General features: G+C 54.2%; 1 protein-coding gene and 1 pseudogene across 9 annotated transcripts; both read left to right on the forward strand.

Moving 5' to 3' along the window:
- The first annotated feature begins 12230 nt into the window (after positions 1-12230).
- On the forward strand, positions 12231-12313 carry LOC112206828 (small nucleolar RNA U13; annotated as a pseudogene).
- Positions 12314-18644: 6331 nt separating this feature from the next.
- On the forward strand, positions 18645-52636 carry HIC2 (HIC ZBTB transcriptional repressor 2). Of its 9 annotated transcripts, none has more exons than XM_063808023.1 (4): positions 28575-39496; positions 39568-40365; positions 43926-44023; positions 46097-52636. In XM_063808023.1, exons 3-4 carry the CDS (start codon positions 43998-44000, stop codon positions 47916-47918), a joined length of 1848 nt encoding a protein of 615 aa, XP_063664093.1. In that variant the 5' UTR covers positions 28575-39496; positions 39568-40365; positions 43926-43997; the 3' UTR covers positions 47919-52636. The 9 variants fall into 9 exon arrangements, with proteins under 9 accessions (XP_024209328.1, XP_063664093.1, XP_054532017.1 ...); XM_054676042.2 differs by having other exon boundaries at positions 39568-39674; XM_063808022.1 differs by having other exon boundaries at positions 39571-40365.
- The last annotated feature ends 8312 nt before the right edge of the window (positions 52637-60948 follow it).

Raw genomic sequence — 60948 nt, forward strand, 5'->3', positions numbered from 1 at the left:
TAATCTACCCACCTTGGCCTCCCTAAGTGTTAGGATTACAGGCGTGAGCCACCATGCCTGGCAATTTTTTTGTAGAGATGGAATTTTGCCATGTTGCCCAAGCTGGTCTCAAATTCCTGGGCTCAAGCAATTCACCTACCTTGGCCTCCCTACAGGCATGAGCCACTGAGCCTAGCCTCCAGCTAATTTTTACATTTTTTGTAAAGACAGGGTCTTGCTATGTTGTCCAGGCTGATCTCAAACACCTGATCTCAAGAGATCCTCCTGCTTGGCCTTTCAAAGCACTTGGATTATTGGTGTGAGCCACCACTTCCCACCTAGCCTGTTCCATCACTTTTTACTTAATTTCACAACTTTCCCTGACCATTGCCTCAAATCAGCTTTTTTTCTGACAGCTGCATTGTAGTCTTTGTCAGAGTTATGAAGGGGCACCCCCACTCTTCACTCCAGCCGCCACCTGTTTTATTTTCCTCCATAACCCTCATCACCCCCCAGCATGTTACCTAGGTTTTTATCTTTTTTTTTTTTTTTTTTTTTTTTTTAGTTAAGACAAGGTCTCGGCCAGGCTCAGTGGCTCACGCCTGTAATCCTAGCACTTTGGGAGGCCGAGGCGGGTGGATCACGTGGTCAGCAGATCGAGACTATCCTGGCTAACACAGTGAAACCCCGTCTCTACTAAAAATACAAAAAAATTAGCCAGGCGTGGTAGCAGGCGCCTGTAGTCCCAGCTACTCAGGAGGCTGAGGGGCGCGTGTAGTCCCAGCTACTCGGGAGGCTGAGGCAGGAGAATAGCATGAACCCGGGAGGCGGAGCTTGCAGTGAGCCGATCACGCCACTGCACTACAGCCTGGATGACACAGTGAGACTCCGTCTCAAAAAAAAAAAAAAAAAAAGACAAGGTCTCACTCTGTCACCCAGGCTACAGTGTGGAGTACAGTGGCGCAACCACAGCTCACTGCTCACTGCGGCCTTGACTTCCTGGGCTGTTGATCCTCCCACCTAAACCTCCCAAGTAGCTGGGACTGTAGGCATGAGCCAACATGCCTGGCTAATTTTTGTATTTTCCGTAGAGACAGGGTTTCGTTCAAGCCGCTGCACCTGATCGTGTGTTTTGGGCAACTCTGGGAGCAGTGGCACAGGAAAGAAGAAAGGGACTGGGGACAGGTGCCAACCCATCAGCTGGTGTGGACCTCCTCCCCCTGGGACGGTTACAAGTCCTGGGAGGAGGACCTCATGCTGCCGCCAGGGGGCAGCCTAGGTGCACTTAAGGGTCATTCTCCAGGGACTGCACACCTGGCAGAGCTGCCTGGGCCACACCTGCCTGCCCAGTGTAAGGGGGAATAGGAAATACTGTATCTTTTTGACCAAGCAGGCCTGGAATCCACACCCCACCCGACCAGCCCCATTCTCTCCCTCCCTTCTCCCCAGAGCACCCTAGGCAGCCCACCCCCCACATAACCGAGAGGGGCTGTCCTTCCAGGGGAGCAGGGACCAGTGTCAGGCCCGGTCATTCTGACACCCACCCACAGAAAGATCTCCTTCTTCACCCCTCTGGCAGCCCTGCTCCCCTAAATCCTCAACTTCAGAGGCCATGGGCAGTTTTAAAGAAGCATAAGGCTGGAGAGGCAGGGCCACAGAGCCACTGGGCTCCAGAACCCAGTCACTGGATCCAAATGCCAGCCTGCTCACAGACAGCTGCAAGGCCTCTCTGAGCCTCATTTTCCCAGACTGTGGCAGAACTGGTTTTGTTTTGAGCAGCTCAGGTGTGCAGAACACTTGGCCTGGTGTCAGGACCCCGAGAAAGACCCAGACAGCTGATGAGAAGGGGGGCGTCATGGCTTGTGCCTGCAATCCCACCTACGGCGGAGGCAGAGGGGGCAGGATCACTTGAGACCAGGAGTTCGAGACAAGCCTAGGCAACATGGTGAGACTCTGTCTCTACAAAAAAAATTTAAAATAGGCCGGGCACGGTGGCTCACGCCTGTAATCCCGGCACTTTGGGAGGCCGAGGCGGGTGGATCACAAAGTCAGGAGATGGAGACCATCCTGGTCAACATGGTGAAACCCCGTCTCTACTAAAAATACAAAAAATTAGCGGGGTGTGGTGGCACGCACCTATACTCCCAGTTACTCAGGAGGCTGAGGCAGGAGAATTGCTTGAACCCGGGAAGCAGAGGTTGCAGTGAGCTGAGATCGCACCACTGCACTCCAGCCTGGGCGACAGAGCGAGACTGTGTCTCAAAAAAAAAAAGAAAAAAGAAAAAAAAAGAAAGCTGATGAGGGCACAGGTCGGGGGTGGGGGCAAGGGAGCACAGTTCTAAGCCCCAGCTTGGCTCCCCGTGCAGAGCCCTGAGAATCTGGAGACTTTCAGCAGAAGGGAAGGCCGCACAGGTCTAGCAAGTTGGCAGGCTGCTGGGGGGTAGGGGTGGGCTGGGAAGGAGGTGGATGCCTGGCTGTGGCCTGCACCAGGCCCCTTCCCTGGCTGACTGCACGACCTGGAGGCCCAAAACCTGTCCAGTCCAGACCTGCCCAGGAGGGGAACGAGGGGGGATGGGCAGCCCAGCCGGCCCGAAGGCAGAGGAGCCTAACGAGTGGGCGAAGGGGCGGTGTCCGGAGAGTTCTGGTGCAAGGGTCACTAAGCCTGTCCAGGCCCCATCCACCCCTGCCCAGGCGCCTCTGGCCCATCTGCCCCCTCCACCTCTAGCTGACCTGCCCCCTCTCCCTCACTGCGGCTATGGATTTTGAAAGGATGAGGCTAACTGATCAATTTCAGAGTCATTGTAAAAAATCTGGAGAAGATTTCACAAGAACACGATATGAAAGAAATGACTTTTTAAAAGCTCGGAGATATCTCTGCAGCCTATTTTAAGCTCATTCCACCTTCTGGTCACACCCTACTCTCCCTGTCTCACTACTGGGGTAGTTGAATTTGGAGGCTGGGTGGGGTGTGCAGGAGGTCAGGTGTTCCACAGAGGCGGAACAAGATGGGCCAACTCTAGTCTTGTGAAACAAAGCACATTGCCAGGTGGAGCTGGCTCCAGGAACCTAGGCACAGAGGGTTCCACACATGGTGGCATTGCTGACACCGCAGCCGGCCGCACAGGTCCTGCCAGCCTCCAGGCTCAGCCCCACCTGTCCCTGTCTTCGGTGCTGGGTGGGGTCTATAATGGGTTGTTCCCCCAGGCTGGAATGCTCTGTTTGGAAGATCTCCTAAACATCCCCCGCCCACAGGGCCCATCCACCCTCCCCATAAAGCCCTAGCCCTCACTATCTATATCTGATATCCACAGGCTTCTGTGCCGTCTTTTTGCCCTTTCACGGGGTCCCTAGAAGCCCCAGTAAATCCTCCTGTCACTGACGGCCTGGCTGGTTGTACCTACCTTGGTGGAACTCCAGGACCTGGGCCTCAGTCTTAGGGTTGCCACGGTGCACAGCCTCTTGGTCAGGGTGCTTTGGGTCGAAGGTGCCCTCCTGAGGGCAAAGTACCTTCCTGCCCAGCCTGAGAATGGAGTGGGGGCTGAATGTGAACCCTGGCCCACTCACTTCTCCGTTGAGAGACCTCAGGCCGTTCCTTTGTTTTTTGACTTTCAGCCTCAATTTCCTCTTCCCTAAAACTGGCCTTCCAGCTGCCCTGTGCCTACAGCCAGCTCACTCCCAGGTATCCTTTGAAAGCACCCTCCACCACCTCCTGCAGGCAGCCTTCCCCATTCTCCCCTCCCTTACAGGATTTAGCTACCCCTCCCAAGTGCTCGGACAGCCCTTAGGCATAATCCCAAAACGCACCCAGGAATTACTCATTCATCCTGCTACCTCTCCCTTCAGACTGTCTTACTCCACCCTGCACCCTGAATGCAGGTACCTGGACCTGGCATGGACCAGGCAACAGGATTTGTGGATTAACCCATTTCCAACTTAGGAAAGGCACCAACCAGCTAGTGAATGAGAAGCACTAGACTGAGGCTCTCAGCGGCCATAGTTCCCCTGGAAAACTGACCTTTCCTGAGCTCACATATTGCTCAGCACAGCATACCCAGCTAGTTTAATTATTTCCCCCTTTTACATAGGGAATAACTCAGATTTGGAGAGGGGTGTGGTCATTTAGCAGGTTGGGGGCAGAGCTGGGGGCCTGAACCCAGGTGTGTCCCTTTGACCAATGCCCTTATCTATAGGATTCCTTCCCCCACCCTGGGGCAGGGCCTGGGTCTAGGGAGGAGGCCAGAGGGAGAGATAGGAATTCAAATTGGTGGTGCTGGTGGTGGGGGAAGGCGAGGCCCTGGGAGTGGCCAGCACTCAGGGCTTGGGCAACAGGGTGCTCTGCAGAGCCACTGGGTGGGGGGAACAGCAGGGGCAGGCACAGACCTGCTGAGTCAGAGACGCCGCAGGGACTCCAGGGGGAGGTGTTTGGCAGATGGCTGTGGGCTGGGGCCTGGCAAAAGCACCACAGGGTGATGGGTCACGGAGTAGAACTGGGTGCTGAGGCCCTAGCCAGGACCAGGGGATGTAAGAAGGAGGAGGCCTTGGAGAGGGCAGGGGGCAACGTTTTCCAGAAGGAGGGAGTGGTCAGTCTCCACAAGGTCAGGCGAGATAAGCGCTACTGCACCCAGCCTCCCTCATGACTGTGACCAGAGGCTGTTGCCCCAGCTCAGGGGCTTCCTAGCATCTTGGCCATGAGGGATATGGGTAGCCCCCCCCACCCCCTGCCATCTGAGGCCCTGCTGGGCCCTGGTGATGGAGGAAGGCTCCCCAAAGAAAACTAGGGAGAGAAGAGTTTGCAAATTCCATGCCATTAGGCCTTGGTCCACTCCCATCCTCTTTTTATTATTATTATTATTATTTTATTATTATTATTATTTTTTGAGACGGAGTTTCGCTCTTGTTGCCCAGGGTGCAGTGCAATGGTGTGATCTCAGCTCACTGCAACCTCTGCCTCCCAGGTTTGAGAGATTCTCCCAGGTCAGCCTCCCAAGCAGCTGGGATTACAGGCGCCTGCCACCACGCCCAAATAATTTTTGTACTTCTGTAGAGACAGAGTTTCACCATGTTGGCCAGGCTGGTCTCGAACTCCTGACCTCGAGTGATCTGCCTGCCTCGGCCTCCTAAAGTGCTGGGATTACAGGCGTGAGCCACCACGCCAGGCCCTCTTTTTATTTTAGACACAGGGTTTCACTCTGTTGCCCAGGTTGGAGTACAGTGGTGCTATCATAGCTCACTTCAGCCTCAACCTCTCCAGGCTCAAGCAATCCTCCCACCTCAGCCTCCCAAGTAGCTGGGACTACAGGTGCCACCACCACGCCTGGCTAATTTTTTTAAAAGTTTTTTGTAGAAACAGGGTCTTGCTATGTTGCCTAGGCTGTTCTGGACCTCCTGACTCTGTCTCCCAAAGTGTTGGGATTACAGGTGTGAGTTCATTGCACACAGCCCATCCCTTTCACTACAGGAGGCAAGCCAGAGCCCCAAAGAGGTTCTTGGTGCCTCAAGAACCCTGTTCCTCAGCCCAGATTGAGGAGGGGATGTGTTTTCTCCACTCCTGCCCCACCTCCAAACTGCTAGAGAGGAACCTCAGCAGGGAAATGAAGCATTGCTTCACCTTGCCTCTACCTCTGGCCCTGGGGTACCCTCTCTGTCCACTTGACCCCCACTCCTCCAACCACTGAGGCTGTGCTGACCTTCTGCCTGCTCCATCCTGTAACTACCTCACATTCACACAACCCAATGAAGCAGATATGGCTCTGAGTTCCATTTCACAGGTATGAAAACTGAGGTCCATAGAAGTCAGTTCTAGGGCATCTGGCCTAGTGGCACAGCCAGGACTTTTTTTTTTTTTTTGAGACCAAGTCTCGCTTTGTCACCACACTGGAGTGTAGTGGCACGATCTCAGCACACTGCAACCTCTGCCTCCCGGGTTCAAGTGATTCTTCTGCCTCAGCCTCCCGAGTAGCTGGGATTACAGGTACGCGCCACCGTGCCCGCCTCGGCCTCTGAAAGTGGTAGGATCATAGGCGTGAGCCACTGAGCTCGGCATTTTTTTTTTTATTTAATTTTTGGACTTTTTTTTTGGAGACTGAGTCTCTGTCACCCAGGCTGGAGTGCAATGGTGCGATCTTGGCTCACCGCAACCTCTGCCTCCCAGTTTCAAGTGATTCTCTTGCCTCAGCCTCCCGAGTAGCTGGGATTACAGGCATGTGCCACCACGCCAGGCTAATTTTGTATATATATGTATATTTTTTTTTTAGTAGAGATGGGGTTTCACCATATTGGTCAGGCTGGTCTCCAACTCCCGAACTCAGGTGACCCACCCACCTCGGCCTCCTAAAGTGCTGGGATTACAGGCGTGAGCCACCGCGCCCAGCCGGATTTGGTTCCTGGTTCGACTATCTCCCCATGGGTTTCACCGAGAAACAGCCCTGCTGGCCCTTGTCTCCACCTATCACAGAAGAACAACTGGGTCCCCTCCTTTACCCATCCTGGGGCCACTGTATCCTACACACAGACCCCAGAAAACAGACCCTGCCAGTCTAATGGTGGAGACAACTCTGAGATCAAATGGCACGTGGCAGATTGATCAGGAGCAGGAGACCCAGGACCTGGGAGAGACAGAGCACTGAATTCACAAACTACCCCAAGCAGAGGGCAAGCAAAGCTCCCTAAGAAAGTGGAGCCAGGCCAGACACGGTGGCTCACGTCTATAACCCCAACACTTTGGGAAGCCGAGGCCGGTGGATCATGAGGTCAAGAGTTCAGGACCAGCCTGGCCAAGATGGTGAAACCGTGTCTCTACTGAAAATACAAAAATTAGGCCGAGCACAGTGGCTCACGCCTGTAATCTCAGCACTTTGGGAGGCCAAGGCACGCGGATCACGAGGTCAGGAGATTGAGACCATCCTGGCTAACACGGTGAAACCCCGTCTCTACTAAAAATACAAAAAAATTAGCCGGGCATGGTGGCGGACACCTGTAGTCCCAGCTACTCGGGAGGCTGAGGCAGGAGAATGGCGTGAACCTGAGAGGTGGAGCTTGCAGTGAGCCGAGATTGCGCCACTGCACTCCAGCCTGGGTGACAGAGCAAGACTCCATCTCAAAAAAAAAAAAAAAAAAAAAAAACCAAAAATTAGCTTCGCATGGTGGTAGGTACCTGTAATCCAGCTACTGAGGAGGTTGAGGCAGAGAATCACTTGAACCCCGGAGGCAGAGGTTGCAGTGAGCCGAGATGGCACCACTGCACTCCAGCCTGGGCGACAGAGCGAGACTCTGTCTCAAAAAAAAAAAAAAATAGCTGGGCATAGTGGTGCACACCTGTAGTCCCAGCTGCTTGGGAGACTGAGGCAGGAGGATCCCTTGAGCCCGTGAGTTTGAGGCTGCAGTGAGTTATGATTGCACCACTGCACTCCAGCCTGGATGACAGAGTGAGACCCTGTCTCTAAAAAACAGATAAAAATACAAATAAAAAAGAAAGAGCATGGCCAGGTGTGGTGGCTCAAGCCTGTAATCCCAGCGCTTTGGGAGGCCGAGGCTGGTGGATCATGAAGTCAGGAGTTTAGGACCAGTCTGGCCAAGATGGTGAAACCCTGTCTCTACTAAAAACACAAAAATGAGCCGGGTGTGGTGGTGGGCGCCTGTAATCTCAGCTACTCGGGAGGCTGAGGCAGAGAATTGCTTGAACCCAGGAGGCAGAGGTTGCAATGAGCCAAGATTGCGCCATTGCACTCCAGCCTGGGGGCGACAGAGTGAGAATCTGTCTCGAAAAAAAAGAAAAAGAGGCCAGGCGTGGTGGCTCAAGCCTGTAATCCCAGCACTTTGGAAGGCCGAGGCGGGCGGATCACAAGGTCAGGAGATCAAGACCATCCTGGCTAACAGGGTGAAACCCCGTCTCTACTAAAAATACAAAAAATTAGCCAGGCGTGGTGGCGGGCACCTGTAGTCCCAGCTACTCGGGAGGCTGAGGTAGGAGAATGGCATGAACCCGGGAGGCGGAGCTGGCAGTGAGCTGAAATCGCGCCACTGCACTCCAGCCTGGGGGACAGAGCGAGACTCCAAAAAACAAGTGGCCCGGCGCGGTGGCTCACGCCTGTAATCCCAGTACTTTGGGAGGCCAAGGGGAGTTGATCCGGAGGTCAAGAGATTGAGACCATCCTGGCCAACCAATATGGTGAAACCCCGTCTCTACTAAAAATACACAAATTAGCTGGGCATAGTGGTACACACCTGTAGTCCCAGCTACTCAGGAGGCTGAGACAGGAGAATTACTTGAACTCAGGAGGCGGAGGTTGCTGTGAGCCAAGATGGTGCCACTGCACTCCAGCCTGGGTGACAAAGCGAGACTCTGTCTCAAAAAAAAAAGAGCAGCCAGAGAAAACCACACTAGGAGTGACCTTAGAGCAGGCACTGAAGAACAGCAAGGTATGGCAGGCAGAGGGCATGGCAAGGGCACGGCCCCTTCCCTGGCTCCTCAGACCAGGGAAGTCAGTTCCCCTCTTATGACCAGACAAAGCAGCCTGCACCTTTTTGCCCAGCCCCAGCACCCTTGTGAGTATTCTGTCATCTTCTCCTTAGTCTGTGGGCTTCTGAGGCCAGGGAACACATCTGTGCTGTTCACTAGCCCAGTGCCCACCTCATCATTGCTGTCAGCACCTGTTGGTTGAATGACAGTTCCATGAGTGGCCTCCCTTGGGCTCAAGGTGCCTGGCTCTGCTAGGGGTGAAGGAGTGGTGACTTGACAGGGAGCTGTGTGGTGAGGAGCGGGGCACCCATCACAGGCCTGGCCTTTGCTATAGGGAATATGCTTGCTGGGGATGCATTCTTCAGATGGTGTTCCTAAGAGGGTGAACTGAGCTCATGTCAGTCTGAGGGGCTGGAGTCTGGGGTTAGCTACGGACCTTGGGCAGGTGACTTAACCTCTCTAACCTTGGTTTTCTACTGGGTCTTGCCCTGTCATCATGGCTAGGCTGCAGTGATGCAATCTCAGCTCACTGCAGCCTTGACCTCCTGAGCTCAAGCTATTCTCCCACCTCACCCTCCTGAGTAGCTGGGACTTCAAGCACTCACCACCATGGGCCTGGCTTTTTTCTTTTTTGTATTTGTAGAGACAGGGTTTCGCCATGTTGCCCAGGCTGGTCTGTAACTCCAGGGCTCAGCTGACCCACCCACCTCAGCCTTCCAAAGTGCTAGGATTACAGGCATGAGCCACCAGCCCTGGCCTCATTCATTTGACTTTCATTTTCATTTTTATTATTATTATTTTTAGACTCGGGGTCTCACTCAGTCTCCCAGGCTGGAGTGCAGTGGTGTGACCTTGGCTTACTGCAGCGTCAAATTCCTGGGCTCAAATGATCCTCCTGTCTTAGCTTCTGAGTAGCTGGGACTATAGGTGCATGCCACCATGCCCGGCTAATTTTTTTTTTTTTTTTGAGGCCACGTCTGGCTGTTGCCCAGCTATGGTACAATGGCGCAAGTATAGCTCACTGCAACCTCGAATTCTTGGGCTCAAGCAATCCTCCCACCTCAGCCTCCCAAGTAGCTAGTACTATAGACGAGTGCCACCATGCCCGGCTAATTTTAAAAATTTTTTGTAGAGATGAGATGTCACTGTGTTGCCCAGGCTGGTATCAAACTCCTGGACTCAAGCAATCCTCCCGCCTTGGCTTCCCAGAGTGCTGGGATTATAGGCGCCAGCTACCATGAGTGGTCTCATTTGACTTTTTTTTTTTTTTTTTTTGAGACAGAGTCTTGCTCTGTAGCCCAGGCTGGAGTGCAGTTGCATGATCTCACCTCACTGTTACCTCTGTCTCCTGGGTTCAAGCAATTCTCCTGCCTCGGCTTCCCAAATAGCTGGGATTACAGGCGTGCATTACCACACCCAGCTTTTTTTTTTTTTTTTTGTATTTTTAGTGGAGACAGGATTTCACATGTTGGCCAGGCTGGTCTCGAACTCCTGACCTCAGGTGATCCTCCTGCCTCAGTCTCCCAAAGTGCTGGGATTACAGGCGCGAACCACTGTGCCCGACTTCATTTGACTTTTTTTTTTTTTTTGAGATGGAGTCTTGCTCTGTTGCCCAGGCTGGAGTGCAATGGCGCAATCTTGGCTCACTGCAACCTCTCCCTCCCGGGTTCAAGTGTTTCTCCTGCCTCAGCTTCCCGAGTAGCTGGAATTACAGGTGCCTGCCACCACGTCTGGCTAATTTTTGTACTTTTAGTAGAGATGGGGTTTCACCATGCTGGCCAGGCTGGTCTCGAACTCCCAACCTCAGGTGATCTACCCGCCTTGGCCTCCTAAAGTGCTGGGATTACAGGCGTGAGCCACTGCACCTGGCCCCTCATTTGACTTTTAATTGAGAACCTACTTGGTGCCATGTATAAGCTGGATACAAGAGTGAACAAGACCAAGCCTTCCTGCCCTCATGCCAACTGCTCAGCAGTATTTCAGGACTGTATCAGGGTGATTAGCCTGGGATCACAGGAGACTTCCTACAAGAGATGATGTCTGAACTGAGTTGTTCACCAGGCACAGGTGGGAGAAGGGAGAAGGCTGGCCTGGACAGGAGGAGCCCTGGTGTGAATGCCCAGAGATGGCAGGGGAAATCATGGCGTATATAAGGTGTCTTGAGCTTGGGATATGGGAAGGTGAGAAGTGATATTGTATGGGACATACTTTTTTTTTTTTTTTTTTGAGACGGAGTCTCGCTGTCACCCAGGCTGGAGTGCAGTGGCACGATCTCAGCTCACTGCAGGCTCCGCCTCCTGGGGTTCACGCCATTCTCCTGCCTCAGACTCCCGAGTAGCTGGGACTACAGGCGCCCGCCACCGCGCCCGGCTAATTTTTTGTATTTTTAGTAGAGACGGGGTTTCACCGTGTTAGCCAGGATGGTCTTGATCTGCTGACCTCGTGATCCGCCCACCTCGGCCTCCCAAAGGGCTGGGATTACAGGTGTGAGCCACTGCGCCCGGCCGGGACATACTTATACTAAAGCATTATTGGTTGTTTATCCAAAATTCAAATTTGGGCATACTGTTAAATGCTAAATCTAGCTGTCATAGTAAGAAGCTGAAATTTACTGTTTGGGGGTATTTTGTATATTTGTTTTCTTTCTGTTTTTATTGAAAACAGGTAATGGTAAAATAACAGACCCTTCCTACATGACACAACAATCATAGTCACTGTACCAGGGCTCACCAGAGCCTGAGTTCCGTGCTCTGCCTGCTCAACCTCATGTCATTCAAGCCTCCCAAGGGGGTGGTGCCCTGATTCCCAAATGGTTGAGGAAAGCAGATCATAGTGGTTAGATCTTGGACTAGACACACAGAGAATCCGGAGGGAATGAGGACACAAAATGAACCCATTTCTGGCGGGTCTTCCCATCCCTGCTAATCTGTAGTTTTTATATTTCCATATTACCTTCTGCCCAGATCTAGCTTTACTGGGTCGCTGCCAGGGAGAACAAATTTTTGAAATCTGCTATTTTATTTCTATTAATTAATTAATTAATTAATTACTTTAAGACGAGGTCTCGCTCTGTTGTCCAGCCTGGGGTGCAGTGGCATGATCTCAGCTCACTGCAACGTCTGCCTCCCTAGTTCAAGTGATTCTCCCACCTCAGACTCCCGAGTAGCTGGGATTATCCATATGTGACACCATGCCTGGCTAATATTTTAGTAGAGACAGGGTTTCTTCATGATCAGCAGGCTGGTCTCAAACTCCTGGCCTCAAGTGATCCACCTGCCTCGGCCTCCCAAAGTGCTGGGATTAGAGGTGTGAGCCACTGTGCCCAGCCTAAAAATATTTTTTAATAGCACCACACTGTAGGCTGGGTGCGGTGGCTCACACCTGTAATCCCAGCACTTAGGGAGGCTGAGGCGGGTGGATCACTTGAGGTCAGGAGTTCAAGACCAGCCTGGCCAACATGGTGAAACCCCGTCTCTACGAAAAATACAAAAATTAGCCAGGCATGGTGGCAGATACCTGTAATCCCAGCTACTTAGGAGGCCGAGGCAGGAGAATTGCTTGAACCCGGGAGGTGGAGGTTGCAGTGAGCAAAGATTGTGCCATTGCACTCTAGCCTGGGTGACAGGAGCAAGACTCCATCTCAAAAAAAAAAAAAAAAAAAAAAACAAAGAAAAAAGAAAACAAAAAGCACCACACTGTAAATAAACTGAACAACCATGGTTAACGAAGTGTGAATAAATTACAGAAGCTCCATACTCTGGAACATTTGTCAGCTCTTAAAGAATGAATTATGATCCTTTTGTAGTTCATAAGCATGATGATTATGTGTTCACACACGTTCCCATGTAAGATGTGCCACCTTCAAATCTTTTTTTTTTTTTTTTTTTTTTTGAGAGGGAGTCTTGCTCCGTCACCCAGGCTGGAGTGCAGTGGCGCGATCTTGGCTCACTGCAAGCTCCGCCTCCCGGGTTCATGCCACTCCCCTGCCTCAGCCTCCTGAGTAGCTGGGACTGCAGGCACCCGCCACCACGCCCGGCTAATTTTTTCGTATTTTCAGTAGAGATGGGGTTTCACTGTGTTAGCCAGGATGGTCAGAGAAGAGAGCCATTGATGTCAGAGAAGAGAGTTAAACTGTTAATGTTACTTCAGAAAGGACTGATTAGGGTGGAGGAGGAGGGAGAATTTAACTTTAAAAAATTGCTGGGCATGGGCTGCGCACGGTGGCCCACGCCTGTAATCCCAGCACTTTGGGAGGCCGAGGTGGGCAGATCACGAGGTCAATAGATTGAGACAACGCTGGCAACATGGTGAAACCCCATCTCTACTAAAACTACAAAAATTAGCTTGGTGTGGCAGTGCTCACTTGTAATCCCAGCTACTTGCGAGGCCGAGGCAGGAGAATCGCTTGAACCCGGGAGCTGGAGGTTACAATGAACGGAGATCGCGCCTCTGCACTCCAGCCTGGGTGACAGCGTGAGACTCCATCTGCATTAAAAAAAAAAAAAAAAATTACCGGGCATGGTGTCTCATGCTTGTAATCCCAGCACTTTGGGAGGCTGAGGTGGGAGAATTGCTTGAGTCTGGGAGTTTGAGATCAGCCTGGGCAGCATAGTGAGACCCTGTCTCTACAGAAAATAAAAAATTAGCCGGGTGTGGTGGTGCATGCCTGTAGTCCCAGCTGGGAGAATCACTTGAGCCTAGGAAGTGGAGGCTGCAGTGGGCCATAATCACGCCACTGTGCTCCAGCCTGGGCAACAGAGCTAGACTCTGTCTCAAAAATAAATAATAAAATAAAAATAAAATGTGCTTCAGCATCTCTAAAATTGTTCCGATTAGAAATGTTACTTTCATAAAATAAAAATAACACACACGCTAAAGTATACATGTGTAGAAAAAAAATTCCCAACTTCCAGAGAGAACCTCCGTAAATATTTTTGATTTATTTTCTTCAGTTGCTTTTCCATATATCAATATTTTTGGATGCATTTAAAAAATGCAATTAAAAAAAAATTTTTTTTTGAGGCGGAATCTCGCTCTGTCGCCCAGGCTGGAGTGCAGTGGCTTGATCTTGGCTCACTGCAAGCTCCGCCTCCCAGGTTTTCACGCCATTCTCCTGCCTCAGCCTCCTGAGTAGCTGGGACTACAAGCATCTGCCACCAGGCCCGGCTAATTTTTTTGTGCAAAAAATACAATTTTTTTTAAGACAGGGTCTAGCTCTGTTGACCAGGCTGGAGTGTGCAGTGGTGTGATTTTGGTTCACTGAAACTTCCACCTCCTGGGTTCAAGTGATCCTCCTGCCTCAGTCCCCCGAGTAGCTGGGACTACAGGGGCGTGCCACCGTGCCTGGCTAATATTTTTGTGTGTATTTTTAGTAGAGATGGGGTTTCACCATGTTGGCCAGGCTGGTATCGAACTCCTGACCTCAAGTGATCCTCCTGCCTCAGTCTTCCAAAGTGCTGGGATTACAGGCGTGAGCCACTGCACCTGGCCTCTTCTTCTTCTTCTTTTTTTTTTTTTTAATTATTTTTGGCTGGGCACAGTGGCTCACGCCTGTAATCCCAGCGCTTTGGGAGGCCGACGCGGGTAGATCATGAGGTCAAGAGGTCCAGACCAGCCTTGCCAAGTTGGTGAAACCCCGTCTGTACTAAAAATACAAAAATCAGCTGGGTGTGGTGGTGGGCGCCTGTAATCCCAGCTACTCAGGAGGCTGAGGCAGAGAATTGCTTGAACCTGGGAGGCAGAGGTTGCAACAAGCTGAGATGATGCCACTGCACTCCAGCCTGGATGACAGAGTGAGACTCTGTCTCAAAAAAAAAAAAATAAATAAATAAATAAAAATTTTATTTTTAATTAAAAATTTACTTATTTATTATTATTATTATTAGAGATGGAGTTTCACTCTTGTCACCCAGGCTGTAGTGCAATGGCAGGATCTCAGCTCACTGCAACCTCCGCCTCTGGAGCTCAAGCAATTCTCCTGCCTCAGCCTCCCAAGTAGCTGGGATTACAGGCATACGCCACCATGCCTGGCTAATTTTGTATTTTTAGTACAGACGGGGTTTTACCATGTTGGCCAGGCTGGTCTCAAACTTCTGACCTTGGGTGATCCACCCGCCTCGGCCTCCCAAAGTGCTGGGATTACAGGAGTGAGCCACCGTGCCCATCCTATTAATTTAATTAATTAATTAATTAATTAATTTCTCTGAGACCGAGTCTCACTCTGTCGCCCAGACTGGAGTGCAGTGGTGTGATCTGGGCTCACTGCAACCTCCGCCTCCTGAGTTCAAGCGATTCTCTGCCTCAGCCTCCCGAATAGCTGGGATTACAGGTGCCCGTCACCATGCCTGGCTAATTTTTGTATTTTTAGTAGAGACGGGGTTTCACCATCTTGGCCAGGCTGGTGTTGAACTCCTCACCTCGTGATCCACCTGCCTGGGCCTCCCAAAGTGCTGGGATTACAGGCGTGAGCCACCGCGCCTGGCCTATTTATTTTTTTAAAATGGAGTCCCACTCTGTCGCCCAGGCTGGAGTGCAGTGGCACCACCTCGGCTCACTGCAACCTCTGCCTCCCAGGTTCAAGCAACTCTCGTGCTGCACCTCAGCCTGCTGAGTGGCTGGGACTACAGGCATGTGACAGCATGCCTGGCTAATTTTTTTTTTGAGACGGAGTTTCACTTTTGTTGCCCAGGCTGGAGTGCAATGGTGCAATCTCAGCTCACCGCAATCTCCGCCTCCTGGGTTCAAGCAAGTCTCCTACCTCAGCCTCCAGAGTAGCTGGGATTACAGGCATGCGCAATCACGCCCAGCTAACTTTTCGTATTTTTAGTAGGGACGGGGTTTCTCCATAATGGTCAGGCTGGTCTCGAACTCCCGACCTCAGGTGATCCGCCCGCCTCAGCCTCCCAAAGTGTTGGGATTACAGGCATGAGCCACTACTCCTGGCCTAATCCACATTCCATTATGTGGACTATTTAACCCCATTGTGAGAAATTTGTATATGCTTTTTTTCTTTTGTTTTTTTCTTTTTCTTTTTCTTTTTTTTTGATATGGAGTCTTGCTCTGTTGCCCAGGCTGGAGTGCAATGGCAGGATCTCAGCTCACTGCAACCTCCGCCTCTGGAGTTCAAGCAATTCTCCCGCCTCAGCCTCCCAAGTAGCTGGGATTACAGGCATACGCCACCATGCCCAGCTAATTTTGTATTTTTAGTAGAGACGGGGTTTTACCATGTTGGCCAGGCTGGTCTCAAACTCCTGACCTCAGGTGATCCTCCCGCCTCAGCCTCCCAAAGTGCTGGGATTACAGGCATACACCACCATGCCCAGCTAATTTTGTATTTTTAGTAGAGACGGGGTTTTACCATGTTGGCCAGGCTAGTCTCAAACTCCTGACCTCAGGTGATCCTCCCGCCTCAGCCTCCCAAAGTGCTGGGATTACAGGCATACGCCACCATGCCCAGCTAATTTTGTATTTTTAGTAGAGACGGGGTTTTACCATGTTGGCCAGGCTGGTCTCAAACTCCTGACCTCAGGTGATCCTCCCGCCTCAGCCTCCCAGTGCTGGGATTACAGGCGTGAGCCACTGCCTGTATATGCTTTCTTTCACTATTATACATGACACTTAAAAAATATTATCATATATTAGTTATCTTTTTTGTTGTTTTTTGAGACCGAGTCTCCCTCTGTTGCCCAGGCTGGAGTGTCATGGCATGATCTCAGCTCACTGCAACCTCAGCCTCCCAGATTCGAGCAATTCTCATGTCTCAGCCTCCCGAGTAATTGGGACTACAGGCATGCACCGCGATATCCGGCTAATTTTTGTATTTTCAGTAGAGACGGGGTTTCACCATGTTGGCCAGGGTGGTCTCAAAGTCCTGACCTCAGGCGATCTGCCGGCCTTGGCCTCCCAAAGTGTTGGGATTACAGGCATGAGCCAGCCACATTAGTTTTCAAATGCAGATGAAACAAGGGACCGTGGAATGCCTGTTGTCTCAGGTGTGCTCCTAGGCATGGGTTCCAAACTTACAGGTACAAACTTACTTATGGGTAGAGAGACATAATAAGTGCGTGGTCTGCAAACGTGGCTAATTTCCCCAGAACAGAATCCTGGAATACTGGTCTGAGAGGGTATAATTATTTTAAAATATTTTTGGGGCCAGGTGCGTTGGCTTTTACCTGTAATCCCAGCACTTTGGAAGGCAGGAGGATCACTTGATCCCAGGAGTTTGAGGCTACACTCCAGCCTGGGCAACAGAGTGAGACTCCGAGTCTCAAAAAAACAAAAAAGCAAAAGAACCCCAAAAAAACAACTTTTGGCTCATACCGCCAAACTCGTGTCCAGGAATTTTGAGGTGATTTATGTGCTTCCAAAAGTATATGAGAGTGATTACCTATCAGACCTTGTGTTTGAAGGTCATCACTTGAAACTGATTTTTAATTTGTTTAGGAGAAAACCCAGCTTCTTATAGTTTTATTTTATTTATTTATTTATTTTTTTGAGACGGAGTCTCGCTGTCGCCCAGGTTGGAGTGCAGTGGCACGATCTCGGCTCACTGCAGGCTCCGCCCCCCGGGGTTCACGCCATTCTCCTGCCTCAGCCTCCCGAGTAGCTGGGACTACAAGCGCCCGCCACCTCGCCTGGCTAATTTTTTGTATTTTTAGTACAGACGGGGTGTCACCGTGTTAGCCAGGATGGTCTCGATCTCCTGACCTCGTGATCCGCCCGCCTTGGCCTCCCAAAGTGCTGGGATTACAGGCGTGAGCCACCGCGGCCGGCCTATAGTTTTAATTTATATGTCTTGGGTTAGTAGAATGGTTGACTTTTTTTTTCAGTCGTTCCTTCAAATAGTGAGTCCTCTGCTAGGCTCTATTTGTGGAATATTCTTGTTCTTCTTCAGGGATGTTTGATAGCTCTTTTTTTCCCACAGATGTTTGATATTTCCTTTTTCATCTATTGTGTTCTTACCATTTCTAGGATGTTTCTAGGCTTTCTATTCTATTTCTTGTTCTGTACCACACTGAAATGCCTGCGGTAGCTTTACAATTTGTTTTGATATCTGTTAGGGCAAGTCTACCCTCATGCCTGCTTTTGTTCCCAAGGGGGGAAAACCATAGCTGTTTTCGGCTATTTATTTTTCCAGGTGAACTTAGAATTTTGTGAAGTCTAAGAAATGTTGTTAGGATGACATTAAACCTATACATCGATTAGGAAAGAAAGGTTGCATCATCAGCTTGGCGAAGGGTTATTGAAACTGGTTTTTGATCTTGACTGGAGCTGGGGCACAACTTCCCTGTAAGGCAGACCTGGGCTCCTCTTGGACTTGGGCGACCTCGATAGTGGTGTGTTCCTTTGTTTGGTGTTCAAAGTAGAGAGAGGTCCATTAACTAGCTCCCTAGAGAAGCAGTGGCGGCTCAGGCCAGCCCAGCCCCTGGGAAGGCTATCTGCATGGCGGCCGGGAGCCGGGGTCCTGGTGGGCCGGCTCGGGCAGGCGCTTGACCCCTGGGGCCTGCCAGGGGCTGCGGCCACCGGAAGGGGCTGGCTGAGCGCAGCGTGCTGGGTCCTCCGCGCCCTCGGAGCAGGTAGGGTGCGCGGGGGTGCGCCCGCGGGGGCCCGAGGGGCGCTGGGGTCAGGGGAGGGGCGCCCCTTCTCTTTTGCACCCAACCAGCCCGGGCTTCCCCAGGAGCCCAGACCCCCGAGCTTGCAGTCACTGCTGGCTGCGCCTTTGAGCCTCGGGCAACCGCGGGGAGCGTCGAGCAGGGGTCGCAAAGGGGTCGGGGAGGGGGCGCGTAGGCCGATAGAGGTCCCTAATTCGGGGCTCCTAGGGGTCAGGGTAGGGCTAAAAGGGGGTAAGTCCACCAGAGTTTGAGGGGGTGGGCGTCAGCCTGTCGGGGGGGGCCAGGGTCCCTGTCCCGGGGGCGGGTATGCGGTCCGGGTATTTCAGGGGCGAGGTCGCGGTCCTGCCCTGGCGCTTGAGGTCGGAGTCCGGTTAGATGTCCGGGGTCTGGGTCCCCGGCTCCTCCCGCGCACCCCTCCCCCACGGCGCCGGACCCCGGCAGCCCGCCCCGCCTAGTGCTGGGACCGCTGGCCGGCCCGGCCCCGCCCCCGCAGGCCCCGCCCCTGTCCACAGACCACGCCCCCAGCTGCCCCCAGTCCCCGCCCCGCCGCTCGCCCATTCAGATGTGGGTCAGGGGTGAGCGGGCGGCGCCGACGTCACAAGTTTCCAAGATGGCGCTGGGCGGGCGGCTGTGAGCGGCGCTCGGGACGCGCTAGGCGGGGAGCCGAGCCGGGCTGGCGGCAGGCGGACGGGGCGGGCGCGTGCGGCGCGAGCCGGGCGCTGAGGACAAGGGCCGCTGGTAGGGCCGGCCGGCCGGCCGGCGGGCGGAGCGCCGCCGCCGACGCACACGAGGTGAGGGGCGGCCTTGGGGGGCGGGGGGCGCGGGGCGCGGGCGGGGGCCGCGGGCTGGGCGCGTCCCCGGGGAGAGGGGCGTGGACGCGCGCGCGCCCGGGCGACGTGGGACTGCGCGCGTGGGGGACGCGCTAGCGTCTGGCGGGCCTGGGCTGGGGCGCACGCGGGACCCTTGGCAGGCCCGGGCTTTGTGGGCCAGATGCCCGGAGGGGCGCGGGCGGTGGGGCACCCGGGGCACAAAGCCCACCGGGCCGCGCCAGGCCCAGGCGGCGCGGGTCTGCGGAGCGGGGGTCGGCGGGCGAGCGGGCGCCGGCTCTTTGTGCCTTTTCATTAGCAATCTAATCCGAACAGCGTCGGGCGAGCTGCGCTGCCTGACAGGCGGGAGGGCTCCCATTATGCAAACGGCCCTGCGCCCGCGGCCGCCCCCTCGCTAGAGGATTTTGCGATTTCCAGGACTGCGGTCCTGCACCGTCTGCGGTCTCCTCTCCTCTTGCCTCCTCCCCGCGGGAAGACTGGCCACGGCAGGGGCAGGGGCGGGCCTGGAGGGGCCGCTCCCAGAGGGCCGGGCTCTGCGGCTGGTGGGCTCGCTGCCCTGCCCCCAGACCTCTCCTGTAGGCAGCCGCTTGGCAGGAAGAGAGATGGGCTTGGGGGAGGGGGTCGGCTTTCAGGGGGAAGGGACCGGCTGGCTGAGGGAGGGGGCTGAGGGGCCCCAGCTTGTCACTCTCTGTTTATCTTCCAAGATGGTTCATATTCACACAGGCCTGGGTGTGTGCGTGGTGGGGGGGAATGCCTCTCCCTGGGGGGCAGTGACTTGCTGAGAGGAGGGAATGAGGCCAGATAATGCTCCCAACGGCCCCACCCAGAACTGCCTGGGACTGCCTGTGTAAGGGAGCCCAGTGCTGAGCCGGATGGGTTGGAGCGGTGTTAAAGTTATTTATCCATGTCTTCTCCTGTCCTCCGCACCCCTAGTCTTTTCTAGTAGGAGTTGCCAAGCACATCTGGAAAGCTGTGTTCCCCGACCCCCCACTCCCCCAACGGCAGGAGGGGTGTAACCCAGGGAAGCCACCCCTCTGACATATGTGCTGGGGGGAGGGGCAGAGCCTTGCCCCTAGGAATCCTGTGGCGGTGGGTTGTTGACTGATGTGGGATTGCTGTGTCTCTTGTGCTGTCGGAGAGCTGGCAGGTAGTGGAGGGGCCTTGGGAGCTCCTAGGCTGAACTTGGGGCTGTCCTCCAAGGATCCAGGATGGAGGGATGGAGCTGGGTCACTCAAACCTAAGGCCTTTCTGGGTCTAGCATTTATTGCTTCCTGGCTTCTGGCTTGGCTTCTTTTCCTCCATTCTCATCTGCCAGTGTCTGGACTCCCTGGGCCTTCAGGCAGGCATTTTCAGGAGCACAGGCCATGTGGTTGGTCTGGAGCCCTGTGTCAAGGAGAGTGTGCGTGCTTGGTGGAGCAGGGTTGCTGGAGTAGTGTGAAAAAAAGCAGATGAGCTGGCCTCTGGAGACAAAGCTGTGTAGCGAGACTGCTGGTTTAGTGGGCTCTGAACACCAAGAACAGGGCTGGGAGTCTGATACTTGGGGGCTGAACTGAGTCCTGTGGCCCAGGATTGTTGCCTGGAAGTGAACGTTCCGTCTTGTGCCATTGAGACTGTGAAGATCTCTAGGTCCCACAGGACGAGCAGTAGACTTGGAAGGCTGGGAAGAGGCTCCCCAGCTGCCTGCCTTGGGAGGTCAGAGCTGTCAGGTGGGTCGGCAGGCCAGTGTCGGGCTGGGGGAGGGAGGTTGTAGTAGAGTGCCTGTGGCCCAGCTTCTCTGGTCAATTGGCTCTGAGTGCTGCTGTGTGCCCAGCAACCTCTCCCTGCGGTGTTTTTCTGCCAGTTGTTGGAACTTGTAGATTAGTCACTGAGTTTTTACGACCGATTCCTGAAAAGAAAAATCTCCCTCTGGTTGCTGCCTCTGTGTAGAGGAAGAAGCAGCCCGAGGGAGTCAGGCCTTTAATTAAGGCAAAACCGAAATGATTGTCGAAGTTGCTGGAAGGAGAAGAGAAGGCGCAGGTGGGGCAGGGGTGATGAGTCCTGTTGTGCTGCATGATACCTGCTCTGGGGACAGGTAGGCACGATCCCATCCTCGATCCTTGGTCTTGGCCAGCAGCCCAGCCTTCTCCACAAGCTGCAGTCGCGGATTAATCCTCACGTAGTGTTTTCTTTCCGTAGATCAGATTTCTCATTTTGTTAATAAGGGCAGCCTCCCATCCACTTGAAGTCAGCTGTTGTGGACGAGGAGCAACAGGGTTTTGCATTATTGAGCTGATAGCCTGCCGCCTTCCTCAAGTCCTTATTGTTTGCGGGGTCAGATCTGAGGGGTGGGGAAGTGCCATTTAATCAGCAGCCAGCCCCTGGAGAAGAGCTGGCGGGGCAGTTCTGGAGAGTGAGAGCCGTGAGGAAGGAATAAAGTTCAGTTTACCCAGGGGACTTGTGGTTCCAACCTTATTGCTTGGTCTGTTGGCCTGGAGCAGTCAGCCCCACCCCATACCTTGTCCTGCCCGCTGCCCCCAGTACCTGATCCCTGGGAGAGTGGGGCACTTCTTCTGGGCTGCTCTTGCTGGCCTGGGAGGCAGCTTTCACCGCGGGAAGAAAGAACACATTGGGTTCCTCCCTTCTTGTCTCCTCCGAGCCTGGCCTAGGACGGACCCCTGTGGGGCAGTGAGAGGGGAACTGGACTTGGTCGGTCGCAAAGTCTGTAGTGCATTGCTGGCTCTGCCATTTACTCCCGTCATGACCTTGAGCAGTGATTGACTCTCCTGCCTCGTTTCTACAATGGGAACAGAACTGGAGTTTACATTCATGTATCGCTGTCTTCTGGAGCTCAGCCTAGGGAAGGCAGACACTCAACAAATGATTATAAGATGGGGTGATAAGGGCTGGCATCTAGCGGAGCGCAGAGGGCATAGCGGTGGTGTGGGAGGAGCCGGCCGTGGGCTGGCTGAGAACCCTGGATGCCATGTGGGTTGGGGTTGGCCTGGAGGGGAGGGGTTTTAACCAGGAAGTGACTGCTACTGGGTTTTAAAAGGCAGTGGTAGGGTAGAGGGTGGCAGTGGAGACAGCTGGAGAGCACTGAGGACGCGGACCCATGGGTACTGTGTGAGCTGTGAAGCCCGCTTGGGAGACCCCACTGCCAGCCAGGCATGTATGCGGCTCTTTTTCAAGCTTTTTATTCATTCCGCCACATTTTCTGAGCGCAAAGTCAGTGCCTGGCCCCCTTGGTTTAGACCAAGTCATGTTGGCCCCTGCTTTCTGGTGCTCACAGACTTGCCTGGGCGGGGTGATAGAGGCGCTTGCAGTTCAGCACGCGGCCCGGTCTCCTCTGGAGGAGGGAAGGAGCTGCTTTTGGAAGTTAAGTAGCTTGCTGGGGGCTGGAGGGTAAATGCCTTTGACTCCACCGCCTGTGGAGGCCCATATAGTGTGGTGTCTGGAGAGATCTGAGATCGCACTAGGGAGGAGTGGGGCTGAAAGCCCCCTCCCTAAGAGAGGTCCTGGCTCCCATTTAGGGGCTTCTGAACCAGCCCTTCCAGTTTGACTCTGCCTGGCACCGCCAGGGTTCGCTTCCTGCTGGGAGGGGCCTTGCCCTAAGGGTTAGGGACCTGGGCTGGGGGAGGGCTCTGAGGAGGGGCTGGGCCCCGAGGGACTGAGGGACTGCAGGCTTGCTTGCCTTGAGCCCAGTTTTAGCTGGGAGTGGCAAAGCGAGAAAAGCTGGTGGGGATGGGAGCTCTGTGTGGGCCCCCAGTGAGCTTGATAAGGGAGGAAAGGCTGGGAGCTGGTTCCAGCCCGCCAAAGTTCAGGAGGGAAGGGCCAGACTGCCTGAGAGGGGTGTGGCGGGACTGAGTGGGGAGAGGGACTCCAAGAAACTGCTTGGGACCCTCGGGAAGGTGGCCAGGCTTTGGGGAGCCCCTCCTTCTAACTATTCAATTTTTTTATGGTAATGTTAGTGGGTGGATAGTGGGAGTGCAGCCTCGGTGTTAGAACAGGGGGACTTGGGGGTCCTTCGAATGGTGAGAGGGAACAGGGATGGGTCAGCTAGGTGCCTCTTACCTAGAGGCACCTGTTTTTTTGTGAGGTGGGCAGCGCATCGTAGGATCTTAGGTGCATGTTTTCTGTTTAAGGGTGATCACAGGTGGGGTGTGGTGAGGAGGGAGTATGTGGAGTCCCCAGCCTTCCTGCGGCAGTTCCCAGTGTGACTAAAAGAAGGCAGGGATTGGGTTTGGTTAGGTGGGTGCTTCCAGGTGAGAGTTGGCCTGCTGTGGAAATGGAAGAGCTCCTGGCTCTGGCAGGGGTGTGGCTGCTGTACAGACTTGTCCCCTGCCGTCCCGGGCTGTTGCCCTGCAGCTTGGGCTTCGGCTTCATTCCACCAGGTGGGTGGGTTCTCTGACAAGTGTGGGAAGGGGCCGCTCCCATTACCACACTGAGGCCTGAGCCCCTTTGAGGGGGAGGATCTGTTGCATGGCCTTTGCAGCCCTCACCCCTGCTGCGGGTCGGTCGGTGAGGCCGCAGCACTCGGAAGACAGTAAACTGTTGGTGAGCTCTCATTCACAAAGTAAGTGAGAAGGGAGAGTGGGGACTGGGACTTCGGTGGCCTGTCCTTGTGTGGACACAGTGGGGCTCTTCTGGGTGATGAGTGCAGGCCGCACATTCACCCAGCACACGTTGCCCATGCTGCCTGGCAGAGGCCTGCCTGCTGGTGCTCTGGTTCTCACCTTGAGCTATACCTGTCTCTGGGGTGGGCCCAAGGCACTAGCTTTTCCTGAAGCTTTTGAAGTGAACCTGATGTGCAGCCAAGTTTGAGAACCGCTTTTCTAGCAGGTGATGCATCTTTGTTGATAATAGAATCCACAGGCGGAGGGATGAGTAGCCCACGCTTTTACCTGCGGTTCTCACTGCCTGCTTTACTCCGAGGGCCTGGTGGGGTCAGCGGTTACCCAGTGAATGAGTTGGCAGAATCAGTCATGCCTGTTCCTGGGTAGTTACTGGGCACAGAGGGTGAACAGCAGGAGGAACCTAGCCCATGTGCACTGTTGGCTTCTCCTGGGAGGTCCTCTGGAGAGCTGCCTATAGCCCTCAGCTGTAGGCGGGTCCTACTGACCCCGTAGCTCGGGCTTTTGGAGTCTGCCTGGCCTGGTTTCCTGGCTGCATTCTTGGGCTCTTGTTGGCCTGTATGTAGTCTGGCGAGACCTCACATAGTGCAGTTTGGGTTGAGCGGAGGTGGCCAGTAATGGGGGCCCCTGGGACTCCTGGGACCTCTGTCTTCTTCTCCCTGGAAGAGAAGAGATTTGTCCCTGAGGTTGGTTTCTTGGGCTGTGTTATCTGGGCAAGGTATATGAGGCCACTAATAGGGGCAGAGAAGGAAGAGTGGGAGGGGACTGAAGGGGGACGGGAGGCAGAGCTTCAGGTAGGGCCTGGCTGGGCCTGGCCCCCTTTGCTGGAACAGAACAATAGGTTGTTCTGGGGTTTTGTTTGTATTTGAGGGAGAGAGGCTATAAGACGGCTCCTGCCAGCTAGGAGCAGCCTATCATGTGAGGGGACGGGTAGGCCCCTGGGTGTGGTTTTGGTCAGCATCCTGGGTAGGAAATCTTGCCTCTTAGAGATGGGACAGCAACCTGGCCAGGGGCAGTAGAGGAGATGGGAAAAGGGGCTCAGAAGGAAGGGGGTGGTGCACATCTTGGTAGCTGGGTCCAGGTGGTCCTGTCCTGAGTGAGTGATCTGGGGGTGGATTCCTGCCCTAGGTCTTGTGCCCCTTCACCCCAGCCCTCTCCCGGACCCCATGGCCCTTCCCCTTTATGGAAGCAGCTGCTATTATAGTTTCTGTCTGGCTTGTACCAGGGTACTTGGCTTAGAAGATGGGAGGAGGATGGTCCCCACGGAGTTCTGACAGAAGGCTAGGAAGGTAGTGGTGAAGAGGGTAAGCACTCATCCTGGGCTCGTTCCTGGGCTCAGCCTGGCAGTGGGCATTCTATGCCCGGTTCAGTTGTCAGAACACACCGGTGTGGTCCTCATCATTTTGTCAGTCCTTGTTGTACAAGTGGCTCAGAGAAGTTAGAGTCATACATCTAAGAAGTGAGTGGCGAAGCTCCAGGTGAAGTGTGTGAAAGCCTCGGACACATTTGTGAGTGAGGACTCCTTACTCTGCGCAGTGCTTGGGCTGGAGGGCAGCTGAGATGTTCATTTTGAGTGGGGTAGTGGGATGGCTGCTCTGGACAAAGCCAGGGAGTCTGGCTCCCAGAGTGGGAAGGTGGTCCCCTGCAGGTCCCCCATTCCTCCCCAAGGACCAGGGGCCAGAGAGCATTCTCTGGGTCGTCCTCATCCTTCCAGTCACACGCAGCTCCTTACTGTCTGGTATGTGGGAATCTTCTGCCCCACGGCAGCCTGTGCCTTTGCCGAACACCTCCAGGAGAGCCATGTGGGGGATGGTCTGGACGTTGCAGGGACCAGAGCTGAGCTCTTGAGATTCCCTGAGTGTGGACAAACGAGGTGCTCAGACACGGCCCTTGGTGGTGTGGGGACACAGGCAGGATAGCTCCTCTCGGTGACTCTTGGTAGATTGTCTTCTGGTAGATGGGCTGGGGGTGCGGGTTCTGGTGCTTCAAGGTGGTTGTCCTCTGACTGTGAACCAGAGCCCAGGGACCAGGCGTCAGCCCCGTGCTGGCGGAAGGGAGAGGGTTGTTGCCAAAGTCCCACATTCCAGGCATGTGTTGATGCTGATAAGGCAGCCTAGGGCTGGCCTAGCCACTTTGGGCAGGAGGGGACTTTGACTTCATGCCCCCAGCAGGCAGCATGCACATCTTGCTTCCTGGTAGCACCCCTCCCCCACCGACCCCCTCTGCTTCCAGGTGCAGGGCCCCCGCCGGGTCCTGGTCAGACAGCCTGCAGAGGCAGTGCCGCTTTCAGCAGCGTTGCTGGCTCTTAGTAGCAGGCCTCTGGAGGCCTGTTGATGGATTCTGCCAGCCCCGCCTCTTAGAGTATTCGAGGATGCCATTGGAAATGGCACTTCCTTTTATTTGCTGAAATTTGTTACTCTTAGGTTTGGCAGTGGGCTCCTTGTCCAAGAGTTCAGCTTTTGGGGAAGTGTAGTTTTGTGGAAAGATGACTCCTGCTTCCTCCGTGGGCCAGTCTCTTAACGTCTCCAGGCCTCATTCTCCTTGCCTGTAAATGAGTTGTTAGAAATATTTGAGACAGTGCTTGTCAGCTATTCTCAAAGTTGTTTGCAGACCCTGAGGGTCCCCGATACCTTTTTTAGTATATTTAGAAGTTACAAGGTCAGATGCGGTGGCCCACGCCTGTAATCCCAGCACTTTAGGAGGCCAAGGCGGGCGGATCACCTGAGGTTGGGAGTTCCAGATCAGCCCGGCCAACATGGTGAAACCCCGCCTCTCCTAAAAATACAAAAATTAGCTGGGTGTGGTGGCGCACACCTGTAGTCCCAGCTACTCAGGAGGCTGAGGCAGGAGAATGGCTTGAACCTGGGAGGCGGAGGTTGCAGTGAGCCAAGATTTTGCCGCTGCACTCCAGCCTGGGTGACAGAGCGAGACTCCATCTAAAAAAAAAAAAAAATCACTGGCCTCTGCCCTGGGTGGACACTTGCACTGCCAGAGTTGTGTTCCCCACTGTTAGCCAGCACTGGGGGCTGAGACCCACCAGTTCTACACATGTCCAGGGGAGGCAGTACAGATGACTGAGTATTAAATCTAGACCTTTAATTACACATATTTTTACTTTTCTGTGTGATGAAATAGGAAGGATGCATGAGGCTTTTTTTTGAGATGGAGTCTCGCTGTTGCCTAGGCTGGAGTGCAGTGGCGCAATCTCAGTTCACTGCAACCTCTACCTCCTGGGTTCACGTCCTTCTCGTGCCTCAGCCTCCCGAGTAGCTGGGATTACAGGCACCCGCCACCACGCCTGGTTAATTTTTTCTTTTTTTTTTTTTTTTTGAGACGGAGTCTTTCCCTGTCGCCCAGGCTGGAGTGCAGTGGTGCGATCTCGCTCACTGCAACCTCTGCCTCCTGGTTCAAGTGATTCTCCTACCCCAGCCTCCCCCCGAGTAGCTGGGATTACAGGCGCCTGCCACCACGCCTGCTTAATTTTTTCTTTCTTTTTTTTTTTTTTTTGAGACGGAGTCTTGCCCTGTCGCCCAGGCTGGAGTGCAGTGGTGCGATCTCGCTCACTGCAACCTCCGCCTCCTGGATTCAAGCGATTCTCCTGCCTCAGCCTCCCGAGTAGCTGGGATTACAGGCATGCGCCTCCATGCCCAGCTAATTTTTGCATTTTTAGTAGAGATGGGGTTTCACCATGTTGGTCAGGCTGGTCTCGAACTTCTGAGCTCGTGATCTGTCCGCCTCGGCCTCCCGAAGTGCTGGGATTACAGGCATTAGCCACCGCGCCTGGTGTAATTTTTTCTAGTTTTAATAAAGTCTGGGTTTCGCCATGTTGGCCAGGCTGGTCTTGAACTCCTGACCTCAGGTGATCCACCCACCCTGGCCTCCCAAAGTGCTGGGATTACAGGTATTAGCCACCATGCCCGGCATGAGGCTTTACAATTTTTTTTTTTTTTTTTAATTTTTTTTGGCAATGTGGTCTCTCTCAGTTGCTTAGGCTGGAGTGCAGTGATGATGTAATCACGGCTCAGTGCAGCCTCACCTTCTGGGCTCAAATGATCCTCCTGCATAAGCCTCCCGAGTAGTTAGGACCACAGTCATGCACCACCACACCCAGCTATTTTTTTTTTTTTTCCAGAGATGGGATCTTCCTGCTCTTGAACTCCTAGGCTCAGGCAGTCCTCCTACCACGACCTCCTAAAGTGTTGGGATTACAGGTGTTGAGCCACTGTGCCCAGCCTACATAGCAACTTTGTTTTTTTTTTTTTTTTTTTTTTTGAGATCGAGTCTCTGTTGCCCAGGCTGGAGTACAGTGGCACGATCTTGGGTCACTGCAACCTCTGCTTCCCGGGTTCAAGCAATTCTATTGCCTCAGCCTCCCAAGTAGCTGAGATTATAGGCACGTGCCACCACACCCGGCGATCTCTGCTCACTGCAACCCCCACCTCCCGGGTTCAAGTGATTCGCCTGCCTCGGCCTTCCGGCTAGCTGGGACTACAGGTGTGCGCCACCACACCTAGCTAATTTTTGTATGTATATATATATTTTTTGGTAGAGATGGGGTTTCACCTGTTGGCCAGGATGGTGTGGCTCTCTTGACCTCATGATCCGCCCGCCTCGGCCTCCCAGAGTGCTGGGATTGCAAGTGTGAACTACCGTGCCCAGCCCTTTTTTGTTTGTTTTTGAGATAGAGTCTCACTCTTATCACCCAGGCTGGAGTGCAGTGGCACAATCTCTCCTTACTGCAACCTCCATCTCCTGGGTTCAAGGGATTCTGCTGCCTCAGCCTCCTGAGTAGCTGGGATTACAGGCACCTGTCACCACGCCCAGCTAATTTTTGTATTTTTTTAAATGTTGTTGTTATTTTTTTTTTGAGAGGGAGTTTTGCTCTTGTCCAGGCTGGAGTGCAATGGCGTGATCTTGGCTCACTGCAACCTCTGCTTCCCCCAGGTTCAAGTGATTCTCCTGCCTCAGCCTCCCCAGTAGCTGGGATTACAGGCATGCACCAACACATTTGGCTAATTTTTGTATTTCACCGTGTTGGCCAGGCTGGTCTCAAACTCCTGACCTCAGGTGATCCACCCGCCTCGGCCTCCCAAAGTGCTAGGATTACAGGCATGAGCCACTGCGTCCAGCCTATTTTTTTTTTTTAAGACAGAGTTTCGCTCTTGTTGCCCAGGCTGGAATGCAATGGCACAATCTTGTCTCACTGCAACCTCCACCCCACACCCTCCCCCGGGGTAAAGCCATTCTCCTGCTTCAGCCTCCCAAGTAGCTGGAATTACAGGCACCTGCCACCACGCTTGGCTAATTTTTTGTATTTTTAGTAGAGATGGGGTTTCACCATGTTGGCCAGGCTGGTCTCGAACTCCAGACCTCAGGTGATCCACCTACCTCAGCCTCCCAAAGTGCTGGGACTACAGGCATGAGCCACCGTGCTCAGCCTTTAAAAAAAATTTTTTTTGGCCTGGCGCGGTGGCTTACGCCTGTAATCTCAGCACTTTGGGAGGCTGAGGCGGCAGATCACGAGGTCAGGAGATCGAGACCACAGTGAAACCCCATCTCTACTAAAAATACAAAAAATTAGCTGGGTGCAGTGGCGGACACCTGTAGTCCCAGCTACTAAGGAGGCCGAGACAGGAGAATGGTGTGAACCCGGGAGGCGGAGCTTGCAGAAAGCTGAGATCACGCCACTGCACTCCAGCCTGGGTAACAGAGCGGGACTCCGTCTCAAAAAAAAAAAAAAAAAAAATTTCTAATACAGTAAGTAGAACAGTGATGTGTACAGTAGTCTCCCCTTACCTGTGGGGGTATGTTCCAAAACCTCCAGTGGAGGCCTGGAACCATGGGTAGTGCTGAACCCTATATACGTGATGTTTTTTCTGTATGTACATGCCTATGCTAAAATTTATTTCATGAATTAAGCATACTGAGGAAATAATTAAATAGGACAGTTATAACAATATATTATGATAAAAGTTATGTGGATATGCTCTTTCTTTTAACATATTTACTCACCTATTTTCTACCCGCAGTTGACCAAGGATAACAAGCTGAGGAAAGTGAAACTGAATAAAGCGACCGGGCGTGGTGGCTCACGCCTGTAATCCTAGCACTTTGGGAGGCCGAGGCGGGCGGATCACGAGGTCAGGAGATCGAGACCATCCTGGCTAACACGGTGAAACCCCGTCTCTACTAAAAATACAAAAAGAAATTAGCCAGGCGTGGTGGCGGGCGCTTGTAGTCCCAGCTACTCGGGAGGCTGAGGCAGGAGAATGGCGTGAACCCGGGAGGCAGAGCTTGCAGTGAGCCGAGATCACGCCACTGCACTCCAGCCTGGGCCACAGAGCGAGACTCCGTCTCAGAAAAAAAAAAAAAAAAAAACTGAATAAGAGGGCACTACTGTAGTACATGGTAACATCAAATACAGCAACAGCCCAGGTGCAGTGGCTCACACCTGTAATCCCAGCACTTTGGGAGGCTGAGGCTGCAGGATGGCTTGAAGCCAGGAGTTCGAGGTTGCAGTGAGCTATGATTGTACCACCGCACTTCAGCTTGGGTGACAGAGCAGGACTTTGTCTCAGAAAAAACCCCACAAAACAGTAATATAGAAGCCACATAAGCAGATGCTCGTTAGGAGCCCTGACTATTTAAGAATGTAAACAACACAATTTTAGAACCAGTGGCAAGGAGGGTACTGGACATTTCCATCTTCACCACGTGCCTCCTTATCTTTCACATGTTGTTTCACTCTGTCTCTTCTCAGCATTGGCTCTGACCAGCATTTGCTCACCTAATGAATGTTTATGAGTGCCCGCTGCATGCCTGCTGCTGTGGCTGCTTGGGACACAGGGTCTAACTTTGGGTACTGGTCTGTGGGGTGGTGGGGGTAGGCAGGAGGGAAGCAGCTTGGCAGCTGGTGCTGATGTTGGAAGCGGGGGGACAACAGAGGCAGTTCTGGCTTCACAGAGGAGGGAGTCGTGTGGGGGCAGGCTCCTCCCAGAGTAGGGCACGGCCTGCAGGAGCTCTCAGGTGTGTCTGTGGAAGGGATGAGGTGGGCTTGATGCCCCTGTGGGAAGTGCTTTGCATGCCAGGCCTGAGCATGGACTTTATACTAGGCATCAGGAATTTATTGAAAGCTTTTTTTTTTTTTTTAATTTTTTTTTTGTATTTTGAGATAGAGTTTCACTCTTGTTGCCCAGGCTGGAGTGCAATGGCGCGATCTTGGCTCACTGCAACTTCCTCCTCCTGGGTTCAAGTGATTCTCCTGCCTCAGCCTCCTGAGTAGCTGGGATTACAGGCATGCACCACCATGCCCAGCTGATTGTATTTTTAATAGAGATGGGGTTTCTCCATGTTGGTCAGGCTGGTCTCAAACTCCAGACATCAGATGATCTGCCCGCCTGGGCCTCCGAAAGTGCTGGGATTAAAGGTGTGAGCCACGATGCCCGGCCCATTGAAAGCTTTAAGCAGGGGAGTGGCTTGATGAGATGGGTGTTGAGAAAGATAACTCAGGGTTATTGGACTCTGAATTGGAGGGTACAGGGACTAGGCGAGGGTTGGCTGGAGGGGTTGCAGGGGGTTGATTGTGTTCTAAACGCTGATATTTTCACTTAGAGTGGCTCTGATTCTGCCCTTCTTTCTCCTGTAGACCTTGGGAGGTTGCCTGGGATTTCTCCCTCCTGGACAACTTCTGTTGAGTGAAGCATACCTGCTACCCCAGGTGTGGAGGCCCCAGGTTCTTTTGCTTTGTATGATTAGGACAGGGTGATATTTTCTGGGTTATCTCTTGTGGGAACTGAGCCCTCCAAAGCCCTCATTTGTGCATTGTTGTCATAGCTGCCCAACTGTGTGGCCTTGCTGAGTTTGACGGCTGTGGACCAGGTGATCTCTCGGGTGGTAAAAGGGAGGTGCTCTGTGAGTGCACCTCAGCTTTAGCCTCTTGGCTCCTCCCTGGATTGGGATTTCCAGGGAGGTCTCTTTCCTCTTTCTTTTTTCTCTTTCTTTTCTCTCTTTCTCTCTCTCTGTTTTTTGTTTGTTTGTTTGTTTTTTAAATGAGACAGGGTCTTGCCGTGTTGCCCAGGCTGGTCTTGAACTCCTGGGCTCAAGCGATCCTCCTGCCTCAATCTCCCAAAGTGCTCAGATTAAAGGCATGAACCACCACACCCGACTTTCCTTTCTTTTGAGACTTCTGCACAGAGCAGGCTCAGCTTCCTTAGTAGACTTAGCCATTGAACTCTAAGAAGTTATTTACAAAGGTGTAAATAGGCCGGGCATGGTGGCTCACACCTGTAATCCCAGCACTTTGGGAGGCCGAGGCAGGCGGATCACTTGAGGTCAGGAGTTTGAGACCAGCCTGGCCAAGATGGTGAAACCCTGTCTCTACCACAAAAATTACTGGGTGTGGTGATTGGTGCCTGTAATCCCCAGCTACTCGGGAGGCTGAGGCAGGACAATCGCTTGAACCCGGGCAGCAGAGGTCGCAGTGAGCCGAGATTGTGCCACTGCACTCCAGCCTGGGCGACAGAGGAAGACTCAAAACAAAAACAAACAAACAAAAAAAAACAAAGGTAAATTACACGTATATATGTGTGTGCACAAATCTTAAAGAATAGAGTGATAAGTAGTGGTAAACCCACTATTGGTTGAATCATGGGTGTCCCACTAAGCGTGACACCGTTGTTCCCTCATGGCCACATAAGAAATAGCCTCCCAAGTTCCTGGGACACCCCGTGCACTTCTCCCTGGCTTATTCCCACTTCCCTCTAGAGGCCAGCAGTCTTCTGAATTGCGGGTCAGCCATTCGCTGGCTTTTGTCGGTTTCCCACCTTTGTCTGGATCCTGAAACTGGGAATGATTTTGGCTCAGTTCGCTGGGAGCTGGGTGTCCTGTACTCTTGGGACACCAGGAGCAGCAGTTCCTGCGTTCCCATTCTCCATTTCAGTGTCCAAGGTGGCGCCATGCACACATAATCACCTGTCCTGCTGGCAGTGAGCATTTGGGTGGGTTTCTGGGTTTTGTTTTTGCTGCCTTCTAAGTAGCTGACTTTTCACCCCCAAGCTATGCTTCTTGAGGCAGAGAAGTGCCAGTTTATTTTGTTTTCTGTCTCTAAATCCAGTTCCTTAATGCACCACTGAGACTCAGTTTAGAAGTACAGTGAAACTTTGTGAGCATTTTTCTCCCTGAGTTTGAATGGATCCCTCTCTCATTCTTTGAGTTTTTGGGCACTTGTCTCTTAGACACTTTCAAGTTACCTACTGGACAGGAGAGACCTCTTCTCTATAAAGTATCACACTTGGAGGCTTTTCAGGCACAGGACCATAGATTGTAATATTTTCCATAGCAATTGTCCTATTTTATCTGTAAAAATTGCTTTTTAAGGCCTGGCACAGTGGCTCACACCTGTAATCCCAACATTTTGGAAGGCTGAGGCAGGAGGATCACTTGAGCCCAGGAGTTTGAGACCAGTCTGGAAAACATAGTGAGACCTCATCTCTACAAAAAATTTTAAAAATTGGTTGGGCATCGTGGCATGCACCTTTAGTTCCAGCTACTCAAAAGGCTGAGACGGGAGGATCCCTTGAGCCCAGAAATTAGAGCTATGATCGTGCCACTGCACTCCAGCCTGGGCCACAGAGCAAGACCCTGTCTCCAAACAATCACAAAACTTCCAATGGATGCCGAATATATAACTTTTTTTTTTTTTTTTTTTCTTATTTGGAGTAAAATAACTTGATCCTTGATCTTTGGCTGTAGCTCCTGAGCCATTTGAGGCACTGGGGGGTTTGTGTGTTGATTACCTATGAAGGAGTAAGTGGGCTGTTTCCTTCTCCCAGCGGCTTCCTTTGACCCCACATCCCTGAGAGTCTCGCCCATTTTCTTCTTGGCTTCCTCCCTTTGATATGCCCAGCCGGCTCCTGCCCTACCTGGCCGCCACCAGGACCTGCTGGAGGCGGTTGCTGGGAATTATTTGGTGTCCTGTTTGAACCTCGCTTGCCGTGCTCCCAGATTTCCTGTTTCTCCTGGGCTTGCCTTTCAGGATTTGCAGAACCCCTTCTCCTTTAGAAGTGTCAACTGGGGCTGGGTGTGGTGGCTCACGCCTATAATCCCAGCACTTTGGGAGGCCGAGGCGGGTGGATCACCTGAGGTCGGGAGTTCCAGGCCAGCCTGACCAACATGGAGAAACCCCGTCTCTACTAAAAATACAAAATTAGCCAGGTATGGTGGTGCACACTTGGAATCCCAGCTACTCGGGAGGCTGAGGCAGGACAGTCGCTTGAACCCGGGAGGCGGAGGTTGCGGTGAGCCGAGATTGCACCATGGCACTCTAGCCTGGGCAACAAGAGGAAAACTCTGTCTCAAAAAAAAAAAAAAAAAGTCAATTGGACCTTAGGACAACTTAAAAACATCAGGTTTTTATCTTTTAGATAGCAGACATGAGTCTGCTCTTAATAAGGATTTACAGTAGTCTCTCTGTTTCCTGTGGGCTCCTGGCTGGCTTGTGTGAGCTCCCTCCTCTAGGATGGGCACTCCATCCTGGACATTGCCGCGTTGCCAGCTGTCCTGCCAATATTTTGCTTCCTGTGGTGTTGTTATTGGTTGGGGGTCCAGGAGAGGTTGCTGCCTGGACTGAGTCTACTTGCTGATCAGGATGAAGTTGATCTCTGCTTCCCTTCTGAAGGTTTCTGTGCACTGTATTGAATTCAAGGACAGCCTACGTAAGAAGTGTGCACAGCTCCAAGAGTTCTTCACAAATGATTATGCCCTTGTAACTAGCATCCAGAGTGAGAAACACAACCCTGGAAGCCCCTCACGTATCCTGAAGCTTTTAGTCACTCTCAACCCCCACCCATAAGATTAGTGCTGCCTGCTTTTGAATGTATGCAAATGGAACTGTAATAGTCTTTTTGGCTCTGGCATCTTTGCTCAAAAGTATATTTGAGAGATTCATCTGCATTGTTTGTAAGTCAAACCATGTGAAATTATCAGCAGTCAGCTGTTTTTTTACCCCTAAAAGGTAAATTCATACAGTTCAACCTAAACGTTCTGTCCTGTGCACTGCTGGATCATAGTCTTTTATACCTGCAGCTGTCCCTTCTCAGGGTGGGCATAGTTGTTTTCCATTGTTGGGCCTTCATGAGTGTGCCTGCCTGTTTGGTGTGCATACGTGTGCATTCTTGTTGGCGTATACCTTGGGTGAGTTTTTGGGCCCACAGCTAGCTAGCTAGCTAGCTTGTTTGCTTTATTTATTTAGAGACGAAGTTGGCTCTTGTTGCCCAGGCTGGAGTGCAGTGGCGCAGTCTCAGCTCACTGCAAGCTCTGCCTTCTGGGTTCAAGTGATTCTCCTGCCTCAGCCTCCCAAATAGCTGGGATTACAGGAGCCTGCCACCATGCCTGACTAATTTTTGTATTTTTAGTAGAGACGGGGTTTCACCATGTTTGCCAGGCTGGTCTCAAACTCCTGACCTCAGGCGATCCACCCACCTTGGCCTCACAAAGTGCTGAGATTACAGGCGTGAGCCACCACCCACGGCCTTGGGCCCACAGTTTTAGATTGTGCCATCCAAGGGTTTTCTAAACCATGTGAGTTTTCTGGCCAGGTGCGGTGGCTTATGCCTGTAATCTCAGTACTTTGGGAGGCTGAGATGGGCAGATCACTTGAGGCCAGGAGTTGGAGACCAGCCTGGCCAACATGGTGAAACCCCATCTCTACGAAAAATACAAAAATTATCTGCGGGTGGTGGCGCACTGCGCTTCTGTAATCGCAGCTACTCGGGAGGCTGAGGCAGGAGAATTGCTTGAACCTGGGAGGCGAAGGTTGCAGTGAGCCATCTCGCCACTGCACTCCAGCTTGGGTGACAGAGCAAGACTCTCTCTCAAAAAAATAAAAAATTATAAAGTATGTGAGACTTCTGGTTGCCTTACTGCCTGGCCAACATTTGGTGTTACCTTTTTCCTGATGGGCTTTGACGTTCTTATTCTTTCTGGAACAGTCCTGGTCTTGTTTAAAAACATCCCCATTTTCCTTTCATCCCTGGGAGATACTCTTTTAGTCTTTGTTTGGCTAGTCAAAATCCCGTCTTTAGTATCTGTTGTTGAATTTTTGTGTTTTTGTTTTTTCTGATTCCCTTTCAGCATGTCATCTCAGTCTTGTCCCAGCCCGGGGGTCAGGCGGTGTTGCGTACAGACGGTGCAGTGGCTCCTTCATGCTGGTTGCCTCAGAGCCTTTGCCAGGCCTGGAGAACTGCATAGGTGCAGGACTGCCAGTAGTTCTTCCTGCTCTTCGATCATTGAAATGTTTTCTTTTGTGAAGTAATGATGGTAGAAGATGATAGGGTTTCTGTTTGTTTCTAATTCTAGTCTTTACTTGGCATTAAGAAATTGTTAGCTGCTAGGGTTGATTTTGAAATTGTGAAGTTGGAGAGTCCCTCCTGGAGCTGTGGGTTGGATGGCTGCAGCTCTGTGACTCAGCTGTGCTGGGTGCCTCCCTTTGGGGCTCAGTTACCTCCTTTTAAGGTGTCCCTAGGGTGAGAGAGATGATCACGATAGTCCCTTCCACCTGGGCGGCCCAGGCTTTCCTCGCCCATTTAGTGCCTTGCATGTAGAATTTCCACCTGTTGTCTGCTGTGCTGCCACTGCTTGTCCTCCCTCCCTGCCACACAGAGCTGTGTTCTCTGCCCGCCACTCACGCCTGCTTCTCTGATCAGGGTTTGTGGAACCCTCCAGCGTGGTCACCATTCTGGTACCTGTGGTAACACGCTCAGCCTTGGTGTGGCACATTCTACCAGCCTGTGAGCCTGTGTACATGGGACATGTATCTTCATTTTGGGGGCTTTCTCCTTCCACTTGATGCCCATCCCTTGAGCGTTTACTACTTGTGGAGCGCTTGGCTTTCAGGCCGTAGAGAGCTTTCCAATCAGTGGTGTCCAGGTAAAAACAAAAGAAGGAAAAAAAGGTTCTAACCTAGCCCTTCTCAGACTTGACTGTGCGTTTGAGCCCCCAGGGTTCTGGTGGTTAGGGCTGGATGGAGTCTGAGCCTCTGCATGTCTAACAAGATCCCTGGTGGTGCTGCTGCTGTTTCTTGGGTCATGGCCAGTGAGCAAGAAGAGCAGGGAAGTGGGCTGGAGAGGACTGCAGAAACCGGCACAGGGCCTGTTTTGCCTCCTGACATACGTGGCTGCCAGATTCCTGCTTTTTCCTCACCTACTAGGAACAGCAGCTGCACATCCTCTGGTGGTCTTGCGTGGGCTCCTGCTCTGTGGCTGTCAGCGAGCCTTTTACCCCATGCTCAGGCCCCTCTTAGGGGGCAGGGTGGTGTTGGGATGGAGTTTGGAGGTGAGCACAGCATTCGTAGTCACTATCACAACCTTAAATTGTTATTCTGCTTCTTTTTTTTTTGAGACAGAGTCTCACTCTGTCACCCAGGCTGGAGTGCAGTGGCGCGATCTCGGCTCACTGCAAGCTCCGCCTCCCAGGCTCAAGCAATTCTGCCTCAGCCTCCGGAGTAGCGGAACTACAGGCGCGTGCCACCACACCCAGCTAATTTTTTGTATTTTTAGTAGAGATGGGGTTTCACAGTGTTAGCCAGGATGGTCTTGATCTCCTGACCTCATGATCCACCCATGTCAGCCTCCCGGAGTGCTGGGATTACAGACCGCACCTGGCCGTTATTCTGCTTCTTAAAGCAATGTTCCCCTGCCTCTCTCCAATATCCTGTCTCAGAACTGTCAGCCAGACTGTGCCAGGCCTGGGGCCCTCCTTGGTGCCAGCACTGCAGGGGAAATCAGCTGCAGGTCTCCAAGGTCTTCCTGGCCTCATTCCTTGCAGGCTCCAAACCCGGAAGTGATGAGGAGAGGGAGGGGACTGAGGCTGTACCTTCTGGGGGAAGCACAGTTTGGAGGCACTTTCGGTCCAGCTCTCCTCTCAGCAGCCGATTCCGGCCTTTTCCTTGTGCTGGGGTGTTAGCCCGGGCTTCCTCACCTCAGAAGGGACAGTACACATGGGCGGGTGGCTCGGACCATGCAGGGCTTGGCCCTGCTGTGGGCAGTACGAGGTCATCAGTAGGTCCCATGGGCATTTCAGGACGGGCTTGGGAAAGTCACTGGGCTGGGGTGGATGCTACCTCCCTCACTTTAGGCCACAGGGCTGGCCTGAGGAGCAGAGGAGGAGGAGGCCAGCCTCAGGTCCCAATCGCTGCATCACCAATGTGTTGAGTGGAACCCGAGTGTTTATTTTGTAGAAGCTGCGTTGGAGAGAGCTGGGCTCCTGGCATTTGTGGAGCCTGTTGCTTTCCAGGAGGATGGTCTGGGAGGAGAGCCAGGAGCTGCTGGCTGGCATCCAGGTCTGGGCTGGATTACATGGCTGGGCTTGCCCAGAGCAGTGAGCCCCACCCACCACCAGCCCATGCCTGAAGGGACAGGGAAGGAGGTCATGGAGGGTGGGGGTGTTCCCAGAGGAGCAGCAAGCACAACCTGGGCCTCCAAAGCAGGCTGCATGGGGGCTCCACCTTGTCACTTCTGGTGGAGGAGCTGGGCAGACCCCATGCCCTCACAGTGAGTTTGGGAGAATACACCCAGGTGAGGCCCTGCTGTGGATAGGCAGGTGGTGCTGGGGGGTGGGGGAGTGAGGGTGGAGGTGCAGACTGGAGTCCCTGCTCCTGGCACACCAGTGCATGGAGGGCGGTGCCTCCTCTAGCTCCCCCAAGCAGCTTGGCAGTTGGAAGCCATGTGTGAGTGGCATCCCTGGCCCTGTCTGCGTTGGGGGGGGTCATCAGACTACAACTCTGGAGTCAGGCTTTAGGTCCTCACTCTGCTACCTACATGCTCTTGTGACCCTAGGCAAGTTGCTTAACCCCCAAGAACCTTTAATTTCTTATCTGAAACTGCAGAGATAACGCCCCGCTCACTGGGCCTGTGGGAAGATTGAGGAGATCAGACCTGCCCACATGTAGGCTGCCATCTCATACAGGGCTGTGGCGGTGGGCGAGGTGCAGCCTTCGCCCCTTGGAGCTATCTCTTGTCTACCAAGCCTTCCTCAGGGAGGACTCCAGGCCATGGGGATAGGGTGAACAAAGTCCTGGGCTTGTGACTGTGCAGGGCTGGTTGGTGTGTCCGGGGGCTGGGCCTTGGGGCACTTCTGGATACTGGCTGCCTCCTGCCTGGCTGCCTTGTGCCTTCCAGGCAGTCTCTCCCATGGCTTAGGGGCTCCTGGGAAGAGGCTGAGCTCACACAGGGCCACCCGTTGCAGCTGCATCTGTCCCGGCCACACCTGAAGTATGAGGTGACTATAGTTGGGGGTTGGTCTGGAACCAGGGCCGATGCTGACCTTAGACTGAAGTTTGGGAGCAGTGGCAGCAAGTCTGGGGCTCTCTCTGACCCTGGTCAGATGTACTTAGACCTCTGGGTTGTGGAAGTTGCCTGGTGGCCCTGCCCTGCCTCGCATGGCTTCTCAGCCTGGCATGCTTGTCCCTCCCACCTGACAGTGGAGCTCGGGCGGGCCGTGGGCGGCCCTGCTCACTCTCAGCTGTCTTGGCGTCAGCTGGAGGGTTCTCATTTCACTGTTACTTTTGTTTAGGCTGGGAGGTGATTAAGGTGCTGCTCCTTGGGAGTGGGCTGGGGGGAGCTTCTCCTCAGTCCTCCAGCATAGCTCCAGGCCTCCTGCAGGAAGCCCCTTTCTTGGTAGTAAAGGGATAGCTTCCAGGGAGGAAGGTGGATGAGAAGGATCCTAGGAGGGCTAGGCGGGATGGCCTGCTTGGGGTGGCGCCCTTTCCTGGTCTTCACCCTTCTCCCCAGGCCTCCCTCCTGGCTGGGCGTGAGCCAGAAGTTTCAGTCTGAAGGCAGGGGTATCATGTGGCTGAGACCACACCCTGAGTTTGACCCCCGCCTGTGGGCCTGGACGTGGGCGTGAGATGTATTCCTGTCTCCCAGAGTCATGGCCTCCAGAAGGAGCCATGTGGAGGCCCAGCACCTGGAGCAGTTCTGAATGCCTGGCTTCTTGGAGGCCAAGGTTCTAGGCAAGGTGGGTATCCAGGCTGGGTTGGGGCAGTGCCTCTCAGAATTGGGGCTGGAGTTCTCTGCTTTCTGCCTCAGCAGGGATCACTTGGATCTGAAAACCTCCTCTCTCCTGGCCTTTGAAAGATGCTGACCAGAGCACACTCTCCTGCCCTTTGCTGGGTGCTTAGAAGAAAGGCCTTGAGGTAACCCTGTTCCAGCCTCCCCACAGGCCCCTGCAGCCACGTGGACTGACCAGAGGCTCCACACACGGGCAGGTGTGGCCTGACCTCGCTCGCGTAGGATCATGGGCTAGTGGGTCCCCCAATGGGGGGCTGCTTCGAGTGTCAGGAGGCAGCGAGGGGTGCACAGTGCCCTGGCCTCTGCCATCCCCGTTGGTTATTTGGCTGGTCTGTGTTTGGTGAGCGAGTAGAGGGATCCAGAGTGCAGGGTGGTCTTGGCCTGGGGCTTTTGACTGCCCTCTGGAGATGCACTGAGGGCCACCCAGCTGGGGAGCAGCCGGGAGGGATAGGAACCTGTTCCCACCGTGGCGTCTTTGCCCTTCCAATCTGCTTCACCGTCGCCCTTGATCTCTGTGCCAGTTGGAAAATTGAGGCAGAACCAATACCCCTGGGTGATCTGGAAATCATCAGTGGGAAGGGTTGCCTGTGCCCAAGGCTAAAGATGACATGTCCCTGCACACTTTCAGCCCCAGGTTTTCCTACCTTGTGGGGAGGTGAGAGGTCAGGGTGAGTGCTGGGTTTGAGGCTCAGCTGTGCTGTGTGAAGATTGAGAGGAGCCCACCTCATCACATGGACAGAACGCACAGGCTCCTGGGTGGCCCTGCGGCTCCAGTGACATAGCACATGGTTGGGCATACAACAGTGCCCAGGAAAGGTTAGCTGGTGGTGATTCCAGGGTATCGTGCTGAGCTTCTGAGATGAGAATGTCCTGTGAAAGCCTCTGTCTGGAGGTTTCATTAGAAGTAAAGTTTACTTCCAATGCAATTAAGGGCCTAAAATTGTATTTTCATTTACCTTAACCCAGATTCCCAGCAAGAGAGAGAGCTGCCCTCACCCCAAAGAGTTCCTCATGCCCCGTCCTGGATAGGCCTGTCAGGGCCAGGCAGTGGGCGCTTGTCCCTCACCCCATCCTGGACAGTCCTCACCTGTCCCTCACAGCCTGTTCTGCTCTGGTTTTTACCCTCAGTCCGTTTTGCCTGTTCTAGAACTTGATGTAAATGGAGTCATGCAGTCTGTACTCTCGCAAAAGTCTTCTTCCACTCAGTGCCACGACTGTGAGGTTCATCCGTGTCTCTGCATCATTTCTGCCCTTTGTATTTTTAGGGTTTTAAAAGTAATACTTTTGGCTGGGCACGGTGGCTCACACCTGTAATCCCAGCACTTTGGGAGGCTGAGGCAGGCGGATCACAAGGTCAGGAGATCGAGACCATCCTGGCTAACACGGTGAAACCCCGTCTCTACTAAAAATACAAAAAATTAGCCGGGCGTGGTGGCAGGCGGCTGTAGTCCCAGCTACTCGGGAGACTGAGGCAGGAGAATGGCATGAACCTGGGAGGCAGAGTTTGCAGTGAGCCCAGATCGCCATGGCACTCCAGCCTGGGGGACAGAATGAGACTCCATCAAAAAAAAAAAAAAAAAAAAAAAGTAATACTCTTTAAAATGTTGAGTATTACAGAAATGAACATAACATACAGATACTATGGTTTTTCTGTAATCCCGCTCCCAGAGATAATCTTATTTAGCAGTTGGGTATGTGTGTCCCCAAGGTTTTTCTTGCCACAGAATGGACTTGCTGGGCCGGGTAGGCTCTGACTGGGCCTTGCAGAGCAGCTGCCTTACTGTAAGTTCTTTGAGGGTGAACAGAGCGGGGGTGGGGCTGCTGTGGCTGGCCCAGTTCTACAGAGCTTGGGCATGTGCCACCAGTGGCTTGAGAGGCTGGAGTATCTCAGTGCTGTTCCAGCCCGCTAGCACCTGCCTGGGCCCTGGGCCTGCCCTCAGTGTCTGGGGACATGGCTTTCTGGCTTTTTTGTGGCAGGGACTGGGAGGGGAAGGAAAGGAGAGCAGTTGCATGTTGGCTGTTCCGTAAACAGGGCCGTGTGTCTGCTCTAACAGATGGCCTGGGAAGGTAACCCCGAGGCTTTGTGTTCCTTCCTGCAGACCTTCAGGATTCCGCAGAGAGAGCTGGCCCTCCCTCCAGCTGCTGGGGCTCTTGCCCTTCCCAGCTGGGGCCAGTCCACCTACAGGGGGAATCCTGGAGCTGAGGGATCCTAACTTGGGAGATAGTTTCTCTGCTACCCTTCTTGCCTCTCCCCTGGACCGCTGAAGGCTCTGTCCTAGGGAGGGGATGGATCACAGCCTTAGGCGAATGCCCAGCTGGCCCCGATAGCCCAGGCCTGCTGCCCTACTGCCTCAGATCCTGGGCGTCCTGGGAGCCAGCGTTTCTGGATGGGCAGTAGGCCAGGGCTGGGCGTGCTAGCCTTGGGGCTGATAGGCGTGCTGCCTGGGCCTGCTGCCAGGGGCTGCTGGGTGCTAGGTGGCATTCTCATCGCAGCCTGCAGTCAGCTGCTTCCAGGGCTGAGCACCAGCATCCGGGCCAGCACCCAGAGCCGTATTTCTAGTTACCTGGCACTCCCCAGGCGGAGCCCTCCAGGATAGGCACTTGCTGTTTCATGTCCAGCGGTGAGCGGGTAGGGCAGAGCTCTGTGGCTGAGAAGGAAAGAGCAGTGCTTAGTAGGCGTTTCGCAGCAGGATGGCGTGTGCCACCCTCCTGCCCCGCCATGGGGTGAGGCTGCATTGCTGCTCGCAGACACAGTGGCGGCCTAGATGTGGCCCAGACTTGGCCCAGCTGGTGTGGATGGCACGCATGGTGGCATTGTGCTTGCTGTGAACTTTCTGCAGGTGGCTCTGACACCCCCTAACTCAAGTGGAGGGTTCAGGGAGGAGCCCTGCCCTACATCACAGCTGACCCAGCCTGGGACCATCCTTCCTTGGTGGGGAGACCTAGTCCTAGCCTTGGGCTTGTAAAGTGCCTGTCAGGGCCAGGCAGTGGGCACTGACGGAGGGTGTTCCCACCCCCATGGCACTCAGGTGCCCCCCAGTCCTATTCTGCCACCCACTCCCTGTGCGGCATCCAGTAGCTGGCCTGGCCTCTGGCAAGGTCAGGTGACCCCTGGCTGCAGAGTTTGGCATGCGCTCTACCCATGGTTGACTGGGTCCTGAGGGGCAGTGGTTGGGGAGCAGATGAAGTGGCACAGGGCTGGATGGTGGTATCTGATTGCCTCCAGTGTGCCACCGAGACCCTCTATCCAGTTTTTCGACTGCTCCCGCCAGTGTTTCAGTGGCCCCTGCCCTACTGGCCTCATCCCAGCATTAGCCCACTGGGCCCAACCCTTGCTAACTGTGGACGCCCTTGGGCTTCCTACCAACAGAGCTGGTTCTGCTGCCCTCTGGGCCTTTGGTGGGGTCCTGGACCAGCCATGCACCCCTCCCCTCACACCCCCCACCCAGAGGGGAGCTGCACTAGGGGCTGGAGAGACAGCTGGCCAGCTGCAGCCTAGGCCTCCCAGCTCTGGGCCGGCACCCCGGGTCTGGTCACATTCCTGAGGGATCTGCTGAGCCTCCCTGGCCCTGGGGGTGGAGTGGGGGAAGGGGAAACGGGGACGGGCCTCTGCACGCCCCTTCCCCGAGCCCCTTCCCCGAGCCCGGCTCTATTCCGTGGGGGCCCAGGCTGGCAGGTGTGGGGTGCAAGGACCCACCACCTCAGGATCCCCCCGCCTGCAGGACCCAGAGCTCTGGGGGTGGGAGGGAACCCGTCGTTTCCTGGCGGCAGCTGCCCAAGGCTTTGGTGGGCCGGTATTGAAAGGCCAGGCCTGCAGCTTGGGTGAGCCCTTAGGCAGTGAAACCTCTGGAGAGGGAAGGCCATGTGGTCAGGCCAGGCGGGCTAGGGGGCTGGGCCCTCTGGGCAGGGAGACGGTGAGAGCAGATCAGGAAGGGAAGGAACAGGGGAGCCAAAAGCGGTTGAGACTGGTTCTTATAAATAGCCCTTGCACAAGTGGCTCCAATTTTGACCTTTTGTTATGTAAATGTGGCCAGCCTGGGAAGGGCCCTGCCCAGGCCTCCTGCTACCATACCCGCAGGCCAAGAATTGTGTGTCTGCCACCAGCGCCCCCTGGCCTAGGTGGCCCCTGGGTGTCCCTAATCTCCTGTGTGTGTTAGAGGGGCAGGTATTGCACCCGCCGAACTCCCTAGACCTGTTCGCTGGTCCTTACTCTTCCTGGCTGTCAGATCCAACTACCAGGCTCTGTGGCCACAGTCTCCTGCTGGGCTGCCCCTGGTGCCCCAGCCAGAGACCCCCAGGTGCTTCCCTTCGTCGCCCTTCCCTCCCTTCTTCGCTGATGGCTGTCTGGGTGACTGTGTTCGTCTTCTCTTCCCCAGGTGACCAGGCATTGATGCACCCCCAGGAAGGCCACGCGCTCAGAAGGCCCCCCCCCGCTGGCTGCTGCTCACATGGTGTCTGGGCCCTTGGCACTCCGGTGAGGCGCAGGGGAGGGAGGACCGCCACTGGCCCCTTTCCCCGGAGTTTCTGGGTGGCACACAGCCCCACAGCTCGGCCTCTATCTGTCTGACCCGTGGTCCTTTGTGTGCACATAGCACTGGGCAGTGTGGAGGGAGCCTGGAGGCCACTGCCCTCTTCCAGTCCCCTTGCCAGTCTCGGGGTACCAGGTGTCTGGGTGCTGGCAGAGCCGGCACTGATGTTTTCTGGGGGCTAGGTTACTGGGGCCAAGTGTGGAAGCCACACCTTGGGGGCTCTTTGTCCCTGCGTGGTGGGTTGAGGGGGGCAGGGAGTGGAGGAGGATTGGTTCATGAAGTCTCCAGCCCATGAGCACCCTCCTGAACTGCTGTGGGCTGGGCTGCTAGGCAGAGAGCCGCTGGCGGGTGCTTGCTGCCTCTTGCTGTTAGGCTCTGAGTGCCAGCGGTGTTCCAGGCTGTGTTGCACCCTTGCGTGTTCACATTGAGCTCTGGCACCTTCAGGGGCCTGTGAATGTTAGGGTTTTTCTTTGTCTTTGCAAACAAGGGTAGGCATGAGGCTGGGGAGAGTTTCTGTCATGAGAAGGTTGGGTAGGGTGGGACCCTTTCCAGGCCTCTGCTCTGGGAGGCAGGGCTGGACACTCTGGGAGGGGCAGTAGATCCCAGAGGGCGGTAGGCTCAGAGTAGTTCAGCTGCTGAGAGACTGGACCCTGAACTGCGAGGCTCAGAGCTGCCTGTGGGCCCAGCTGCTCGGTTGTCCGTCAGCCATGAGGAAAGTTCATGTTTTCACTGGCCCCCTACCCTGTGGAAGCCTGTGAGCCTATCCGGGGCACAGGTGGCCACCTGGACACTGGCATGCCTTCCCCAGCACCCTCCCGCTGAGCCATTCTCTGAGGGACTCTGGTAGGGGTGAGAGGATGGAGCTGGGAGTACTGCGTTTTGTACTGGGTAGTTGGGCTTAGGGCTGAGGATGGCTTTGAGTCATTCAAAGCCTTCCAGAGTCATTCTTTCTACCGCCGGCCACAGTCCTTGCCTCTGCCCTTGGAGGGACATTTCCCTCCTCCCCCCAGGGTCCATCTGGTGCCCACTGTGCACCCATTTGCCCTGCCCTTGCACTCCCACTGTGGGGTGCCTGGTCCATGGCAGAGGAGGCTGCTCAGTGGGGATGGGAAGCGTGGCGAGGAGCACCCGCTCTCAGAACCCCATGTCTTGCTGCTGCATAAGCAGGAACACACCTGGGCCGGCAGGGTTCCTGCAGAGACCAGCGGCGTCAGTGTGTTTCTTGCTTACTGATCTCAGTTAGTGCCTGTGCCATTCTGTGTGATGGAGGCCAGCTGTCCACCTTTCCTAGGCCCAGATGGCGCTGCCCTTCCTAGAGAGGACGGAGGGTTCAGGTGGTGCCAGGTGCTTGGCCTAAGCTACCTTTCCTCCTTGGCAGCTGGAAGCCCAGGCTGGGGCAGCACTTGGCGCCCGCCCAGAGTGCGAGGCGGCCCAGGGCCTTGGGGAGAGGCAGGGCTGGCTGCAGGCTGACTGCAGCATCTGGGAGGCAGCAACATGACTGCTGGCAGTTTGATTTGGGCCCTGCCGTATTTCAAAAGGAACCACCATTTAGTTTTGGGGGATTTTTGCCAGCTTTCAAGACAAGCTCCTCTCACGCAGTCCTCTGCTTCCCGAAGTTTAAAGCCATCTGGTCATTTTTGGGTCCCCTTCTGGTCCCTGAGGGTGTGTGATCAACTTCATTTAGTGTAGAGACAGTAGCCCGGGCTGTGAAACCAAATGCAAATCCCAGTTTCTCTATTTGTCCCCTCATCACCCTCCACCTCCATTTTCTCATTAGTGCAAATGGGGCAGGGGCCTCTGTCCCTTCTCAGTTTGAGTCCTCAGTGAGGTGACACGTGTACTGCGCCTGCATGTGGTGGGCATTGTGGGCTTATGTGCCGTGTACTGTGCCGCAGGGGCTGCTGCCCTATGTGGGGTCAGTTCTGAGGCCCTTTGCCTCGTCGAGCCCCACCGTGCCCCAGAGCCCTGGTCCGAGTGTGCCAGTCATCTGACGCATGCATGCCTGTTCTTGCCCACAGGTGGTGCGCGTGGGCAGGGCGCGGGGACATGGGGCCCGACATGGAGCTGCCCAGCCACTCGAAGCAGCTCCTGCTGCAGCTGAACCAGCAGAGGACCAAGGGCTTCCTGTGTGACGTCATCATCATGGTGGAGAACTCCATCTTCCGGGCCCACAAGAACGTCCTAGCCGCCAGCAGCATCTACTTCAAGTCCCTGGTCCTGCACGACAACCTCATCAACCTGGACACAGACATGGTCAGCTCCACAGTGTTCCAGCAGATCTTGGACTTCATCTACACAGGCAAGCTGCTGCCCAGCGACCAGCCAGCCGAGCCCAACTTCAGCACCCTCCTCACTGCCGCCAGCTACCTCCAGCTGCCCGAGTTGGCAGCCCTCTGCCGCCGCAAACTCAAGCGAGCCGGCAAGCCCTTTGGCTCTGGGAGGGCGGGGTCCGCTGGCATGGGGCGGCCCCCCCGCAGCCAGCGGCTGTCCACGGCCTCTGTCATCCAAGCTCGGTATCAGGGGCTCGTGGATGGGCGCAAGGGGGCCCACACCCCCCAGGAGCTCCCCCAAGCCAAAGGCTCAGACGATGAACTCTTTCTTGGTGGCTCTAACCAGGATAGCGTGCAAGGTCTGGGCCGGGCCGTCTGCCCAGCTGGCGGGGAGGCGGGTCTGGGGGGCTGCAGCAGCAGCACCAACGGGAGCAGCGGGGGCTGCGAGCAGGAGCTGGGCTTGGACCTGTCCAAGAAAAGCCCACCCTTGCCCCCTGCCACCCCAGGTCCCCACCTCACTCCCGATGACGCAGCCCAGCTGAGCGACAGCCAACATGGCTCGCCCCCTGCGGCCTCTGCCCCTCCCGTTGCCAACAGTGCCTCTTATTCTGAGCTGGGGGGCACCCCTGATGAGCCCATGGATCTGGAGGGGGCCGAGGACAACCACCTGAGCCTGCCGGAGGCGCCTGGTGGGCAGCCTCGGAAGAGCCTCCGGCACTCCACTCGGAAGAAGGAGTGGGGCAAGAAGGAGCCTGTGGCTGGCTCCCCCTTTGAGCGGAGAGAAGCAGGGCCCAAGGGTCCCTGCCCGGGAGAGGAGGGTGAGGGAGTCGGGGACAGGGTTCCCAATGGCATCCTGGCTGGTGGGGCTGGCCCTAGCGGGCCCTATGGGGAGCCCCCCTACCCCTGCAAGGAGGAGGAGGAGAACGGCAAGGATGCAAGTGAAGACAGTGCGCAGAGCGGGAGCGAGGGGGGCAGCGGCCACGCCAGCGCCCACTACATGTACCGGCAGGAGGGCTACGAGACGGTGTCCTACGGGGACAACTTGTATGTGTGCATCCCCTGCGCCAAGGGCTTCCCCAGCTCTGAGCAGCTCAATGCGCACGTGGAGACTCACACGGAGGAAGAGCTGTTCATCAAGGAAGAGGGGGCCTACGAGACAGGCAGTGGGGGTGCCGAGGAGGAGGCCGAGGACCTGTCAGCACCCAGTGCGGCCTACACGGCTGAGCCCCGGCCCTTCAAGTGTTCGGTCTGCGAGAAGACCTACAAGGACCCAGCCACGCTGCGGCAGCACGAGAAGACGCACTGGCTGACACGGCCCTTCCCCTGCAACATCTGTGGCAAGATGTTCACGCAGCGCGGCACCATGACGCGTCACATGCGGAGCCACCTGGGCCTGAAGCCCTTCGCCTGCGATGAGTGTGGCATGCGCTTCACCCGTCAGTACCGCCTCACGGAGCACATGCGTGTGCACTCGGGCGAGAAGCCTTACGAGTGCCAGCTGTGCGGGGGCAAGTTCACCCAGCAGCGCAACCTCATCAGCCACCTGCGCATGCACACCTCCCCCTCCTAGAAGCCAAAGACCCGCGGGCGCCCTCTGCCACCTTGCTCCCCGGGAACCCGTGGAAGGAGAAGCGAGGTGATGCAGCAGCAGGGGCGAGACCCTGGGTCCAGTGGAGGCTCCGGGTGGCCCCTCTGGCCCCCACTGCCCACACCCAGAGCTTTAATGGACAGTCCGTACCAAGCAGAGCCGAGAGGAGGGAAGCCAGGGGTCCCAGCCCGTCTACCTCCCCATCCCACCCAGGCCCCCAGCTCCCCGCGGGGGCCACCGCAGGGCCTGTGGGCTGGGTCACGTGGGTCTCGCTGGGACCTGGTCCCTTTGTTGCAGGCGGCTTGGAGAAAGGGCAGTGGGACGCTGGCCACGGCCAGGGTGGTGTCGGGAGCAGGCCTCACCCCGCTGGCCGTGTCTGTGTGTGTGCACGTGTGCTTGTGTCTGTGCGGGCGCGTGCAGCCCTGGTTCTGCAGGGAACAGGTGCTGGGGGTGCAGATCCCTCCCTCCTTGAGCCAGGGTGGCACTGCTCACTGGCGCTGGGACAGTCAGGGTGACCCCACCGCCTACCTCTCTACAACTAAAGAGCCCTCTGGGCCTGTGTTGCTGTTATTCCTACTGATCTGTTCCTCTGTTTTTCTTTTTGATTTTTGTTTTTTAAACCAAAACAAACAATAGCTTATTTTCTTTCCGCCCCCTCCGGGGCTGAGCCTGGGTCTGAAGACTGAATGTAACAGGGGCCGCTGGCACTCCTGCGCGTCCCCCGGCTCTGGCGCTGCAGGGGTGTCGGCGCGCCACCTCTCCAGGCCCCAGAAGCCCTTCTTGCCCAAAGGCTTCCCTGGTCCCTGAGCCCTGCCTCGGCTGCCTCAGGGGAGAGTGCTTTTCCTGTAGTTTCCAAGGAATATTCTTTGTTTAGAGGTACTTGTTTTTTATTAAGAGAAAAACCAGTGTAACGTTTATGTGACTGTTTGAACTGGAAGGTCTGGGGTTCCGGGGGGTGGGGGGAGGCTAGACTCAATGCCGGGGCCGTCGGTACTCTTGTTTTCATTTGTGTGCGCGTGCGTGTGTGTGTGTGTGTGTGCGCGCGCGTGTGTGTGTGTGTATGTGCGGTGTGTGCCGTATGCATGGGCAGTTGTTTCGCTTTCCCTCCTTCCTCACTGAACAAGGTGGAGACTTCTGACCTTTTGCTACCTCTTGAATTCATGACAACGATATGTTGGTGACTGGCAGTGGAAGCCCTTGACACTCTTGTTTTCCTTCGCTTAGCACCTAGGAAGTCGTGTGCAGGAGCCAGCAGGGCGCCAAGTGGCCCAGTGCCTGCAGCTCACCTGTGGGTTTTCCCTTTGAGCCTTGGGCCACATCCACCTCGAGGGGACCCTGGCACCCCGGGCACACAAACCTCTGTGGTATAGGTGAGGGGTGTGAGGCCCCAGCCTGGAGCCAGGCACTGGGTGCTGACAGGGGAACCATGAGGAGGGTGGCAGGTCTTTGCAGCTCCCGGCCAGGGTGAGGCGGAAGTGAGCCCTCATCCTGCCACTCCTATCCTCCATTCCTGCAAGAGTTTTAAGCTTGAGAGAGCTGACCACAGGGCACCCCGGGGAACAGGGATGGCACTTCCCTGAGCAGTCCTGGTCCCCGGCCACTGTCTCGGGGCCCACCTCTCGCCCCTCATCTTGGGCTTAGCCAGCCTCAGATACTTCTGTGGGCCCTGAAGTGGGCTCTCAAGGCCAGACCAAGGTTGCTGATCTCAGTCCCACTGTCTTCAGCCAGCTGAAGCTGTGGGGCTGGGCTGGCAGCCTTTATTGTCATCTTGCTTCACCATTTTTTTTCTCTCTCTTTTCATTCTATTTTAAGTTTAGACCAAAAAAATACAGAGTCATCCCCTACCCCCACCCCTCTAGAGACCCTCCAGCTAAAAACAGAGCCTGAGTTCAGGGACCCAAGTGGTGAGCAGCGTGTTTTGGGGGTGAGGGAGCTTGGGCAGATGAGGCTCCTGGCTGAGCCCTCCCTGTGGTGATCCCAGCCTAAGATGGCCCCTCTTCCCTCCTGGTGGGAGACAGAGGACTGGACCCTGGGTCTCAGGTTCCAGCAAGTCAGGTTAGGGACCTGGGGGGAGGAGACCCATGGACTTCACCCATACTCAGTGAGGGGGCTCCTGCTGTCCTGACGCCACCCCGCCCCATCAGCACTTAAGCCACACGACACAAAGTCTGTACCGCACGGGAAGTGTTCACGGCCTGGCCGTGTGCATGGCCTCCCGGGCTGTGGGCAGCCGCATCTGTGAGGTGACTCGTGAAAGTAGGTGATTCCTTTGCAGAACTTCAGGGACTGGGAGCAGAGGCCCCTCACTCAATGACGTTTGTGCGACATAGTATTGTATCCACCTTAGTATTGTATCGAGCCTTTTCTGTATTTTAATGAGAAAGCAGAACACTAGTTTCCTATTTAAGACTTTAAGGGTTTGTGGGGCGGGGCGGGATTAACACAACATTTGGCTTTGTTTTCTTTTTCCTTTGATTTCCACGTCAGGTGTGTGCGAGTGTGTGTGTGTGGAGATGTTAAGAGCCTCACAAGGAAACTGGGTTATTGGAGGCCAAGGCGGCTTACAGTTCTCTGCGTTCGTCACTTAATTCCTGAATGTTTCGGAGAAACAGGAATCAGAAAATAGCAGATATCATGTAGGAAAGAGAGGATAAACAAAGAAAAAAGAAAAAAAAATAAGCTCATACCCAAATTCACAAAGCCTATTTTTTAAACCAAAGCACATTTTGAATGAGTATGGAACCTCCATGGGCTCAGAAAAAAGATGCTAATATATTTATCTCATTGTTTACATAAGCTTTTACAGTTTCAGACCTCAGCAGCTGTAAGGCCAGTCCAGGGAACCCTCCCTTGCTGCTGGAAGCCCTTCTGAGTTGGCCCTGGAGTGGCTCACGGGCAGAGAAGGGTAGCCCTGGGGCTGGGGGAGGGATTGGAAGCCTCCCTGGAGTCACCTGAGCCCTCGTCCCCATTCCCAGGGCCCCTCCAAGCCCAGCTGGCACCAAAGAGCTTGGGCCCGTGCTGACCAGCCCCCAAGGCCCTCTGGCCGGACCACGCTGGTCCTGACCAGCTAGCCTACGCGGGGATGGCCGTCAGTTCTGGCCACAGGACCCGAGTCTGGGCTTGGGTCCCCCTGCTGCTCTGCCCGTGACCCTTGGGGATGGGTTGATGCGAGGGTCCCACTCAAGCCAAAAAGCCGGGACCTTTGCGCAGCTCTGTCGACTCTGGTGGGTCCCCACTCCTGGGGACCCCCTAACCCCACCCCAGGCAGCGGAAGGGGCTGACTGGGTCTGGTCCTTACCAGCATAGACGGTGCAAACACTCTTAACAGTGTTGTTTTTGTATCAATGTTTGTGCAGTGATGAATGTATTTATTTCTCAGACTTGGGGCGAGTGAGCGGGTGGCAGGCCGGGCTCCGCCACTGCATGCTCCCGCCGGACCGAGCCCCAGCAAGGGCTCCTCCAGGATTGCAAAAAAAAGAGAAAAGATGAACCTTTAAGCAAATAAGAATCTCAGAGACTCGCAGCATAGCCATACACCTCAGCCTGTGAAATGAACAATCCGGACCCTCACCGACTTTCCCCACCTCAGGCAGCCCTGTGTGTTTACCGTTCATCACCACTCGGGGGCACCGGGCCGCCCACCCACTCCCCCAATCCGTCAGTATTCACTGGACCTCAGGCCCTGTGCAGGAGTGCGATCTGGGCTGGGCCGCTGGGCAGGCTGACCCCCTGCCCTCCTGCGGCCATCCTGAGTTGGGGTGAGGCCTGGGCAGCCGGAGGGCAGGGCTCAGGGAGCAGGAGGCTGCATCCGTCCACCCCCAGGCGTGGGGGACAAAAGCCAAAGGTGCCAGGCCTTAGAGCAGACAAGGGCTCTCAGCCCTGGCATGCCCCCTAAAGGGACCAAGGTCCTCCTATTTCCCAGAACCCCGTTGGGGCAGATGTTACTGAACCTGTGAATCAGACGCCAGGAGTGAGGGCTGGGGAGGGACCTAACTGGAGCCTCAGTCTGACATTCCACGCCGGGGTGGGGGTGGGCATGAGCGGTGGGAACTGAGGCTGCCCAGGACCCCCTTCCTAGGATGCCCCGGCTTCAGTCACCCCACTTTAACTTTCTACCAGGACCCCCTCCCCCTACCTCACCTTGCTATTTATTGCTGTAATTTATTGACCTCAAAAATGCTGCATAACAGACCTCACTGGGGCAGGGAGGATCCCCAGGGCTCCCACCCTCCACTTGGCGGGCCCCGTGGGGCCAGGTGCTGAGGGGAGCCTCTCTACCCCACCCATCACTAGCTTCCCTCTGCCCTCCCCCACCCCGGGGGGACCCAGGTTGGGCACTGGCTCATTTCTCGCAAATACCTCGAAGGGGAGGGGGGAGGGATGGGGTTATAGCTGTTTTGTTTAATTGGAACTGGAAGAGGGATCATGTTTTGTTTTATGCCCTTCCCAGAAGGGGGGAGGGACACCGGGATCGCACTCCTGTACTGGCCACCGCCGCTGTCACTTGTCACATTGAGTTCATGTCCCTTGAGAGTTTGTATAAATTCAGGTCAGAGCTGCAGCTACACAGCTGCCCAGTGTCATAGAAAAGCAATTCACCAACGACTGATCTCTCCATTCAGAAGTGTGCAGTCTTAAATGTACAGCGATAAGAAACTGTTATTTTATGATCTTTTCATTAAAAGCTTGATTGAAAACTCTGGTGTGGGACCTCCATATTCTGCTTTGGCTGTTCTCTCTAGCAAAGTGACATGGCTTCTAAGTCTTAGAAGGGTGGGGTCTGGGATGGGCATCTGCCTGCCACTGTTCAGTGGTGCTTGGTGGGTCCTGGGGGTGTGCACCGTGCCAGGGAACTAGCACTTTGGTGTCAGCATCCTCTTGGGCAGTGTTGGCCTGAGTTAGCTGAGGCTGTCTGGGAAGCAGCGATGCGTGTGCAGTTACAGCAGCATGGACCTGGTGACTGGGGAGAGGAGGATGGCTGCCCAGTGCCTGGGACCCCTCATTGGAGTGACTCAGTTGGGACTGAGGAAGGGCTGGGGCAAGGCGAGGGCTGCTCCCTTCTGCCCACTGCTGCTTCCTGGTGCTTGGCCGGAGGGGAGGGAGGAAGGAAAAGGGGTAATGTTAATCCCCAGGGACCACCCGGAATGGGGATCCTCGTGTGAAGACCTAGGAGGAGCAGCAGGGGTGGAGGGTGATGGCCACCTTAGACCTCTGGCATGGACTGCAGACATCTGGTGGCTCCTGGCAGCCGGAGATGAACCCAGTGACCCCAGACTCCAGAAGAACTTGAGCGCAGCTACTCTAAGTCTTGGTGAGTTCTGTTCAGTTGCTTTAAAATGATTTTTTGGCTTTATCAAAGTAATTCCTGAATAGAATTTAAGTAATTAAATGGTTCTCAAAAAGGCTTAAAACAAAAATAGTTTGTCTCCCCAACTCCATCCCATACTATACAGCCAATGACTTTGAATTATTTTAGCACTTTCTTCTGCATTTATCTCTACGTGTCTAAATAGTATTCTTACACTGCTGTCTTATTCCGTTTTGGAGTCTGGACTTATTATCAATAAGGATTTTAGTTCATTTATACTCTCTTCTCCCTAATTGATATCCACCAAATAGTTGTAAAATGTGTAGTTTGATCTAGAGGTTGGCAAACTTTCTATTAAGTAGATTGTAAAAATATATATATTAGATATATAAAATCTATATTTACATATAGATTTACATATATATATATATTTACTCCAGCTTTTGTCTAGGCTGGAGTGCAGTGGATCATAGCTTACTGTAACCTCAAACTCCTAGGCTCAACTGATCCTCCTACTGCTGCCTCCCATGTAGCTGGGACTGCAGGTGTGAGCCACCACATTCAGCTAATTTTTTTTTGTTTTTGTAGAGACGGTCTTGCCATCTTGTCAGGCTAGTGTTGAACTTCTGGCTTTAAGTGAGCCTCTTGGCCTCCCAGCATGCTGGGATTACAGGTGTGAGCCACTGCCTCTGGCTGCCAGATAGTAAATATTTCAGGCTCTACAGGTAACACCATCTCTGTTGTGACTACTCAGCCTTCTGTCATAGTGCAAAAGTAGCCATCAGTGGGGCCAGGCGCAATGGCTCACGCCTATAATCCCAGCACTTTGGGAGGCCAAAGTGGGTGGATCACCAGAGGTCAGGAGTTCCAGACCAGCCTGGCCAACATGGTGAAACCCCTTTTCTACTAAAAATACAAACAACAACAACAACAAAAAACTAGCCAGGTGTGGTGGTGGGTGCCTGTAATCCCAGCTACTCGGGAGGCTGAGACAGGGGAATCTCTTAAATCCAGGAGGCAGAGATTGCAGTGACCTGAGATCGTGCCATTACACTCTAGCCTGGATGACAAGAGTGAAACTCCGTCTCAAAAACAAGACAAAAATTAGCTGGGCATGGTTGTGGGTGCCTGTAATTCCAGCTAGGCAGGAGAATTGCTTGAACCCAGGAGGCGGAGGTTGCAGTGAGCCGAGATCACGCCATTGCATTCCAGCCTGGGCGACCAGCAAAACTTAAAAAAAAAAAAAAAAAAAAGTAGCCACCAATGATATGTAAGCAGATGAGCATGGATATATTCCAGTAAAACTTCATTTATGGCCAGGCATGGTGGCTCATGTCTACAATCCCAGCACTTTGGGAGGCTGAGGCGGGTGGATCACCAGAGGTCAGGAGTTCGAGACCAGCCTGGGCAAGATGGTGAAACCCCGTCTTTACAAAAAAAATACAAAAAATTAGCTGGGCTGCCGGGTGCGTTGGCTCACACCTGTAATCCCAGCACTTTGGGAGGCTTAGGCGGCTGGATCACGAGGTCAGGAGATCGAGGCCATCCTGGCTAACATGGTGAAACCCCGTCTCTACTAAAATACAAAAAATTAGCTGGGGGTGGTGGCACGCCTCTGTAGTCCCAGCTCCTTAGGAGGCTGAGGCAGGGGAATCGCTTGAACCTGGGAGGCAGAGGTTGCAGTGGGCCGAGATTGTGCCACTGCACTGCAGCCTGGGCGACGGAGCGAGCCTCCGTCTCAAAAAAAAAAACTTGCTTCTTGGCCAAGCGTGATGGCTCACACCTGTAATCACAGCACTATGGGAGGCCCGAGGTGGGCTGATCACCTGAGGTCAGGAGTTCAAGACTAGCCTGGTCAACATGGCGAAACCCTGTCTCTATTAAAAATACAGAAAGCAGCCAGGCATTGTGGTGGGCACCTGTAATCCCAGCTACTCGGGAGGCTGAGGCAGGAGAATTACTTGAACCCGGGAGGCAGAGGTTGCAGTGAGCCAAGATCGCGCCACTGCACTCCAGCCTGGGCAACAGAGTGAGACACCTGTCTCAAAACAAAAACAAAAACCAGCTTTTCAGCCAGGTGAGGTGAATGCATCTATAGTCCCAGCTACTCAGGAGGCGGAGGCAGAAAGCTCCCTTGAGCCCCAGGAGTTTGAGGCTGCAGTGAGCCATGACTGCATTACTGCATTCCAGCCCGGGCAACAGAGTGAGACTCTATCTTTTTTTTTTTTTTTTTGAGACAGAGTCTCGCTCTGTCACCCAGGCTGGAGTGCAGTGGCACGATCTCAGCTCACTGCAAGCTCTGCCCCCCAGGTTCATGCCATTCTTCTGCCTCAGCCTCCCAAGTAGCTGGGACTACAGGCGCCTGCCACCACGCCCGGCTAATTTTTTTGTATTTTTAGTAGAGACGGGGTTTCACTGTGTTTGCCAGGATGGTCTCGATCTCCTGACCTCGTGATCCACCCACCTCGGCCTCCCGAAGTGCTGGGATTACAGGCATGAGCCACTGCTCCCAGCCAAGACTCTATCTTTAAAAGAAAAAAAAATAAGTCGTTTTCCAAAAGCCATTTGAGGTGGATTGCAGTAAAAGTCTTCTATGGAGTGGAGAATGTTTGACACAGTAAAAGAACAGGAGTAGGAGAAAGCTGCCATGCTTTCCAGGGGGCTAAAATGTGTGGCTGAGCATCCTATTTGGCTCTGCGTGCCCAAGGCGTCCCTCTGCCCTGCTCCCAAAAAGAGGAGGGATGTGAAAAAGCAAAGGTCGGGAAGTGGGAATTGGAGGTGGTTTTCATCTTAGTACAAAAGGAAGTGTCCCCATGCTAAATATTCCAAGAAATGTTTCCCACAGGACTTACTTTTTTTTCTTTTTTTCCGAGACTGACTATCACTCTGTTGCCCAGGCTGGAGTGCAGTGGCGCAATCTTGGCTCACTGCAACCTCCGCCTCCCAGGTTCAAGCAATTCTCCTGCCTCAGCCTCCCGACTACCTGGGACTACAGGTGCGTGCCACCATGCCCAGCTAATTTTTGTATTTTTAGTGGAGACGGGGTTTCACCACATTGGCCAGGCTGGTCTCGAACTCCTGACTTCAGGATTTGCCGACCTCAGCTTCCGAAAGTGCTGAGATTACAGGCGTGAGCCACCGTGCCCAGCCTCCAATAGGACTTTGTAAAGGACATTCACTAAGTTGCACAGCAAATGTAGAAGGAAGCTTGTGAAAGGCTTTTTCTCGAAATGACCTGGGTAAAATCAGACTGTGTCATTAAAGGTCCCTGGTGTTGTGCTGTAAAATGTTACTTTTGCCAGTGGCAGGATGCTGCCCCTGCCTCCACCGTGCTGTAAGGTAGTGTGCAGCATCCATACTGATCACCTTTCCACAATCGCATAAGAGTGTGTGGACACGTGTAAGCCCTAGGCTTGGGTGGCTGGGACTTGGTCTTGCAGCCCCCTGGCCTGGGCCGCATTCATCTGTCCACCCACGTGGCACAGGCCGGACTTACTCTTTCCACTGCTCCAGGCTGGGGCGGAAAGAGCCAACGGGGAGGTGGCAGGAAGCCCCCCACAGAGCAGGAAGCTGCACGGACCCCATGCTGAAGGAAGAAGTCATCGAGGGGCCACATGGGGACCAGGGTTGGGAAAGGCAGGCAGGGCTGCAGGCTCCCTAGGAGGCCAGAACTGGCCAGGGGTGCAGCAGCCGAGGCCTCTCCCTGCAGTGCCAGGCTGCGTCCTTTCCCACGCAAAGGCTAGCCTCTGTGCTGTGGAGACCAGACGGGAGGCTGGAGGGCCTTGGTGGCAGTGTAAGAGGCTGGGCCACCAGCAGGGCCCAGGTGTCTTTCTCAGTGCGCCTGGTGCTACCGAGAACCGTGCCCTGGGCAGATGGCTGAGGAGCGCTCACCTGTCCCTGTGCCCAGACACTTTCTGAGCCAGGTGGCTTCCCCTAATGCCTCTGACCAGTGGATTTAAGAAAATGTCGGCCCCTATGGCCAGGTGCAGTGGCTCATATCTGTAATCCCAGCACTTTGGGAGGCCGAGTTGGGCAGATCACTTGAGGTCAGGAGTTCAAGACCAGCCTGGCCAACATGGCGAAACCCCATCTCTACTTAAAATACAAAAAATTAGCCAGGCATGGTGTCAGGCACCTGTAATCCCAGCTACTTGGGAGGCTGAGGCAGGAGAATTGCTTGAACCCAGGTGGCAGAAGTTGCAGTGAGCTGAGATTGCGCCACTGCACTCCACCCTGGGCGACATGGCAAGACTCCATGTCAAAAAAAAAAAAAACAAAAAAACAAAAAAACTCAGTCCCCAGCGATTTTGGGATTTGGAATTTTTGCCTATTCATGTTCAGCTCCTCTTTCTGGCCAAGGTAACAATGAGTTGCCTCCTGCAGGGTCCCTGCTGTGAAATCAGGCCATCCCGTGCTTCTTGATCAGCAGGCCGCACCTCCAGGTCAGCTGAAAGGAGCCCAGAGTATTTGAATCCCAGCCCCAACTGGCAGCGGCCTTTGCCTTGGACAGATGCCATGTCTCTGAGGTGCAGATGGGCTGGCTCTCCATTCAGGTGTCAGAGCATTTGAGTGTGTGTGGTTTTCCAAGCCCTGGGTTTGTCAATGGAGGGAAAGGTGCACAAGATGTGGTCCGTGAGCTCTTGGATCCTAGAATGCTTGGGGAAGACAGGCCAGCCTCGGAGGCTCAGCCTGTGGTCCCAGCTACCTGGGGAGGCTGAAGTGGGAGGATTGCTTGAGCCTGGGAGGTGGAGGCTGCAGTGAGCTAGGATTATGCTACTGCACTCCAACCTGGATGACAGAGTGAGACCCTATCTCAAAAAAATAAATAAATAAATGAAAGCATCCTTGGTAGTGCTGAGTGCTGTGGGGACACTGTTGCAATTGGGGATGAGTGGCCTGGGAAGGCTTCCCAAGAAATAGCATTAGGGTGAGGCCATAGGAAGTGAGGGAGGGGCTAGGCAGAGGAATGAGCAGGCACAGAGGCCTGTAGCAGCAGACTGCACAGCGGCAGGAGCGGTCCTGGCGGCGCCGGGCCTAGGAGCCATGTTGGGGTTTGGACTTGTGCTCTCTGAAGGTCTGAGAGGCCCTACTGGCTGCTGGAGGAAGACAAGGTGGGGGCAGCCAGGCTCCTTAGGAGCTCTCGGAATGGTGCAGTCCAGAGCCATAGTGTTGAAGGTGGTAAGCAGGGGTCAGAACTTGGAGGTTCGCATTTTATTTAAAGCTGTTTAGTGAGCACTTGTGAGTCACTGACACTTTGTAAACATCAGCTCGTTTACTCTGTGTGGCAATCAGGCTGAGGTGGACAGCATCTCCTGAGGAAGTAAGGTGCAGATGGGCCAGCAGTTTGCAATGGAAGAGCCCGAGGGCTTGGGGACAGGCTGGAGGAAGGGTGTGAGGCGGAGGGGAGGTAAGGAGAGCGTCAGGGTTTCTACGCCTACACGGAAGAGTGGGAGAAGAGCAGGACTCACCCAGGGAGCCGTGGGGGTGCCGCCTTGAAGAGGAATGGCTGCGAGGCCAGAGGGGACAGTGTCCAGGAGCGCAAGGGTCACTTGGCTGAGTGTGGCAAGTGGGCAAGTCAGGGACAGCTGACCCCCAATAATGCTAAAACAAAAATCAATAAGTGCGTAAATAAAACACAGTTCATTCTGGCTGTAGTGGGAGAATGGCTGGGGTCTGTGAGGCTGGCAGGGCCCAAAGGCTGGAGGACTTTGACTGCCCTAGGCAAGGATTTTGGATTTTATTATTATTTTTTTTACTGTTTTTTTTCTTTTCTTTTTTTTTTTTTTTTTGAGATGGAGTCTTGCTCTGTCTCCCAGGCTGGAGTGCAGTGGTGCCATCTTGGCTCACTGCAAGCTCCACCCCCCGCGTTCACGCCATTCTCCTGCCTCAGCCTCCCGAGTAGCTGGGACTACAGGCGCCCACCACCATGCCCAGCTACTTTTTTTTGTAGTTTTAGTAGAGACGGGGTTTCACCGTGTTAGCCAGGATGGTCTTGATCTCCTGACTTCGTGATCCACCTGCCTCAGCCTCCCAAAGTGTTGGGATTACAGGCGTGAGCCACCGCACCTGGTGTTTTGTTGTTGTTTTTTTTTTTGAGACGGAGTCTCCCTCTATCACCCAGGCTGGAGTGCAGTGGCACTATCCTGGCTCACTACAACCTCTGCCTCCCGGGTTCAAGCGATTCTCCTGCCTCAGCCTCCCAAGTAGCTGGGACTACAGGTGCCCACCACCACGCCTGGCTAATTTTTGTATTTTTAGTAGAGACAGGGTTTCACTGTGTTGGCCAGGCTGGTCTTGAACTCCTGACCTCAGGATCCACCCACCTCGGCCTCCCAAAGTGCTGGGATTACAGGAGTGAGCCACCGCATCCAGCCCCTATTTCTTTTTAAGACACGGTCATGATTCATTGCCCAGGCTAGAGTGCAGTGGCATGATCACGGCTCACTTCAGCCTCACACTCCTGGGCTCAAGCAATCTTCCTGCCTCAACCTCTTGAGTAGATGGGACTATAGGAATGCCGCACCACACCTGGCTAATTTAAATTTTTTTTTTTTTTTTGTAGAGGTCTCACTATATTGCCTAGGCTGGTCTTGAACTCTTGGGTTCAAGCAGTCCTCCCACCTCAGACTCCCAAAGTGTTGGGATTACAGTTGTGAGCAACCATGCCCAACTAGATTTTATTTTTATTTTTATTTTTGAGACAGGGTCTCACTCTATCACCCAGGCTAGAGTACAGTGGTATGTTCACGGCTCACTGCAGCCTGGACTTCCTGGGCTAAGTAATCCTCCCACTTTAGCCTCCCTAGTAGCTGGGACTACAGGCACACACCACCATGCCCAGCTTTTTTTTTTTTTTTTTTTTTAATTTTTTTGTAGAGATGAAGTTTTGCCATGTTGCTCAGGCTGGTCTGAAACTCCTGGGCTCAAGCGATCTGCCTGCCTCAGCCTCCCAAAATGTGGGGATTTCAGGGGTGAGTCACCACACCTGGACCAGATTTTATTATTTAAGTTAATATTTTGTTACCATTGCTTAAAGCCACCTGGTCCTTTTCATCAGCTAGTTTCTTACAGCCAGGCACAGTGGCTCACACCTGTAATCCCAGCACTTTGGGAGGCTGAGACAGGTGAATTGCTTGAGCCCTGGAGTCTGAGACCAGCCTAGGCAACACAGTGAAACTATGTCTCTACTAAAAGTTTTGGTCTCGATCTACTGACCCCGTGATCCGCCCGCCTTGGCCTTCCAAAGTGCTGGGATTACAGGCGTGAGCCACCGCGCCGGCCTAAATATTTTTTTAAAATTAGCTGGGTGTGATTGAGGCTGGGCACTGTGGCTCATGCCTGTAATCCTAGCACTCTGGGAGGCAGGTGGATTGCCTGACCTCAGGAGTTCAAGACCAGCCTGGGCAACATGGCGAATCCTCGTCTCTCCTGAAAATACAAAAAAAGAAAAAAAAAAAAATTGGCCAGGTGCAGTGGCTCACGCCTGTAATCCCAGCACTTTGGGAGGCCAAGGCGGGTGGATTACTACCTAAGGTCAAGAGTTCAAGACCAGCCTGGCCAACATGGTGAAACCCTATCTCTACTAAAAAATACAAAAATTAGCTGGGTGGTGGCAGGTGCCTGTAATACTGGGTACTCGGGAGGCTGAGACAGGAGAATTGCTTGAACCCAGGAGGTAGAGGTTGCAGTGAGCCGAGATCACGC

Source organism: Pan troglodytes, chromosome 23 (assembly GCF_028858775.2).
Source record: "Pan troglodytes isolate AG18354 chromosome 23, NHGRI_mPanTro3-v2.0_pri, whole genome shotgun sequence".
NCBI classification, from domain to species: Eukaryota; Metazoa; Chordata; class Mammalia; order Primates; family Hominidae; genus Pan; species Pan troglodytes.

What these genes read in the sequence shown, in the direction of transcription:
- HIC2 (XM_024353560.2), top strand. Translation starts at nt 43,998, where the DNA reads ATGGTGTCTGGGCCCTTGGCACTCCG. An exon ending in TCTGGGCCCTTGGCACTCCG is followed by an intron (nt 44,024 to 46,096) that starts GTGAGGCGCAGG and finishes TCTTGCCCACAG; the next exon opens with GTGGTGCGCGTGGGCAGGGC.